The sequence below is a fragment of the Pempheris klunzingeri genome, chromosome 10 (assembly GCF_042242105.1).
Source record: "Pempheris klunzingeri isolate RE-2024b chromosome 10, fPemKlu1.hap1, whole genome shotgun sequence".
NCBI classification, from domain to species: Eukaryota; Metazoa; Chordata; class Actinopteri; order Acropomatiformes; family Pempheridae; genus Pempheris; species Pempheris klunzingeri.
Genome location: NC_092021.1, coordinates 20,646,744 through 20,707,691, shown reverse-complemented (window position 1 = coordinate 20,707,691; position 60,948 = coordinate 20,646,744). Strand labels below are relative to the sequence as shown.

At 40.5% G+C, this 60,948-nt stretch overlaps 2 protein-coding genes across 2 annotated transcripts; one reads left to right on the top strand and one right to left on the bottom strand.

Annotated features, from left to right (window-relative positions):
* The first annotated feature begins 1,066 nt into the window (after positions 1–1,066).
* tmtops2b (teleost multiple tissue opsin 2b) lies at positions 1,067–17,071 on the top strand. Its single transcript, XM_070838406.1, has 3 exons — positions 1,067–1,433; positions 10,718–11,058; positions 16,796–17,071. Exons 1-3 carry the CDS (start codon positions 1,067–1,069, stop codon positions 17,069–17,071), a joined length of 984 nt encoding a protein of 327 aa, XP_070694507.1.
* Positions 17,072–20,823: 3,752 nt separating this feature from the next.
* Positions 20,824–39,793, bottom strand: st6gal2a (ST6 beta-galactosamide alpha-2,6-sialyltranferase 2a). Its single transcript, XM_070838090.1, has 6 exons — positions 39,730–39,793; positions 38,538–39,643; positions 31,022–31,119; positions 29,790–29,891; positions 27,544–27,718; positions 20,824–21,508 (listed from the first exon to the last, which is right to left on the bottom strand). The coding sequence occupies exons 2-6, from the start codon at positions 39,550–39,552 to the stop codon at positions 21,261–21,263; spliced, it is 1,638 nt and encodes a 545-aa protein (XP_070694191.1). The 5' UTR covers positions 39,553–39,643; positions 39,730–39,793; the 3' UTR covers positions 20,824–21,260.
* Between the last annotated feature and the right edge of the window lie 21,155 nt (positions 39,794–60,948).

Genomic DNA, 60,948 nt, shown 5'->3' with positions numbered 1-60,948 from the left:
CACACACACACACACACACAACCAAGTTACTTATGATACAACATGAATGAATCCTTGTTTCTTGACGCCACCTTGACTGCAAAGAAAACAGTGTTAACATCTGTTGTATTGAAGTCTGTTCCCCCATTATGAAGTGTTTTCTGTAATGGTGCCCTCCATAGTTGAGATTAGGTTTAAGGTTAGGTTATGGTTTAGCATAGCAGAAATCACCTGGCAGAGATCTGCACCCTACTGACAGCACTCTTCTAGTTAATGTTAGTTAGTTCCTTCTGTGCTTCAGATCCAAAATATGAAGAAGCTTGTTTTGCTCTTGAGTTCACTGTCAGCACACAGTGGAAGCGCTGTATTGTAGTATGTATTATATTTTGCTCTTTCAGTTACTATTTTGAAGATTATTCTTGTTCAGCTTCCAAAGCCCTACATCAGCATCCACATCTATCAAATACTTTAGGTGAGTTAAATAGTAGTACTACTAAAGGAGCCACACACACACACACTCACACACACACATCCCCAATGGTCCCTGTCATCCCAGGTCCTGGTGACGTAAGATTAGTCTTTAAAAGACGCTGTATAGCGGCGAACCGCGCACTTTACGCAACACTGTCCATCCTCACTGTGAGCGCGGATTACAGTTCATCTGAAAGTGGTGACTTGAAGATGAGAGACTCCCGCAAACATAAAATAACAGTTAGGAAAAGGCGGAGTGTTGTGTAAACTGTGATTAATACCGACTGCTTTGGCACAATATGAAGGCGTTAAAAGAAGCTGGTGCGCTCACAGAAATGTGCTGAATACGGAGAATGGTAAGGTAACAGGTGGCACTTTATGGTTGAAATGTCTTTCTAGCCTTTGCGTGTTGAGTCCGTGTTCTGGGGACGAGTAAGCAGCTGCATGATCTGAACATCAGTGGAGGAATGTGCGTTTTGAAAACATTAAGCGCACAAGGACAAACTGCACAGAGAAAGACTCGAGGAGGAAGCCCCTATTCATAAACTCTCCAGGTGAGCAAAGTGACCATCTCCAACTACCAGAACAGCTCCAGAGCGAAGTCAAGCTCCGATGAATGGACAGCAGGATGTTTTCTGGTCAGGCTGGTCTGAACTACAGCTTCAACCTGAGCGACGCCCGGGAGCTGGTGGACGCGCCGGCGGGCAGGGCGAAGCTCTCCCCGACGGGCTTCGTGGTGCTGTCCGTGGTGCTGGGCTTCATCATGACTTTTGGCTTCCTCAACAACTTCGTGGTGCTGCTGCTGTTTTGCAAATTCAAGAAGCTGCGAACACCGGTGAACATGATGCTGCTGAACATCAGCGTGAGTGACATGCTGGTGTGCGTGTTCGGCACCACTCTCAGTTTCGCTTCCAGCATCCGTGGGAAGTGGCTGCTGGGGCGCAGCGGCTGCAGCTGGTACGGCTTCATCAACTCCTGCTTTGGTAAGTTCTTCATATTTCATAATACTTCGAAGATGGATGAGCAGAAACATTGATTCAGCTGCTACGCATGAGAAGAGTACTACCACCCTAAAAGATTAATTATTTTTAATCAATAATTTAGAACCTATCAATAGCGATGACTCAGGCATGGCAGCTTTATATTCACATGAGTGACTGGGAGGAGTGGTGAGGACTGGATGCGTCAGTGCTGTTGTCAGTAGAGCTTGACAGTCCCTGTCTACAGCATCTGTTTAATGACTTAAACGAGTGGTTGACATTTGCCTCTTTGGAAAATAAAAGTGATTTCTGATAGTTGCTTCTTTGTTGAAAGAGCACAATAAGTGCAAATGACATTTGTGGTGTCAGAGCAGTATTCAAACTAATGTATTAGACTGTGAATGCTGCTGCGTTTACTGTGGCAGCACAACAAATAGGCACAACACACAAACACAAATAATCAATACAGCTGAAAAATCAACTTGTAAATGCTCCCTTGTGACAAACCTTGTATTGATGACATTGTTTGTATATTACCTTGGCACACCTTTTGGCATTGCTGTGCTCCAATTTCCTGTTACTTAATGGCCAACATATTCAGCAATACACCTGCAGTAATATCGACATGGTTGATTTACTGTTCTAGTTCTTTTCCAGCATAATGCATAAGTCCTCCACAGAACAGGGAGTGCAGTCATATTTGTGTATTTCTGCATCACACCTACCTCTCACAGACCCCTAAATGTTCAGGGCAAAAGTCCTATAACTTGTGTGAATCATCCCCTTTGTGTGAGGGAATGCCAAACACATTCATTCATGTTTTTCATATCTGACTCATACGCCTGACTGAATTTTACTGTTTGTTAGAAAAATTTTAAAAAACGCAGTATTTTTTGGCATTATATGTTGTTAAATCCATCCACCAGGAGGAGGTGTTATAAAGTAAGAAACTGGATACACTGACATCCTTGCCTACATCTCATAACCTTTTACCTCATTGATTCTTGCAGATGTGCTTCTCTGCTCTCTGCAGCTGTTAGTCAGTGCGATAGCCAATGAGTGTTTAAAATGAGCTACAGATTTCCCAGAATGCTCAACAGTAGTTATTTGCTGAGAAGGTATGCACAGACAAGGTCTCATATTTAGGAGGTGAACATTTTGTTTTAGAAATGTTTTGGATGCTCGATTTTGGACTACACTTTTTTTTTTTTTGCCAGCTTTTGATTCTCATCCTTCTTCAAATACAAATATACAATACCAGTAAATCATTTTATTATTTTAAAACACAACATTTTAGTAATGAAAGAGGCATGAAAGAATGCCTCTGTATGTGTCTTAGTTGTATTATTTCAATCAATCAATCAATCAATCAATCAATCAATCAATCAATCAGTCAATCAGAGTTTGACTGTCACACACACAATCACACATAGTGGAATGTGTAGTGAAATCCTTGCCTTGCTCCAGAACAAATCTAACAAATAAATAAAGCAGACTAACAATATAATAGGCAATAAAAGTACAAATAGATAAAATACAAATAAGAATAGATACAGTATGAGTGAAAATTAAAAGGTGAAACAATGAAACAATGTAGGGGAATCAGTCTGATTTTTGATGTTGAATTTGAGTTTCAGAGTAATTAAACAATACAACCTGTGCAATGTTATATATAAAGGGAGGTGACGACATCAGTATGATGATATGACATTATTGCTTTCTTTGTCCAAGTTCACTCTATTCTGTTTGACATTCGATTGCTGAGGGTGAAATGCTTTGCTTGTTTGAATTGTCTAATCCACAGTCATTGACCTTAAGAATAGTACCAGTGTACTGGAATAAAGTTGGTGGATGTTCATCATCCAGTACTTCTTGTTCTCTCCAGCACTTGCTTTGTTCAAGGAACATTATACCATCAGTTTCATGTGTCTCTTGATGCTACATTTGAACATGTGTGACGATAGCAGACTTTTTTTTCTTTTTCTTTTCTTTTTTCTTACTGCAAAAATATTAATGCCTGACTTGGATCATTCATTTCATCTATGAATCTCCCTGTTGCCATCCCCAAACTGCTCTCCTTCCTTCAGATAAGATAGCCGAGGAGCTGCCTCTACACCATATGTTACTGATGGCACACAAATTCAAATATCTTGTGCAATATCATGATTGATCACCAGTTCTTGTACTCGTTTCAAACACGATTCAGTATTAAAAAGCGAAGGGCGACATGTCCTGTTGACATGTTGTAGATGAGTGTCAGTGAAGACACTGAAATGTCCTCTGGGTGTTCTAAATGTCCAATTTTCAACCTGACATCATCTGTCATCTTTTATGTAAATCCAATTTACTGTAGCTTTACAGATGTGTTCTGAACTCTTTGTACAAATGCATTTGCAGTACATGCTGAAAAGCCATCCAGTTATAGGACAGTCCTTTAATTTCAACAGATGGACCAAACAATTTTCAGTTATTTTTAGCTGCACTAGCAGCATGGCTCTAGGGATGGCAATGACGATCTGCCGGGCCACCACTTTGGTACACTTGAACTACAGGATGGACTGTCAGGATATTGTTTTGTAGGATATAGATTTGTGCAGATATTCATGGTCAACAGAGATTGAATCCTATGGACTTTGGAGACTGTTTTACGTTTCGTAGAGTACCGCTAAAATTTTAATTGGCCATTACTTTGGTTTATGACCAAATACATGTTGCCCTCATCACTCTCAATAGTACCTTGTGTTTAGAGCTAATTAGCAAATACTAGCATGCTAACGTGAAAAAAAATGTTGGAGATGCCAAATATTGATCTGCTGACTATCATCACGTTAGCATTTTCACTGAGAGCTCACAAAAGCAGAATAAAATCTGCAACAGAAAGCTGACCTTCTCAATCAAATCACAGAATTCACAGCAAGTACAAGGAACTTTCATTTTGTGATGATTTTGGAGGCCGTTTGCCAAAGTGTCGCAAAGATCTTGAATTTGCTTGACAAATGTAGCTAACGCTAGCTACATTGAACTTAGAGGTATCAGGATTAAATTGAGACTGTTGCATAACCAGCTAAAGACTCTTTGGAGCTGCTTTAAAACATCACTCACTAGTCTTTTGGTTGGTTGTGAGTGCCACAGATGCTTAAATGGAAAAGTACCTGAGATCCTTCTAAAATATTGCACAAACATTTGAATGGGACTCTTAAACGCCATAGTGCTCATTCATTGGTTATGGGGGATTGTTAACAATGAGTATTAGGTGTTGAGACAGACCTACTGTGGTCATTACTCTTCTAAAGTATTTTGGGGAAGGGAGTAGGCCCATCATGCACTGTTAAGCAGCTAAAACCTGTTAGATGCAGATGACATCATGAAAAATAACACCAGTAAGGTTGAAGTTGGAAGTCTGTCATTGATAACTTGGTTGCCTCAAAATTGGTTGTCTGGTGGGTCGTTTGGCAGACTGAGAGTGACATTTACTGTAAGGCAGAAAAACCGCCTCTGTTAGAGAATAGCAGCACATCCATCATGTTTGGGTTTTTCATCAGACGGTGACGTACGTCTGACCACGAATATGTCTATCACGTCACTGCAAACAACCAAGGTTCATCTTTCGCAGCCATTTAAGTAAAGCTAACCATGACATATGAGAGAGAAATTAAGGGCTGATCAGTGGAAGTAAACACATTGTTTTTCATTATTGTGTACCACAGAGACAGATGGTTTCACAGTGAATAAACTGACTGCAGTTACTTGTTTAGAATAATAATGAACCCTCTGTCTCGGCAGAGAAATTAACCCATAATGAAATATTACATTACATTACATTGTCATTGTGATAGTCAAGCAAAGTATTACCTTCTTGTGTTTTTTTATTTGAAACTGCTATATTCAGCACAAGCATTATGGGGGTGAAGTGCTACGATACTTCAGAATTTAAGAGCCAAGAGAAATGATCTAAACTGAAAAAAATTCAAATGATTTTCTTTTCCAATTAAACTGTGAAGGGACCAGATGAAAACTTTCACAGAGGTCAATAAGTGGGTCATCAACATCCAGATTAAATCTATATTAAATCTAGGTTGACAAGCTAGTTTTATGATTAGCTCTGCCAGTCAATGGTGATGATTATCACCATTGTGTAAGAGTATTATCACACCAGCTCTCTTCCAGCTGGTAAGTGATGTGTTGAAACAGGCTTCGGCAGTGCAAGACAGAAACACGTCAAGATTACAAAAATGTTGTCAGAGTGTGAACGTAAATTCCTATAATCATCATTTTAAGTTAGACTATAAGTTTTTATTTCTCTTGTCTGCTGATGACAGTCGTCAGAGGGAAACGCTGGAGTGAGGAAATTGTTTTGTTATTTTTTTTACCACTTTAGTTTCTCTAATCTTATCCAATAAATTAAAACTGCACTGTATTCTCTATGTTGCCCCAGGACAAGAGCCTCATATTGTCTTTTTCATCCTTTAAATGTAGGATCTGCTCCTACACTTAAAGGATACGTCCGGCCTAATTCTATTTTTTTCTCAACACATTCCATGAAAATACCAAAATGATACCTTAGCCTTTGTCTCAATACTTTGACTCCCCAACCTTGTCTGTAGCTCTCAGTCTCAAGCCCCTTGGATTTTTTAACAATTTCCTGAAACGGCTAGGTACTGTAGTTTCAGCTGGCGTTCGGGAACAAGAATATGGCTTAATCAAAGGAATAAATTAGATATGACCACCTCAGACAAGAAATATAGGCTCAAATGTCAAAATATATCCTACAAGAATAGCAAAGAGCCTATTTTGCATACCTGTATGCCATTGCTAACCATGACACGCAAACAGTGTGCGTTTAAATTTAAGCCTTTAACCCACTGCACATTTTTATGAGCCTGATGAAGCGCGTTGCTCATATCAGTGTAAAAAGATCCATGATAATGTTTTTGCACGTTGAGTCTATACCGCAAACACTTAACACTGCTTAAGTGTTTATCTTGCACCTCCCTGACAGCACCTCCAAATCTGAAGCGCATTTAGTGTGCAAAGCTTTTTACTTGTGACACGTCCATTTTTGTTTCTGGCTCTTATTCATTATTAAAGGACATGCAGGATATATTGGGGCCTTCAGAGAGTTTCCCCAGTCATAATTATAATGTAGAAGTTGGCATGAATATTATTATAATTTGGCGACTATAATTATGATAACTCTGATATGACAGTGTTGCAGTCACAGGTGGAGGATGTAAGATAACCAAGGATAGGACCCACATGCAGATGACTTGCAGCAGATTGATATAGGCCTACAGTTCAATTCTGTATCACATAAACTGAGGAATAAAAGGCATATACGATAATGAGGCAGGCAGTGGTCAAAACCAGAGAATCAGTCCAACAGGCAAACAAGTCTGACAAGAAGAAGGCAAGAATCCACCATTCAGTAAAAGAAAACACAGGCAGCTGTCAGATCAACAGAATACAGGCTTCAGACACACAGCTAGAAGGAGCAGGTATATTATCTTATTAATCTGAGAGGTAAGAAAGGAGGTGAAGTGGTATATGTTGTGAAGGCTGATTGGGGAACAGGGTGCAGGTGGAGAAGCTGATGAGAAGTGGGGCAGCAGTGTGGAGGGGTGGGGCAGTCACTTGAGGAAAGGAGGGAAAGTGCGAGAGCATCTATCTGGCGGACAGTTCGGGGATGGCAGGACTGGGGAGCTGGAGGAAAATATGTGTCAGGGACAGAGAGCCATGCAGAACACTGGGGATGAGAGAATGACTGAAGAGAGGGACTGAGGAGCAGATTGTGACAGTTGCATTAAGGTGGATGTCAGCATAAAGTCCCCAGTCTCACTAGCAGCACAGTGAGGCTGTGATTCCCACTGTGAGGAAATTCAAGCTGTAATGCAGATAAAAGTTGAGGTCCAAGTTTTTTTTCCATAACTGGCCAGAGGCGGGTGTCAGAATCAAGGCCTTTGGTGACCTGCTGGGTATTAAATGTCTTTATCATGGTGTGATTTTAAAGTATAAGATGGGTGTGCAGTATTACATAGTATTTGTGTGTGTGTGTGTGTGTGTGTATGTTTGTGCGAGAGAGAGAGAGAGAGAGAGAGAGAAGAGAGAGGATGATGAGACCAGAAATGTCAATATGTGTTCATTTTGGATTTGTTTTTATATCATCAGCAAAGTTATTACAGTTCAGCGTGTGCATCTGATTTTTAGTTTTGAAAAAAAAGAAAGAAATTCTGTTCAAAATCATGACGACCAATACCAATATTCAAAACCAACTGACTGACTGGGGACACAATCTCCATCAAGTTATTTTTCCATCAGTGTTTCATTTTTGCTTTCAACTCAGTTCAGCTTCAGTTAGTCTCCAGAGTGGGTTTGCTCATTTTGGTTTAGTTTTTATTAGTTTCAGTGTAATTTCTTTAGTTTTTACTATAACAATATGGGGGGTATTCGTCTGCGGATTTAAGAAGTACAGAATTGGTATTACAACACAAACACAGCACTTTGTGAAGGCAGTTGACTCACAGTCATGTAGAGACTCCCAGTCCCAATAAACGTATTCTTATTTGTAGTTTTTATATTTTCACTTTAGTCAGCTAAATTGTGTTTCACACGTCGTTTTAGTTTCCATTTTACCTTCAGTTGACTATAATAACCTTGCTTCATATTTCTGCTGTTTGCTGTGCTATAAAAATATCACACTACCTCCTGTTTTGATACAGAGCGTCAGAATACATTGTTAAGATCCCTGAACAAAAACAGTTGTTTTTTTGAGAGAGTGCAGTCTTTGCAGAAGGTCAGAGGCAAGGAAGGGACGTCAGACAGGATTCATCAGGTAAAAGTTCATCACAGTGGGTTACTCTCACTCCCTGTCAAATTATCTGCACACACACTCTTATTACCCTTGTCATATAATAAATCTCTCCACAGATACACTAGCCGTCTTGTTAGTGAGCTGCATGTAGAGTATGAAGCACAGGAACTACAAAGAGAGATCTGCCCTTCTTTGAACTGATCTCATTACACTCTTTATGGATTTTATGTTCTTCCGTATGGTGAACTTTAAAAGGGGAGGATGAGTCAGATAACACACCACCCTCCCAACAGTCTTTGATCTTATGTAATTAATTCTGCAACATGTTATATTAAAATATGAAATATAATGGTGATCACCGGTGATTCACATCAGAAAGATTTGTTCAATAGGTGAGGATCTGCTGCCTTTGCCTTTTCTCTGTTCCTGCTCTTTGTGCTCCAGTTCTCTGCAACATGCTTAAGACATCCATTTCTAAAATGTGTATGTTGCTGTGAGTGTAATTCTTCTGTCTATTTTGTATTAGCTCAGTGATAGTCAGGTGAACTGCAAAGCAATAAGCCTGTTTTTCTTCATTAGTTAGTTACACTGTCATCTAAGAAATTGGCTTCAGATGTACAACGCCTCATTTTCATTACCACAAGATGTTTGAAGTAACAATAAAAAGATGTTTTCATGAACACATTTAATTTGTCACGCTTCAGGTTGCTTTGCGTGGCTTCAGTGTGGCGTGTTTCTCTGCTCATGAGATACAAGTAACTCCCCATTCCTTGAATGCCAGATGGTTTTTTGACCCTTGGGGTATTGCAATATAACTACTTTCTCTGTCCAAAAGGGGAGGGCAGGGGGGGTGGAGGGGGTGGTGGTGGTAGATCCTTCCTGGTATTGCTGAGTTATAATGGCATTTGTCGTCAACACTGTGAGTGAGGAGAAACTGAAAAAGGTCAAGAGCTCCAGAGAGATTACAGCAGTGGATGGGTCATAGGGTTGGATTTGAAAAGATTAGGCAGTGGCTATTTCAGGGAGCTTTAGTTCACTATAAGATTCACTGTGGCTGCTCTAAATAATGAATTTAAAAATTTCAGACTGATATATAATGCAAAAACACAACAAGTTCCCCAAGGTTATAAGACACATGAAAGCAGCTGGTGCCAGGACCCTGCAGTGACGCAGCTCCATCACAATGTGTGCGCACTGTATGGAAACCAGTGACATGCCGCAGAGCGACTGTAACTCCAATTAAGCAAGAAAAGCATAGTATTAAATAATAAAATGAATGATGGTTGAATTCTATTCAGCTCTGCAGTTTCAAGGTCCTGGTATCGTTTGTGCCCGCTCATTGTCACACTGTCATGACTTAGTGGGAAGTTTGAATAGAGCAGAGCCATCTATAATGTTATTAGTTACAGTTGTGATTTTCCTTCTATGACAAGTCAAAATGTCACTGTGTTAGTGTTAGAGTCACTGTATTCATAGGTTTCATGTTATTTCGGCAGCGTTTCATACCTTCAAGGTTTGACTTCCTCACTGCAATAAAATCATTAAAGTAAACTGTCAATCACCAATGTAAGCCACAAAGAAGAAATGATGTGCTGTTTCTTGCATTTGGAGGAGCACAATCAAAATTGATAGTACTCGTTAGAAATTAAGGGAACAAATGTAAAGGTTTTTATTTACTTTTTTATTTTTGTGAGGACAGCCAGCCTCAGACAGAAAGTCACCGCTAAATCCTGCTTTAAGGGAGCTCCAGTGTCAGTATGCAGCTGAACACTTGGGCAGTGTGATGAGCATGTCATTGCAGGGTTTTGTGCCTCAAGCGGTGATTTCACAACCTGGATCAGCACATCTCTGCTGCTGTACCACGACAACTTCTTCTGGCTGTTTTTCATGAACTTGATGTGTGCTTCATTCATACACAACATACATCTTCAGGTCACACACCAAATGACAAGAGTTGCAGTTAGGATTGGTGATCGTGCTTTCAGTTTTTCAGGAACTGTTTTCTTTTCTTGAGAATTAAGATCATAAGAAATTCTGACATGAAATGATGACATGTTTAAATTACCTGACTTTGTGTTCCCAATGGATTCCCAAATTTTGTGTTCAGTTGTGATAGCTTTGAATATGTAGGACAGAGATCAGTGGCGTAAAGGAATTATGTTGGACTCCAGTGCACACACAAACACACACGCAGACATAAACACCATTTGATGTACATATATTTAAAACAATGTCGAATAAGTTTCTTCGACTGCTGCATTGGGAAAATTGGGAGGTTAAAGTAGAAATATATCAGAACCACTGAGAGCGATCTGAAAGGCGTCCATGAAATCAACAAATCTATTTTTGATTGTGCCCTCTTGTAATTACTCCCACTCTCTGTCATACAGTATGTTATATACTTCTGTTTCTTTTTGATGTCTTGGTGAGCCAGATGATATATAAACCTGTCACTCCTCCACCTCTCTGTCTTTCTCAGGTATTGTGTCTCTGATCTCTCTGGTGATCCTGTCTTACGACCGCTACAGCACTCTGACTGTATACAACAAGCGTGGGCCGGACTATCGCAAACCCCTGCTGGCTGTCGGGGGCTCTTGGCTGTACTCCTTGTTTTGGACAGTGCCCCCTCTGCTGGGCTGGAGCAGTTACGGCATAGAAGGAGCAGGAACCAGCTGCTCCGTGTCCTGGACGGTTCGGACCGCCCAGTCGCACGCCTACATCATCTGCCTCTTCACTTTCTGCCTGGGTTTACCTGTCCTTGTGATGATCTACTGCTATGGGAGGCTGTTATGGGCAGTCAAACAGGTAGAGAGACAGTGTGTGTGTGTGTGTGTGTGTGTGTGTGTGTGTGCATGTGTATGTAAATGTCTATGGGTCCAGACAGTAGTGATGAATCCATATAAACCTTTTTCTGTATTTGTACCAAATACAGATTTGAAGTCAATACAGTGGCAACAATTGCAGTTGCAATGTGATGTGATTAGAGAATGATATTCATTGAATTAGCCTCAATACATTATCAAATCAGACTCATACTATGATCATTGATACATTCTGTTATGGCGCATGCAGCTAGCTCTAGTTGAAAAGCTAAAATACATCTGAAAATCTCTTTGGGCCTCTCCACCGAATTCGACCCATGTGGTGCCACACTGGAAAAGTGAATGGCTCCCTGTCAATCATGTTACAGTCCTGCGATGCTCCACATCCATCACTGTAGGAGTCGCAAACAGTAGTGCGGGATGGTGACAGATGACATGATGTGATGCTGTGACATCAATGAAATTTTCAGCACACCTACAATGAAGTTTGACTGAAGAATTTTCTGCAACACTACATGTCAGGTTTGGGTGACAGTCCATAAATCAGAGAGATGTCTATCACTGAAAAGTTATACATACCTTTTCTCCACCCACCTAATAGACTGGAATGCAGTGCCGCTAATGGACAAGTAGTGTTTCAAACCAGACTCGTGTTCACAGACACACAAATGTTCATGTACTAGCTGGATAGCTACAGTAACTGTATTTCTATGAACATTTGTCCAACTTTGATTAAAATAAACCTAGAGGTTCAGTGTGCAGGATTGCGGAAGACGTGTTGGCAGAAATATAATATTCATTATACTCTCAGTGGTGTATAATCACCTGAAACAAAGAGTTATTGTGTTTTTGTAAGCATAGAATGAGCCCTTTATATCTACATAAGGCCATGTTGTACCGCCATGTTTTAGCCCAGAACGGACAAACAAGAACATTTTATGCTTTAATTTGGTGCCGCAAATGCACCGATTGGAAAACGAAAGGAGAAGATGGAAGAGGAATACCATGTTGTGTGATGAGAAATAGAGGATCATACTAATTAATTAGTAAAAGAAACAGCAGGAGAGCATGAAGCCTTTGGCCACCGCATCTTATCTACCAGTTTGAAAAGAGAGGGATGAGATTAGGATTATTCTGTTGATTGCAATCTGCAGTCTCACTGCCAGATGCTAATATATTAAATACTACACACTGCACCTTTAACCCACCCCTTAATTTGGGATTGTGAAAAATGTGAGAGAAATAAAGGAATTCACTCCCTAAACTTTTATTTTGGTAAGGCGGGATAAGGAAAAGTGTTTTTTACTTGTTGCTCTAAAGTGGCTGCTCTAAATAATCAATTTTGTTATTTTTTTAACTGACTCAAGCACATGAAAAGAGAAATGCTATCCTGCAGAGACTGATGCCCCTGCACAGTGACACGCTTCAGAGGAAGTTGTTGCTCCTATCATCCAGGGATAAAGGAGGCAGAGAAATGATATGATGGAACCCAAGGCGCTAAATATCTTTGAAGAGGACAAACCTGCTGCAACACTTTTAGCATAGAGAACAACTTTGTTGTGAGACCAATGTGTTTGGTGTCCTTCATCAGGGTCATCCTTCATCTTAGAGCAGTAGATGTCTTTCAAATACGCAAAATAAAAGAAGTAGCGCACATTATGGCCCCACTAAATAACTCAGGGACTGCCCTGAACAAAACAAACTGACTTTTTATCTTGTAAGATATGTAAGTGGACCCAGCCCCAGGGACAGTAAGAGATGATAGTGCTGGACTTTTTAGAAGTCTTTTCACCAGTCGGTCTGTCGTGCATATCCATAGCAGTGGCTGGTGCTTTGAGGGGATAGACTTGCTTTAAGTAAATTAAATCCTTTGCACTCCCAGTGATTTAGATTGTTATTCCTAGAGGGCATTGGCAGGGCAGGAGATTATCACAGCATTACACCTCAGAAAGATCAGCTGCTGTGACAAAGCCTGAAGGATCTTTTTGTTTTAATCTGATGTTTTTATAAAGCACTTTGGACCTAATTTTTTAAAGTGATACACAAATAAAGATTACTAGAGGATGATTGAATAGTACACCGACACAGAGGGTCAAAAACAACCTCTGGTCCGCAAGAAGGAGAGGAAAGTGTTGCAGGACTTTTGGCTCTGCTGTCGAGCTCCACAGGGGAACATCTCTCATCTCAGAGATGTTCCTTTTGATGTTCCGTTTGAGTTATCTCCAATGATCAGCGTTGTCCTCTGACTGCTGGATGGCACTTTCCTAGATCAATTCTCTGTTTGTAATAACCCTCTGGTATCAATAAGCTGCTTTCACAAAGTGCCCCTTACCTATAATTACCTCTGTGTGGGTCACATTAGCTAAATTGGTTTCAAATCAGTTCATGTACAACAAATAAAAGAAATACGTTTGCAGGGGACATGTGAAATTATTATTTAGGAAAGGTCTGATCTCATTCTATTCGAAAGAAAATTTTAAGTCTTTGTGAGCAAACTAACTCAAAAACATCTGCACAACTATTCTCAACAGGCAAACAAATCAGGGAAAGTCAGCGAAAGACCAATCAACAATCACATGTTGGCTATAAGCTATCCATTCAAACTAAACAGGCTTGATCTCAAAACAAATATGACAGAAAGCGTTTTTTTTAAGCAAAATATGTGAAAGTCCCAATAATCTATTCAGGTCCAGACGTGTCAAGTGACTCAGTACATGCACAAACCATATTTACTAATATGGTGCATCCCCTATATAGTAGACGCCATTTACTGAACTGAACATATAGTATTATAGAGTATTATAGGGATTTACTATAAAAACAGCTTGTTGTGTTTTTATATTGTATGTTTCACATTATTTCAGGCCTGTGTTAAATTAATACTCACAAATGTCTATACTGGCCAATAATTTGAATTTAAGTATTGGGTGTCAAAACACTCCCTCCTTCTATGCATAACTGTAAAATTTGGTCATGATATGCAGGTGGCTCCTTCAGTCAAAAACACCTATAACAAGGAATTCAGCAAGTGGTAACAATCCAAGCAACAATTGTGACTCTGCCGGGAGAGCTAATCCACTTTTAGTAAACACATACATAAACATTACTGTAGATCTAAGTAAACAATACCAAATGCTCAGCACACACAGCGAAGGTGGGCTGGTGGAGGAAGATGCAGCAACAAACAACATGAACCCATCATTAGAACAATAGTGAGACGCATTAGATTAAAAAGCCTTCTGTGTGCAACTGGATGAATATATTTGCAGTATGATGAGGGAGTTACTTGCCAGCTGGTCAGGCAGGCAGGCAGGCGGTGAATGAGTTTGATGGCGATCATCTTATGCATCAGCACTGTGCCCAACCTGACCCTGCATGTATTAAGAAAATACAATGCCACCGCTCAGCATTGCTGCCATTTGGTCACAGTGGCCACTTCCAGTACGGAAACGAAGAATCCCTTGTAGCTCAAACAGCGTTTTCCCCGCAGACCACCATTATAAAAGAGACAGTCCTGTAAACAAGACTTCACTCTTTGTATTATGTTTTTTTAATGAAGCACTTATGCATGTGCAGTGGGCCGCACAGTGCGGGAGTAAACCCAGACGCTAGAAAACTTTTTTGCTTGTGTTTCATTGGAGTGAACGGGCTCCATGTCTTTGCAAAGGCATGCGGTAACAGGCTCTCTCAGCTACCCACAGTGGGCAGCTGAGCTTCAACGAGTGGGTTGCTCGTTGAAGTTGAAGTTGAAGAAGTTGAAGAAGTGAACAAGGGTGACAGGAGAATTATGTGATTTAACCAAAGCATTCCTGTTACAAGAGGGTGACATTATATGTTTTATCTATCTATCTTCTTCTGTCTTCTATCATATCACCTTCCTCTTCAAACAGTAGGGCATTGGATTTCTCCTGCATGGCCAACTTCCCATGCAATTCAAGTTATCAAAGAGCAAAGCTGAGCTCCAGCTGACACCAGCCCAGTGACATCGCTGGCAGTCGTTAAAACTGAGGATCATTTGCATTAAGTGTGCAGGAGTCTCAAATAAAGTTGTGAGAAAGTCATGGGCTCAGTGGGGTGTGGAGAGTATTGGAGTGTGTCATGCAGTGAGCTGCGAAAACTCCTCCACTTCTCTCCAATTCGCTTTGATTCAAACAGAGAACAGAAGGGTGAAGGAAGGGCTAAGATTAGAGAAAAGCCATCTGTGTGTGAAGAGATCCAAAGAGTGATGTTAACATAAATTTAATTAGATTAGGATTAAAATACAGATCGATGAATTCTTAAAAATGTACATCAAGAGATAACTTGTGAAAGTAGAGTTTTGTTTACTGATGAGTTTGGTGTAAAGAGTATATATCTTAAACTGGGTGTCCCATCCCTGCACACCCAAAGGGTATTGGGGCCTCAGAAGCTCCAGGTTCACTGCTTGTACACTGGTTTTGGTAATTCAAGTTATTGTACATTTTTTATAGAATACTGGCTGGTGTTTGGGTCTTTGTGTCTAACTCAGAGGTTACATGATACATACATAAAGCAGAATGCGGACCATTTGTTTCCAGGGGGCCTTAACAGGTTGAACAAGTTATTCCAGGCATATTTATAGAAGTGAATCAAGAGTTTTTGTGGTAAAAGTCAATAAAAAGTCAGTGGCAACTTTCATATGCTTATAGCCTACTCACTGTAACATCACTCTGCAGATCTCCCACCCCTTGGTTTTTTAAATTTTTTGACTTTTTAACTTGCTTTTTCACTGTTTGTTTTTAACTGTCTGTTGTACGGTGTCCTTGAGTGCCTTGAAAGGCGCCTATAAATAAAATGTATTATTATTATTATTATATTATATATGTGGTAATGATAATGCTTTAGTACAAGAATTGAATTGTGAAGATTCCTGTACAGATGGCATTAAAACTTGATCCTAAAACTGAGCTATTTTTTTATGAAGTGTTGGCATATTTTCAAACATTTTAAGCATAGGAGATGCACATACATCCAAACATTTTGTTGTAAGTGCTGGGTAACAACTATCTGCGTTAGTTTGTCTCACTTCCGCCCCACTTGGGGAAAACATTCATGGTTGAAGCATTGTCATGCATGTGGAATGAGAAATGGGAACAAGGTGCTGTGGCAGTGTGAAGGCCTTATTTTGCATTATAACAATCTTTTAAAGGTACCAAATTATGCAAAATGCAAAATACACTTTTTAATGTTTTGTCAACATAAATGTGTCCCCCGTGTGCAAAACTATGAGAAAAGACCATTTTCTCCTGCTCCATCTTTCAGTACACAAAACGCTCTGTTTAGATTTGGCTCCTCTTATGATGTCATAACGGGATTAGTTGATCATGTGACCTCCTCCAGCCCTTCAGCAGGCCGACTGTACCTGCCCACTGAAATCCTCCTGAATCCATCTCGCTGCACACCATTGGTTTCTCTTCCCCAACACCAGCCACCGCCTACATGCAGATGTCGAAGGCAAAACCACAGCAGCAGATTGTGTCTGTTCTTCTAAACGTTCAGAGGCTGAAAACAGCTGCAGCAGCCATGTCTGATTAAAAAAATAGTGTTTTTTGAACATTAAGCCATGTAAACCTGTTCTAGTACAACCTCCAAACACAAGTATGAACTTTAAAATAAGCAGAATATGGGACTTTTAACATGAAAAGTCATTTAAGCAAGGGGAGAATTTCAAGAAAACAGGATATTAACTATCAAACCGCTCTGACTCTCATCCATAGGTGGGTAAGATCCGAAAGACTGCTGCCCGGAGGAGAGAGTACCACATACTGTTCATGGTTCTGACTACAGCGGCCTGCTACCTGCTATGCTGGATGCCTTACGGTGTCGTCGCCATGATGGCGACCTTTGGTCCGCCCAACATCATTGGCCCTGTGGCCAGCGTGGTGCCCTCACTACTGGCCAAGAGCAGCACTGTCATCAACCCTCTCATCTATATTCTCATGAATAAACAGGTGAGTCAGCAACATGTGTGTGATTTTTTATGTTCATCATAATGAAGATAAAAATCAATTTGGACATGTACAACAGCTTTATTTACACAGTAAAAAAAAGGCAAATTACAACAGCTGAAATTATACAAATTGTCTATTTAAATATCAATTCAAGTGTAATAAGAAGAGAATTCACTGACAAATCAAAGTCAAGAACATCCTAAGGCTGCTGAGAGTGAAACAGGACCTTCACTCTTATTATGTTCAGTCATGGATGCTTCCTTCTCTTCTTTCCAGGAATACTGCAGAAAGATGCAGGTGGGAAATGTAGAAAAAAAACGTAAATGTTGAACAATCCTTAAGAGGCAGTGTGGTTGAGCTATTCCCACAATACCGAGTAAAGACAAGACATTAAAAATAGGCCTCAAGAGTCAAGAGCGGAGAAAAAGAGGCTGAGAGGGCAAAATGTAATTAACAGTGTCTGCAAATATGTTTTCTTGTTTTCTCATCTCACCACTTCACTAAAGGGTCAAACATTTCAGTTGATGTTAAGTTTCAGTACATCATTCTGTATTGTCCTGTACTTATTACTGGCAATAACATTGTTGTCTTGAAGAGGACAAACAAATCAATTAAATTCAACCTTAAGCATCGCAAGCAATAGCAACTCAGTACTGCTATTACCAAGAGTCCTCGTCCCACACCTCCACCCACCCTGCTAAGACATAATTAACAATGGAATTTGGCACAATATTAAGATGCAAAGATGAAGTCGCCACAAGGCATTGCACTTGGTCAAGTGCTTCCATGGAACTACCAAAAGCTGCACCGCAGCTGGATGTGATCTCCCTGTCCACAAGCATGCGCTAAAATCAGCAAAACACCACTTAACAAAAACAAAAATCTTATAGCACAATCGCCTCTCACAACATTAATGACAATGGTGTCAACTTGCAGCACGGTACGGCACAAACAGTTTAAGACTCTTAGCCCTGATCCTGATTTGCATGCTCTGTGCATTGGAAAGTAAAGTTATTAGAAATATACATGTACAATATGTTCAGGGTTTTTGCACCTTCAGTGTGTTACAATCACGAGCACTAAAACATTTGATCATTTACCTCTACAGAGGAATGTAAAACCTACAGCAGAGCCGAGAACCTGCATTATCCAAAATTAATGCCGAGCTCAAATTCAAATTCTTCAGCCTGTTTTTAAACCCCTGTTACAGTCCTCTAATGACATGGCAGACAATCCACCTGAAACTGGGGCTGGGTATCAAACCTTAAGACCTTTAAGCAATCTGAGCAAAATGCGTTCATAGCATAGGAGTATAAAAAACTGTCGAGGAGGGCTGGGCGATATGACCCTCTATATAATGTGAGACCATTTGTCACCTGTCTGAGATAATTCTCTACCGCCAGTTGCAAATCAATGAGGAAAACTGCTTTATGGCAACATTAGATTTACAGGATTTTGCATCAATGTGATGAAATACCTTTGTCATGTATGTAATTCACTGAATTAGTCATTCCCATCTGGTTATTTCATCTATACACACACTCGGTTGCTAGTTTATTAGGTCCATGTGGCTAAAAGTAATGCAGTCTAAAGCATCAGTCCTGTAATAAATTCTCCCTTCTTGTTAAGTAAGTTATAACATCCAGTTTTATTTTTAATTTGTTTTTTGTTTTTTATGAAATTGTTTCTGGGAGCAGTTGATTCAACTGTATGGCCATTTTGGCAGCTGCAGTTTGTGGTGCAGTTGTACTGCATTTTAGTGATATATGTGAGTTTCTAGGAGTTTTTATTTATTTAGGAAATTTATTGCAGGGCTGTTGTATTGGTCTTAGAACAAAGTACACCCAATAAACTGACAACAGTGGGCATTATCTCAATAAAATATTTAAATTTCCAGAAAATGTACTATATCACGATAAACAGTACATCAATGTTGCAATATAAAATAACATAATAGATTTTATCTATATCACCCACCCCAACTGTCAAGTAGCCAAAACTGGCACAAAATTCTTGGTCAGATGCTTGTTTCTTTCAGGTATTGAGTTATAAAAAGGTGTTTTTGTTTGTTTGTTTTTTAGAAAAAAAAAAAGGTTTTCTAAAATGTATTGTTTTGATATCAGCACAATATGTATCTGTAGTAGTAGTAACACATTTTGGATGATACCCAGCCCTACTAAACAACAAGTAACACTAAGCCCCAGAATCATCTACATGCTACTACTAGTATTACAGAGCCATCTAATTCAACATACATCAGACTATTCAAAGAAACATTTCCGTGTTTTCACATCATATATCGAACCACGACCAATGGCAGCATTTTGTAGAAAAGCAATATAAACCTCTGCTAAGGCCTATCCACCCCAAGAAAGACGAGTTTAACCATACCAACGTGATCCAATCCAAACTTGATAACCTTCTGTAAACAGTAGCGCCAAGCACGCATGCACCAGCAGTGTCTGCAGCGTAGGAAAAAATCCTTCATCAAATCACTCCCAACAATTTCGTTTGCCACTGCCCTCGTCATAGTTGTTGTGTGGACTCTGTCATCCGCTTGGGCTAGAAGAGTTTTTAAAATGATATATTATTTATATATGTTTAGTTGCCATAGAAGTCATCTCTCTTGGTGTGGACAGCCTTTATTGGCAAGATATATCTAACTGAATGTCTGCAGCAAAAACCAAAACCAACCCTCCTCTCCATGCTAAACTAATACCTCTAGAGCTTGCCGCAGATGTGGCACTGACTGACTGTAAACATAAAAATCATCCTAGCCGGAGACAAAGGAAATCTGATATTATTACAGGTTCAAATTCCTCTTTTACAATATTAGAGGATTCAGAAAATATGTAGTATGTTGTAGGAAATGAGCTTCATGCTGTTACATGACAGAGACTGAAAAAAAAAAAAAAATGACCCTGCACATATGCAGACCATACAGCAGTGGTGAACTCCAGAGAGGGTTTAGTCATTACACGCAGTGGTAGAATTACATTCAATAAAGAGTGAAGTGACCGCCCAAAACGGGGGCTGGTTATTGCTGAGGCAGAGCTGAAAATCCCCCTGATACAGCTCACTTCAGCAAAGTCAACTGCTCCACACCTCTCACGGGAATTAGACATGTAAATGCAGTCAAGGCAACCCGAGGAAAGTGTTGACCACTAGGCACAGGGTTACGGCTGTTCTGAGCACCGGTTTGTTCTGAAGATCCATTTTGGCCCCCGTTTACTTTGACTTTTATCATGCCTTCTGTAATAAAAAGGTAGAATGAATCCAAAATCAACAACCAGTGCCTTCCTTCCAGTGGGTTTTTAACTAAGAGACAGGCCTCTAGACACTGAATGAGAAATCATCCTAAATGTGTGAACAAGGAGTGACAAACTGGTGGCAATGTGCTGGCAAGTTGGCATGCACAGGAGGGTAATTCAGTATTAAGATAAACAACATTGGTCTTGTGAAATAAAATCCTCGTGACAACCCAACACACAGCTTCACAAGAAGATATCAGGAATGTCAAACAGGAACACCTGCGCAGAGCGGTGAAATGCAGTTATATGAATGCTGTGACAGCTCAGTTTTGTCTCTGTGGACACACCTAAACTGTCCTAGACACTGTGGTCTTCTACATGTGTTGCTGCACCTTGTAAATGGGTGCGTGCGTGTGTGTGCGTGTGTGTGTATTTGTGAGTGTGTGTCGCAGTTATGACATTCAGCGTGGATGACTTCTTTGCTTATTCACAACCCTTTTGGACCAGTAAAAAAAAGAAAGAAAGAAATTCACCAATATTCACCCTTATAAACAGTGGCATTTCCTTTAGGTAAACCCATACTATTGAAAAACACAGAGTTTACACCATTGAAACACACCCAGTTATTGAAAATTCACTTGCCTATCTAAAAACACTGATCTGTTGCTACCCTAGTCAGCTCCACAGCTAACGTGGCTCAGCTAAAGCAGAGAGAAACGTCTTTTTCAGCTCCATCTTGGAGACACTTCTTGCCAGTCTCTGGTCTGGTAAGCCATTTTACTGAAGACAAGTTCTCTCAGAAGCCTCCATGTTGATCCCTCCCTGGAGGGCTATGGCTTATGTTCTTCATGGGACTAATTTGAAACTTGCAAGCTCCATCCTTCTTGTCTCCAGTGGCTTTATTGCACCTCTCCCTTTGTCAGCCTAAAAAGGCCAGAGTGTGTTTGTATATTCGGGCTCAGGGGGCCAGGTTTCAAATCTCAGATGTCACAGTTGACGGTGCTTAAGCCTGGAAGAGTAACCTGTCCCTTCCTCCTGAGGTCACTCTCGGGGCCCGTGTTGATCCGCTGGATCAGGCTCTTCTCATACAGGAGGGGATGGTAGGCACCCAGTGTGCAGGCAGCATCGTAATAACGCTCATGGTAGTGGCACAGGTCTGTCTGCCTCATGGAGGGAATGTACTCGTACACGTGCACCTTCTCGCACAACGCCATCATCAGAAGGATGCCTGCAATGGCAACAAAGGGAGAGAGAAAGTTCAGGCATTCATATTCAAAAATGTTCCAGACTTACTTTAAAACCTGTTGGTACAGTTAAATTATAGTTAAATAAACTTATTTCTTCAAACAATGAGAAACTGGAATAACTGCCTTGTGGATGTATGCCTCCTCCAAACAGTGAAATATAACTATATTTGAAAAAAAAATGATTGAATTTTACTTTGTTATGCTTAGTCGTTCCTGTGCAAGTTCACTGACAGCAATGAAAAAAAGGGTAATTTCATCTATGTGTTCACACACTAAAGCACACGGTGAAGCTTAAAACATGTAGCCATGACAGTAGACAATGCTTCAAATATGGATGTTGTGGCAAAGATGCTACAAATTCTAACACATGGACGATTCACACTTCTTCTTCTACCCGGCAGAACAGAAGAAATATGGTCATAATCTCCCTTTCTGAGTTGTCACAGTGAATTTGACCTTTTGGATATAAAATGTTATCACTCAATCATTTCATCCCAATAAGACATTTGTGTGAAAATGTTGTCATAATTACCATTTGAATTTCTGAATAATAACCAAAAACATTAATTTTTGTAAGCTCATAGCGACCACCATTACCTAATCAGTTCATCCTTGGGTCCAAGTGGAAATAGAATGAAATTCCCTTAAGGCATTACTATTATTATCTTGTGTTTGCCAACAGTTGCCAGCGCACAGGCATAAAACTAAACCCCCTCCCACCAATTGGCTAACAATTACACAATATCAGGTCTGATAGTTATCAGGCTAATGAATCTGAGTCAACCCCGGGAAACTGTGAGGTACTGCACTGGCTACATTTGATCTATTTTTCAATTTACATCAATGGATTTGACCATAATGGTTTAGTCTTGCAAAATTTGTTTTCAGCTTTCTGTACATGCCTTTCCTGTCCTGATGTGGTCCAGTGTTAACATGCACTCTCAGTTGGGGAAATCTGACTGGGTAAAGTAAAGATGTAATCTTCCTCGGCATCTGCTGCGTTTGCTCCTTTCGGAAAAGCATTTAGCGCAAAATCTCCACTGGATCTACTTTGTGTCAAAAGTCGAGTACTGCAGTTAAACTGGGCAGTTTCCACATGCAAATGTGATTCTAGGTGTAAATGTGAAGTTCAGTTGTGCTGAAAAAGAACATGCATGCTCAGCAAAACCCTCCTTTGGATAAAGATAAAAATAACTGAATGCATAATATATGAATACAGTTAGTTTGCCTGCCTCAGCATGCTCTGCATGGTATCTTTCATACACCGTGATATGAGGTCAACATAGAGAGCAGCCAGGTCCCTCATGCATTTTGTTACCTTTTGCTGTTTTTCCATTCCAGCTTACTTTGTACATTTCTGCCATTAAGTTTCTCTCTAATGATTGTCGCTCTGCAGGAAATTCTCCACCTTCTCCATTGTTGCTCTCCAGCATCACCACATATAACCAAGAAAATCCTTCCTATGGAAAGACGTTGGCTACAGCCTTTTCTCTTTAGTCTGTAAGCCAGTTGGCCGTGTAGTGTTTGACCATCCACATTGTCTTTTCCAGAGCACATTTTCTCCTAATTATCAACAAAGACCAGTTGTAAATAAAGTCTAATTAGCTGCAATGTGCTTTATACCAGTTAACAGTAGGCGGGAAGCTGTTGTTTTCTCGAACATTAGGAACATTAACTGTTTGTATTCTAAATTCTACGGAGAAATAATTATTAACACTATTAGGAGTCGATTTTTGCCTTGTAGAAGTTGACTTGTGTCTTGACTTGAGTGAATGAGTGTGCAGCGATTTGTACAAATGCAATTTAGTAAGTTTTACATTTTACACAAATACCTACAAAGGTAGATGCTTTTGTAATATATGTAACTATATTAATTACAAATATTCTCTATAATTTTTTACTATGTCCACACACACACACAATAGTTTCAAATCCAAAATGTCACCTCTAAAACCTCAGCCACTCCACCACTGAAGAAGAAACCTTGTGCTGGTTGTTATTTGAGTGTGTGAATCAAACACCATGAAATTTACAAGGGAGTCAATAGAGAAAGAAAAAGATTATTTCAAAGCCATGTCAATGAATGCTCGCCTTTCACTTGCTAACTTATTAACTGCAGATTCAACAAGCCAATTCTACTTCTGAGACTGTCTTGCTGCTACTAATGTGTTGTTTTTTTAAGGCATTTACGCAAAATGTAAAATTTGGATTTATACATATGTATAATTTGCACAATAATTCAAATGTCAATTTGCATGATACAACTTAACTTCTGCAAAACACCAGTTGTCTCATAACACTCAAAGGAGTCAATCTCTTTATGTAATTCAACCTTTATCATTTAAATTTATTTTTACACTAGTGGTAAAGTTATGTCCAAATAAGCATCAAAGCTGCGTTACATCATTTTAAACACTAGATTTGTCCTCACTGCATGTGTTAGTCACACTAATGTGCAGTGAAAGCTGACAAAGACCTGCTGTGTTCTGTACAAAATAATTCAGAAACAAAAGAATAACAAAAAAATAGATCATGACTCACTCCTCCGCAATATTCAGGAAACACAGTAAAAAAAAAAAAAGAGGAAGCCCTTATATTTCCTGTTCAAGCCTTTCTAGTTAATGTGTTAAATGACCCCTAAGGTCAAATAAAACTTTGAATTACAGACTACCTACTCTGCCAGTGCAGCACAACATTAAGGGACTATTTTCTCTTTTCAAGTGGCACTATGTGTTGTCTATGAGGACATGATGGTGCACTTAGTCATAATTTCTGCCTAATCAAGCTCGGCACCATGTACCTTTTCCATGAATCTCTTTGACAGACCGTGTTAGAACAAGGTCAATCCACTTCTGGTGGTTCCAAGAACTCTCAGTTTGAGCGGGTGTGTTGTGTTCACATAATTTTCCCTTCCATTCTCTTTCTCAGTTCTACAGGTGTTTCCTCACTCTCTTCCACTGTGACCACTGGTCAGCGGAGAACGGCAACACCTCCATGCCCTCCAAGACCACGGTGATCCAGCTGAACCGCAGAGTCCACAGCAACGCGGTGGCCTGCACCGCCCAGATCTCCACTTACTGCATGCCCTCAGTCAGTGCTGCAGAACCTCGGCCAGTGAGCACGCAGACGCCGCCGAGGTCACAATCTGAGCTTGAGTATTGTCACATGACCAGGCAGGAAACACAGTCATGATGAAGCAGCTGTGGCTCAGTTTGACAGCTATGTTCAACAATGTGAACTACCGTGGAATGTGTGTGGACTAAAGCATGACACATAAGAAAATCAATGTACTTTGTGTATGACCTTGTGCAATCTGTGTCCATTGAGTTTGAGTTTTTGTATTTGTTTTGTATGTATATGCCTAAAATGTACTAAATGGAGAAATGCCTGTTTTATATATACTGTACGTCCACCCATATGTGATTGTTGAACACATCATTCCTAAAGCATGGACAACAAAATGCTGCTATAACAGCCTTCACTTTTCCTGGATGGTTTTCCACCAGATTTGGAACGTGGCGGCAGAGGTTTGCTCCCATCCAGGTGCAATGTGAGGTTGGTCGCTGATGGTTGATAGTGAGACCTGGCTCACAGTCAGCTTCCAATTCATCCCAAAAGGTGTTTGAAGGGTTTAAGTGCAGACCAGTCAAGTTGTTCTACACTAAACTCTGAAAACCATTTCTCCATGGGCCCTGAAACATGTTGAAACAGGGAAGGACCTTTTCAGAAACTGTTGCTACAAAGTTGAAAGCACACAATTGTCTGTGTATTATTATTATTATTATTATTAGGATTTTGCTTAATTGGAACTAAGGAGCACAACTTGTGAAAAACAGCCCCTGACCAAAAGTAAAACTGTATGTCAACATCTACTTTTGGCGTTGCAGTGTTCGTTTTATGTTTTATATGTTCAGGAAATGCTTTTTCTTTCAATATTCATTGTGGATCAATTCAAAATTGTAATAGTTGATATTAAAAAGGTTTTAAAGATTCACATGGTTTTTATGTACTCAGCTGTCAATCTTATCTACAAATCAGATTTTCTCTTAATTAAAGAGGAATCAGAGTGAGAATGTTTTGGAAAAAGATCTCTACGAATTTTTAAAATTACAGATTTTATGTGATCCTCCTCCCTTACAGTATGATCACTAGAAACCTCAGAATTTGAATATTCCCAGTAGCTTTTTCTGTACAGTTACTGTACAGGTTTTTTTTTTTCCAACCATCTTTTTAAGACAACAAGCATCTAGTGCCTATTCTCTGTTGCTGTTCAGTTAGTCACTGTGCTGCTGTAAATGCCAAGGCTAGTCAATCATAGATTAGTGCTTCTTCAGTCAGTGACTGAGTGCGTAAATGTATTCATGATTTAACTTCCGTCTTATCCTCCTTCTTACTCCTTTGTCTGCATTTGATTGTAAATGTTACAGAATCCTAAAAATTCTCACACACAAATCCTCATCCTAAATTTAACTTTCAACTTGTTCATGCTTAAAATGTAATTTTTGTCTGTGTGGTATTTATTTTATTATGGGCTGGTCCCTCTTATGTTTTACCAATGTTATTATCATTATTATTATTATTACTCCTTATACATTCCTCCACAAATGATCCAGTCAGATTTTTGAGCTACTACTATTTCTGCTAATAAATCTCAGTGTTCATGAAAAAAAGGTACAAACTTAAAATGTCAAAGTAGATGCAATGTGGTCAATTTCAGAATGAATTTTTGACAGAATTCTATCCTAATGTTAATCATTGCAGTCAATGGAAACAGAGCATCTTTAAACACCAATTTGTCACTTAAGGAATCTCACAATTTTGTCTTGACTGAATTTTTGACATGACTTTGAAATCTGCATTCACATGCAGCCCTGGTGAGTGGGTTAGTCTCATTAGTGTGTAGTCTATGGTTTTCACACTTAGCACGTAGCTTAACAGGATCATGACTTTTCTGTGATGTCTACGTTTTTGAGTTTGAGCCCTGGGAGATGAAGAATAAACATGCTAATTCCCCTTTTTCTTCATCCTTTTCAAAATTTCCAACCTCCTCCTCCTCTTTCTTCCTATTCAAAATGCTTATCCTCGACTCTCAGTTGCACATGATCTATAGTTTGTATTTGTTTCTGTGTTCGTCTTAACTTTTTAGATTACCGAGTTACTTTTACTTACGTGATTTTGTTTCATGTTTCTTTTTGCATTAAACTTTAAATTGATCTAAAATCATAGAGAGACAAACAATTACTCACACATGTATTCAATTAAAAAGCTCCACCACCGATGAGGTATAAATAAGGTATAATCGTTACTGCAGATTTAACTAAAACTAAAATAGGGAACATGGTAGGCATTATACCGGCTAAAAAACAACATTGTCATTGCGAGCATGTTGCATTAATGACGTGAGCATTTTAGTCAGAAGCACCACTGTACCCAAGTTCATCCTCAGGCAGCTGCTGGCATGTAGATTCTTTTTGTTGTTATTGACATGTTGAAGAGAAACACATTAACGTCTTTTCTCTCTCATTTCTCTGCTAAACCCGTTCAATAACAGACGTTTGATATAGCTAAATGGATGTGATAAATATAGAAATGGTGGGTGGATTGTTTTGTATTTGCATTAACAACATTCTCTACACTGTCACTTCTATGTCACTTATTGTTAAACTTGACAGTATCTGTATTACGTTGTTGTGTCTTCTGTATGAGGGGAAAAGGCATATTGAAATGTCTGAAAATTATAGAGGAGGAAGTCAATGTAAAGTGGATGTTGTCAACCTGGAGTCTCCAAGAAGGGCTTAAGATGGTCACGTTTTGAGTGCACGTATAGCCATGCAGCATGCTGATAATGTCACTGTGAATACTGCTGATAACAATATCAACATGTCTTAGCGTCTGTATGCTTGCCCCTATATCTGCTCAAGGAGCAGGCAAGGAAAAGGAAAGATAAGCAGAGGCAACTGCAAGAGAGCAAACATACAGTGCATGCATACTGATGCATGTACACGTGTGTACTCACCTATGAAGCCAGATGAGGGAGGATTGGGCTGGATATTCTCCTGAGTGTTGCCCTGAATCACATCCCACAGTCGCCACACGTAGCTGGGATGAAGAATATAGAACGGCTGGCCGGGATGGCGCTTGCGGTGCTCCACGTACGGACCAAACAGGTTGTAGTCTGGACTGGCATACCACTGATGGAGAATTCATTTGAGATGAGATTCATTTCAAGGGTTTCATTTCACTCAGTTTCAAGCATGCAATTTCAAATGGCAAATGCCCAGTGGCTTAGAATCAATGGACACCTTCAGCCTTTAAGTCCCCTTCCATTCCATTATTTTATTTTTACAAGTTACTTCACTTGTACATTTGACCATCACTGTGCAGATTGATGCACGTGCAGAGTTTGACACTAGAAGGCTGTTTTCACAATCACCTGCAAAGTGGGGAAAGCTTCTCACCTCGAATCTCAGTTGAAGACGTGATTGTATGAGCTGATTTTGTAACATCACAACAAGCAGCCAACTCTTTTACAGACAATTCGAGCAGCTGCACCATGCCTAATCCACAGAGCTTTTGCAAAGATTTATTTTTGTTTAGAGTTTATGCTGGAGTGACAACCACGGTACATTTCATGCCAAGGTTTTTGTTGTCAATCAAAACATTCAGGAAAAAGGGCCCATCAGCCCACAGAGAGCGTCCTTGTATTCAACATGTTAGTCTGGTACGACAACCTTATAGTGGCAGACAAAAATAAGGATTGGACTGGATAGGATTGTCAAAACACCTGGGAAAATTGTTGTCAAGAACTTGGATGTGCTGTTATACTGCTGCATGCAGAGAGGCTCCGTCTTTGAGTAATTATACTGAACACTGACTATTACGAGTTTGAGAAAATTGCCTTCTGGACAATGTTAAAGAACTGGTCCAAGAGATCCTTTGTACCATTCATGCTGTATCAAACTGTGTTGTCATTACAGATAGGCAAATGTTGTGCCCCAGTGGATAATCAAGTTGATTTCATTCTATTCAGTAATTCTGTGTTACTATCCTCTAATGCAGTGTCTATTCAGAGCAGCGGAACGGATCAAATAAGAAGCATAATGATGTAATCGCTGTGTCATTCATTGGTGGAAATGAAGGTCAGCTATAATGGACACGAGGAAGAAACACAACATGCTATAATTTATCCTTCTTGTATTATACATAATACTGTATGTGCATTTGCACTAAATTGCACCACCTCTTATTCTGCAGAAGAGATATGAATAAACATTAAATTACTGTCTAAAAATCACAGTTTTCCATAGCACAAGTTGACAAACCAGGTTCCTTGTTTTATGTAACCAATAGTCCAAAACCCAAAGACATTCAGATTATTATCATAAAAAGCAAAGAAAATCCACAAATCCTCACATTTGAGAAGGAGGAAACAAAGAATTGTGACCATATTGAAAAATTATTCAAACAATTATGCAATTATCAAAAATGTCACAAACAAATGTCATCGTGATTTTGAAACTGGAGTAAAAAACAGAAGTAAAGCATTTTATATGGGATTATGTGACAGCGACGAGGCCACAGGACAGACTGCCAATGAGGCAATGCAGCCTTTTTGTGGAAAAACCTCCCGTTTTAGTCATGAAAATAAGGGCTTCACCTCCATCTTGCAGCATTGTGTTGTGTGATATGCCTGGAAAATGTTAGTGGATGAGGTGATGAGTGAGTCTGCAAAATAACAACCCCAGCTCCTACAGAGAACTAAAGGTTAAAGTCTGACAACTAGTCAATGTGTATTTGGAATTACAAGTAGTTCTATTATCACCATGTGAAGAAATGAAATGAGATTTTTTTTTTAAATATCCCAGCATAACAGAAATTGGCCAAATGATTGGAATCATCCAGAGGGAGGGCCACACATAGTCTGAACACCTCAGCCCTCACACACATCTAGGATCTTGCTAATTACGGCAGCAGACAATTCCAAGAATATCAATTATATGTTAGCGCAACATGCAATTGGAGAAGCGAAAGTGAGAAAAAAAAAAATTACAAAGGAATAATAAACATGCAAACATAAATTCCAATGCTTTGTCCTGGCTACAGGACATGTCATGAGACATTTTGTGTCCTCGTCGTGACTTTGGAGTCACAATAACTGAGGTGAAAAGGTGAAAACAGCTGTGGGCTACAGACAGTTTAATTGACCAGGCTATATGGTTAGTGTGAGCAACAGGCTCATTTCATATATAAAAGAAAAGATACCTTATGTAAGTTGACAGTATAAGGTGCAGGGTCCCAGGCCACCAGAGTCACGTTCTTGTAGATTGAGCTTGTGTTGAATCGATGTTTAGGGTTGGCCAAAATCTGTACAGGGAAATATGCAGTAAAAGATTTAAACAGATTCTATGCATTCAATTAGTGTATTTATTTTAGAAAACCAAATCAGCATTAAAGACTTCTTAAAGCAATAGTTAAATTAGTTTAGCATAAAGACTGGAAACGGTAACAAAATCTGTCGATAAAGACCAATAAATACTTCTGATTTTATCAGTGGTTATGTACCAGACTAAGACTAAAACAAGACCGTCTCATCACCATAAAGTTGCAAGGCAAACATCAGACTTAGTGCTCCCAGTTCAGTAATTACCTGCCAATAACAGTGCAGATTAATCATGAGAGACAACATTTTAAATATCAAGCTTTAGAGGTGCTGCTACATGGATGTTGTTACTTTTGAAACCTTTGAAAGAACTAGGATAGCTGTTTTCCCCTGTTTCCAGAGCCAAGGAGAACTGCAGTCAGGTGCTAATTATTTCTGGGTTTGTCTCCCACAAGCGACACCTTCTGCATTTCATACAGACATTCAATTCATTATAAATATAAAATTATCGATTAGAGCAGCTTTAACAGTGTCGATTTAGCAACACAGAGATCGTTCAGCTCTGCGCTGACAGATGAGACGTTTTTGTAGGTTTGTGTGTTCTTGAAACAGAAAAAACATTTACTGTCTTTGGGAGAGTGCCACTGACAAAATGATGGCCCTAAAGTGAGCTAGAATTTTTAATAGATAATAATAAATAGAGAAATAGAGAATAAAAGTAAGTTCATTTTGAAGCTATTTCTACCTCTTGTGTAGTGTGCAATTAAAGACCCACAAAGGTAAGAAAATGCATCATAACATGAACTAACCTCAAACAAAAATGTGTGTATTTGAAATAATATTCCAATTATACATCAAGAATGTGCAACAAAATTTACTAATGCATTACAGACTGTGTTTAAACAATAGAATTACAAAATATAAACCTGCATCATTAAAATAACATTCACTTTATGTCAAAAACAAAGTGGATCGAAGTCATGAATAATTGAGATTTTCATCATGCACCACTCCACATGTCTTACATGTGTTTCAGGGAGTCACGCCGCTCTCTGCGTTATACAGCCATTAATGATTAATTATTGTGCGTCATGCAACGCCAGTCTCAACTCACCTGTGAGTTGATAATGCGGATAGTGGTTTTGTTCCCCACGTCTCTCTCGTATCCCTCTGTGGGTGCAGCGTTGAACCGTAAAACTGCATCATGACTGTCTGAGATGCAAAACACAGAACAAGTCACCTGAAACAGCAACTGACCATGTGGTGTGCACGTTATTACAATACACAGGGAAATATGAAAACCAAAGCTTGTTTTTTTTCCTCAGTATTATCCCCATAAGATAGTCGAGCTTCAGTATGATACCTTTCCACAGAGAATTGGCAGCTATTTAAAGCAGGCAATATGTGTTTGGTATTTTAAAAAACGCTGATGTGACACCCAGTCCTGGAGTTCACATGAAAGCTGCCAGGCACAAACAAAGACGAAAAAAAAAATATACCTCAACATCAATTCCATATCTAAGTAAAACCAGCGGGTCTCCATCCAGTCACTACTGTCCTTTTGTCGTCTTCTTCTTTTGAAGCTGCCTCCAAAAATAACTACATAATACATAAAGACCCACTGTGCCTCACTGAAACATGCAGTCATCTGCATATGAATGACTTCCAACTCATTCACACACACACTCTCTCTCTCTTTGTAGACAGTTGGTTCAATGGGCCAGCACCAACAAAGTGTTTGTGGCAGAAGTCACTATGACAACGCGCTGATTGCAGTGATTCAAATAATGACCGCCTTGACTGTGCTAATAAGAAGCCACTGGCAGACCCGCAGATCTAATCAAAGCACGTATTGGTTTGTTCTGTTCATGTAGTGTTCCTACACATTTCACACACCAACATGAAATCCTCAGCATGATGGATGGTTGTAGTAATAATTACAAACTTGTAATGTCTGCCCGTCTGTTGATCAATCCGTCAGGGTTGATCTAACACCAGAATGGATGATCCTCCAGTTTTTGATCTGATGCTCCTTCATCACTGTCACTAGTCGAGTGTTGCCCACCGATTGACATTCACAACAGCACTACCCACTACAGTTGGGGACCAAATGCTCACTAGCTTGATCTTGAGGTTGTCCTCCAGCTCCAAAATAATACCGTTAACATGTCTGTTCCCTGCAGCGCTACACCAGACGGATGGATTTTCCAAGGTTTTCCTAAAGCAGGAATCGGTTTTTGTCGACATCCATCAGAAATGACTTACTGAGAAAGTCAAATAATCCGAGCTTACTTTCACTGAGGAGGAAACAAACATTATCTACAGAATAAAGAATATTTTGTGAAAAAAGACCAAAAAAGTATTTTTCTCTTTTCTCAATTTCATTGTATTATGTATTTATTTGTTATTGGCCAATTATTACTTAATTAATGAAATAAATCAATTAATTATTTACTTTTAGTTTTGTGATAATATTTCAATTAATATTTCTAGTTTGAATTGTTCCAGGGTGTTTTTTTTCTGACTTGATGAGGTCTTAATGCAATGACAGCTGTTAATTGTATGGAGAAGAGCCTTTTAGTTTTACACTCACTGGTAGTGATGGCACACACATCGTATTAGCCTATCATAATTGTTTTCATGTGTTGAAACCTTGGGTGTTGCACCTTTTTAATAGGCCTTATGGTGCGCTGAGTAATGTGTGTTTGATGTGTGTTTTTTCTTTTAAATATATGTAAAGCAGTTTGACACTGTTAATTGTATGAGCTGTGCTCTATAAATAACATCAAAATTGCCCTTTTCCCTTAATAACAAAGACCCCTGTTCTGTCTTCTTAATCAGCTGAGAATGTGGTATATACTTGTGGTTGTTATTATAGAATAATGTGTGTTGCTGTAGTGCAAGTGATGGGGCTAAATTAAACCCAGTCATAAATGCTAATAAAGAGGTCTGTATAATTTTGGTTTTGTATCAACCTTGTCTGACTGTGACCCCCTTAAAATGAGGTGATGCCCCCATTTATAGGCTGCAGTGTTGAGTGTCGAACACTTTTATCAAAAATATTTTCTTTTTTTTCTTTGATTCTCTCTCAGAGGAGAGGTTTAAAACATGTCAAGTGCTTCGCAAGAAAAAGAAATTCCAAATATGAAAAAAAAAAAAGACCTAAAAAAGACACAAACAGATTAAAATCATCACATGGCTCGTCCCATTTAATAGTCTCAAGGATTACACGTTAAAATTAGCTTCAGGCTTTTATCTTTTGTTGTTACGCATCTTTTAGTTGCCTAAAGTGAAATACTTTCATCCAAGCATGTGGCAAACACCTACAATTTTCATGAATGAAGACTTTCGCTTTTACATTACAGAGCAGTTTGACCCTCAGGTGGCCGACCTTTGACCCTGACGAGGAGCAACTCTGTTCCTTAAACAGAATCAGTGAGGCTCTTAAATTACTTCTCAAGACCTTTTGACTTTTCAACATGTAACACTTGTGTTGTCCACCATTTCTCATTACATTTGTCTGTTTGTTCAACTTGTCCTGGATCAATATTTCCACCTCACCTGGTTTTCTCGATAACCTCCTACTTCTCCGTATTTCTCATGAGTGAAGCCTTCTTGGCATTTCTTTTCTTCGTGAAGAAAAGCATGAGCAGAATATTATATCCAGAATAGCTGATATCAGGCTACATTTTTCAAGAAGAAACTTCAGGGTGGATTTCCAGAAAAGGTATTTGGGAGGAGTCTGACTGAGCCACGGTGTAAATGAAAACACGACTGCCATAAAGTATGTGGCGCTTGTGACACACAGTGATTAAACTACAGCATTGCAACACCATTATTCACTCTCAGAGACTTTGATTAATTTAATGCTAAAGACTGCATTTATCAGCGTCTCTGAGATTACACTTGAAGCAGTTTGTCCACGTTTGACATGTTACATTCCTCTTGCCACACTGTGAATTATTTTTCCAGCGTGAGATCGACACCCCTGTGGCTGAGGCCGTTCTGGCTCTTTGGGACGTCCGGGATGACTCATCTTGCTTTGTAAACTCAAAAATACTGCAGACATATTGATTGTTCAACCTCCTGTAGAGCTGTCACAACCGCTAGTTGGCTTTCGACTTAATATAACTGATCCTGTGTGGCTGCATCCGATGTTATGATTTAGTTACTTCAAGGCTAGGTGACTTTTTATGTCAAAGTGTAAAACAATTCAAAAAAGCAGCTTGCTAAATGTCCGTCAGTCATTTTTTTTCTTGTCTCGCCATGCTTTGTCCAACTCAAAAGGATCTAGTTTTGGTCATAAATTACATTGTAAATGAAATATATTTGTTTCTTGCATAGTTAATTTCAACAGAATAAGAATTTTTAGTTGTCCCCTTGGGCTCTGTGAAAATTGTGACTGTATTATTCACTATTACCCTAAACGATAAATTAATTAGTCAAAAACTAAATTGACTGATTTGTTGACAATGACAATAACCATCAGTTGCAGTTAATTTAAGTTCTAGCCAGCAGTTTTATGAAGATAAGACCATGCCTCAGTTAAAGAGAAACAGATAATAAAAACAAATTAAATGTACAGTTTTGACAGTAGTTCTTTTCTGACATTTTCAAACATTACATTAGGGCTATTTTGGTGTTTTCTGTCTTCAGGGCAGCATTAATATTGGACACATACAGGGGTGGAAAAACAATTAATACTGTTAAAGTATTATATATGTGTGTGTGTGTGTGTGTGTGTCTTTATAGGTTGAACAAGTTACTCTGATGCCATACTTATAAAAATAAATGAATGACTGAATAAAAATAATATTTTTTAATACAATATGACCGCTAAGAGTAAGAACTCTAAATTCTGAACTAAACTTATGTAACAAAGACCCACCATCTATGACCTCAAAAATGACTGCAGGGTTGAGTCAAAACATGTAAGTATCAAACACAATTGGCACAATAGCCTTCAAAGAAAATATTTGCAAAGTTCATTTACAAAGACGCATACAAGCCGATCATGAATCTCCCCAACAATAGTTTGGTTGAGATATAATGCTGTAATGTGTGAATGTTCTTTCCTCCATCCCATGATGTGCTGGGGATGCAGTTTATCCTGTTCCCCACATGATGGCAGCCACACATCACACACGACAAAAGCTCAGCTCCAAACCTCTCACGGGACGAACTCAGTGCTGCAGACACTAAGCAACCCTGATGATCTAAAGATCTATATGTCAGCCGAAAAAAGGTTGTGATGGTGACGTTCACCTTTCTGCTATTTGTCACAATGCACAGCTGCAGAGCTTAAGTTTTGAGGCAGTGCAGCCTTTTGGGAAGGACAGCGGGGTGAGAAGTAGTCGACAGAAAGAGATCAATGGGGTTTGATTTCCTGTTGAAGCAAAGCCTGTGTATTAATGTAACAAAGTCAAGCTTCTCCAACACTGTGAGGCTGTTCAATAACTAATCTGCTCTATAACAGTTATCTCATTCGTCAAGTCACTAAGTCCCCTGTCAAGAAAAATCTCTTTTTTAAGAACTGAATACCATGACGCCACACTAAACCAATATCCTGCTGCCAGCGGACGTAAAGATGTATAAGGTCACCCTCAGAGGCAAAACTTTTCTATACTCTCATCATAACTCTCATATGTGGCATATTTGAGGCTTAGGAGTGCCTTATACAAGGTATGTTCAAAACCAGGGAAGGCACTGATGAAAGTGCTGGAGACACAACCACTTGCTTTGTTTATGAGCATGTGCATATGGGTCACATTACTGGACAGGAACCAGAAACAAACATGAGGGATAATGATACATCAGCAGAGATTTAGGAGCACCTGCCAAGTTTAAGACCAAGGCCTGGTGCCCAAAACTTGCTCCTTTTCTACTTAATACCACTCAGTCTAATGTTCCTCATACTCAGGGTACTAAACAGTAACCAGAAACATCTTAATATTAACCAATAAACCAAACAACACATGCATGCAGTTGCACACTTGCTTGGAGGTGTACCTGAATGCATCTTTAGTCTGTATTTCTGTAACTTTGCAGCAAACCTGTTTGCACCTACAGCTTTAGAAATAAATGTGACCTTATGTGGGAGCATCAGTGTTGAAAGACTGCAGTGCTGATGTTTTCACTGACACAGCACCTCAAGTTAATTCCACTGTGACCACAAGGTCAAGTGCAGATGTAGGTTTGCATCTTTCCTGCATCTGATTTCCATGAAAGCTGTTTGGTCTGCGTCCCTTTCTAGGACATTGTTATCTGGGTCAGCTAATGTCTGTAGAACACTGCTAGTATATAGACATATTATAGAAATACAAACCTCTTCATACTGAAGCTTTTGCTTGCTCTGAGCAGCTGAATTCACAAGCGAATGCAAGGAGGCTATACATGAAGCGAGGATGCCTGATTGGTTACCAGAGGGGGTTCTGTTTTTTTTTTTTTAGTGAGCCATCTGTCACTGAGTTCACACTCTCCCCACTTACCAAAGAGCTGCCAAAGTCTCTAAAGCAAGAGCACACACATTCAAACAAAAACACATACAGCCTACTAGGCACACATTCAACCCCGCTCACAATCAGCTTGATAAGTTAATCAGCAAATGCCATGTACAAATTGGAGCAAGTGCAAGTCATTGCAGGTGCTTATGGATATTTGTGATCCTTCAAAATTCAACATCTTGTCCGGCCATTGTGCTCCAAGCACAAGACACCAATACATGGTGACGTATATATATGTGGCTTAGTCACTAGTATGATTAACCACCGTCTGATTCAGTTATGTTCAGCTGGAGTTGGGGGACAAATCTTCTTTTATCTATATTCTGCATCGACAGTGATACTGTACTGTAGCTTTGATTAGCAGTGCTTTTATGAGGTTAACCTGCTCCTTATGAAACTCAACACCTCTTGCACAAGTTTTATAATAGAAGGCTTTATAATAGAGAGATATATCATCTCTCCTGATCTGCTGAAAGAGTTGAAAGTGCTTTTGTCCGTCAACACAATACAGCACTTCTCAATATGTCTCAAATTCACACAGGACCAAATAAGACACAGGGCAAAATAACACTTTTGTACTTAATAATGGTAAATAAAGATTAATATTTGGCTATTTACAATACAATCTGTTGAGATTGATTGAGGACACAAATCAATCAATCAATCAATCTTTATTTATATAGCGCCAATTCACAACAGCGTTATCTCAAGACGCTTTACATGAAGAGCAGGTCTAGACCAAACTCTTTAATTAGAGAGAGACCCAACGATTCATGAATTCAAAATTAAGGATTCAAGAATTCCTACATGAGAAAGCATCAGATATTATATTGAGCAACAGTGGCAGGAAGAACTCCCCTTTAATGGGAAGAAACCTCGAACAGACCCAGGCTCAATGTGGGCGGCTTCTGTAGGGGTCCACTTGTTAATGAAACATATCAAAATCTCACACCATGAAAGTTACTGAGTAAATTCATGCGTCCCAACCACATGGTGTTTGCTCTAATGAAACCTGTCAAGTTTTTAGCACAAATTCAGCACAATCCTTAAGAGAATTTCCAGAAAAATCTGAAAAAGAAAATGGAAATGATTGCATGTTTCTTTCCACTACCATTATGCAAATGTCATGAGTTGAGCACAATGAGATAAACAGCTGGTGGCTCGAATTCTCCGGTTAGGTGCCACTGAATCATTGCCGAAAAGGATGCCGTAATTAAAGGAGTGCCAGTCAAACTTCAAACGGGAGAAAACCATGTGGAAAACATGATACGAGGAAAATATTTTTCATGACATTTGTTTCATGTATTAATTTGAGGAAGGTTGCAGTCTTTTAAATTCTCCATCTCTCTACTGCAGTGGAGGCTTCAGCAGATGTCACATAGGCATCATGTATGTCTTCATTAATTCACTAAGTCTGATTCCGCATCTTGCCGTTATCGTTATGCTAAATTTTCCATCTCAAGTAAGCATAAAAGCTGATTTTGTTTATTTATTTTTTTTTAATTTGCAGCATTTCCTCTCAGGTTTCTTGCACGTAAGAACAGGTGGGGTGAAAAAACATTTATACTCATGATAGCAACGCATATTTTAAAGTCCCACAATTCGTAAAGCTCAACAACTACCAGATTAATGAGCATGTTGTTTGTTCTGTCCAACACCTTTGTGTTGTGGGGTGTAATGAACACTGCAACCTCTCAGTAAAGTACGGCTGACTTTGAGTTTGCCAGTGATCTGAGCATTAAGAGTTTTTTTTTTTTTTAAATCCTGGTCTTTCGGCTTATATCTTCCAGCTACAATGTGTCATCCCTTATCTTTTCTTCTGTCAGCTGGGTATGATTTGAATATAACGAAATATACTGGATTAGTTTGATGCAAATGCATAAATAAAATACCTGGGTCTTGGTAGTTTTTCAGTAGTGTTTTCCCATGTCTCACTGAGGAATAGAAATATACCTTTTCTATAAAACCCTTTTTTTATTTAACAATAAGAAGCCAGGAACCTCAAATGTGAAATTTTGTATGAACACAAGCAGGACTCTCCCCCAAATATATAGGTCAGCATCAAAAGGTATCTAGGTGTGGTACCCAGCCTTTGTGGCCCTTGCTACCTTTGTTCTCTCTACTCACCGATCTCTTTGCCCAGTCCCGAGCGCAGGATGGCCCCAGCCGAGGTCACCACTGCACAGGTCTTGAAGCTGCTCTGATGCTGCTGTCGGTACAGTTGCTCCAGAGGAAGGGACGGCACAAGCCGAGCCCAACCAAGTGAGGCGAATGGCTGCTCTGACCCGTCCACTGTCCTCAGCCGGGCCTGGGCTTTCATTTGACACAGCAGCTCCTTGGCACCCTGGGCGGTCCTGCGGTGCCCCTTGTAGGAAACGTGGTGTTTGTTGGCACTCACGTAGTCCTTCATGGCACGCTGCAGCCGAGGACTCAGCATGCCGGCAGACACGCGGCCTCGCCACAGCCTCTGCACCACAGAGGCCGACTTGGAGAAATAATATTCCTCCAGCTCAGAGGAGTCTCCACCGGCCCTCCTGCCTGCGGTAGTCCTTCTGTTTCCTAGTTCTTCTTCGTCTTCCTCCTCTTCATTTTCCCTCGCTTCATCATCTTCTTCCTCCCCACCGTGGTAGCGTGTGGTGCTGGCATGGTTCTGGTACTCTGTGGTCTGGGAAGTTCTCTCACGACTCCTGACTACAGGGTCTGAGTGAGAACCCACATTTTCTGTACCAAAGGAGGACCAGGCAGCCAGGCTCTGTTGATCCAGGTAATCCTGGCGGCCAGCTTCCTGACTACCATAAATGGTGTAGGGGGCACTGTTGGGGTTGTGGCTCATCTCCAAGCTGAACTGCGGGGTTGTGGAGCTGGCAGAAGGCTCCGGCTCTGGCTCATCTCTGGGGTAGGTTGTAGTTAAGGTGGAGGCCAGTTCAGGTCGGGAGCCCAGGTTGGGATGCTGATGATGGGAGGCCTGTATAGAGGCCAGGCGACGAGTGTCAGGGTGCTGGGAGAGTAAAGAGCCAGCAGAGGTCAGGGGCTCATTGACACGAGCATCCAGGAAGTATGAGAGGAGGGCGAGGAAGAGGAGAACCCAGGCCAGCATTCCCACCAGCACTAGCCTCCGCCACTGCCTCATGCTGGACTTCATTACTTCTCACTCACATGCACACCTGTTCAAGCTGGCCCACCAACAACAAAGCCCCACGGCCCAGAGTTAGCCCAGAGGTCAGCTGGAGGGCCTGGAAAAGAAGAAAGCCCAGAATAAAACAACTCAGGGGAAAAAGTAAAAGTGTGGATGACTAAAGGAGAAGTTTGAGACACTCACCTCAACTGATGCTTCTATTTCTTCATGTCCATGTGTCCTCCAAGATATAACAGGATCCTGAGAAGAGGAATGGTACTAATTAGTGGAGTCAAGGGTGCACATGCATACATGAGGCTGTGTGTGTGCATGAAAACACACTGCTCACACAGACAGACCGCAGGACAACACCTCCTGCAGGGCAGAGTTTGGCTGCTTTCCACTCATAACACAAAAGGCAGAAGTTTTTAAGACTAGGGACCGTCTATTAATTGGAATCAAATCTGCAGCTTCACTCATAAAAACCTCAGCACTCCAGTCACAACAACAGCAAAAGACTGGGTTTAAATGTCAAAATATTTATATGAGATCAATTTGAAACTGCCCACAAACTTTAACCTAATTTCAACTTATTGTAGACTCCATTTGGTAAAATATGTGTCCAAATGGTGATTATCGAACTAACTTCTGGCTGACTGTGAGTGTAGCGGTGAGTTTTGTCTTTCCACATCAGCACTTAATAGTGACTGATGTTGGCTGCTTGTCTCTACTTTTCACTTTGTGTAAAAACTAAGAGCTGAAAGAGTGAACAGATGAATCACTTCACTTTAACAACTGATATTTAGCATTTATAAGCACTGTATAAACATTAAAGAAATGGTTCTTAACACTATTAATTTATGAAGAAATATTTGACATCATTACAATTGTGTTTTACTATATTGTTATTCAGTTATAGCTGTTGACAAATACAGCCCTGTAATAAGCATACTTGTGATTATGTGCCTCCACCAACCAAGTCAAGTTTACCTCCATGTCTGTCTGAACCCAAGATTAGTGTCACCAATTCAGCATCCGGCCAAATGTGAAGAATGGTCATAATCTCTCCTTCTGTTCTTGAGTTGCGGTGTTGACTAATGCCCAGAAAAGGGTTTTTGCACAACCTTATGATGTCACAGTGAAGCTGACCTTTGACCTATTGGATATAAAATGTCATCGTGTCATCATCTTATCCCATTGGAGATTTGTGTGTGTCATAATTAGCTGAGGAGTTACGGTCACGATGACCTTTGACCATCAAAATCTAATTAGTCCACCATTGAGTCAAAGTGGACATTTGTGGCGAATTTAAAGAAATTCCCTCAAGGTTTTTCTAAGATATTGTGTTCATTATAACGGGGCTGACAAACAAATTGAAAAACGCCACGGCTAGTGCACAGCCATAAAAATTCCAATCATTCCCCATTTCCAGCGTCACCATTGGGACAATTTAGCCTTTCTTCGTCTCACATGTTAATCAACTGAAAGTTTTACGTAGGTATTTGGACCGCTGCTCAGACAAAATAAGAAGTTTGACGACATCATCTTGGGCTGCAGGAAACGCGATGGGCTCACATTTATGGAACAAACAATTAACTGAAGATATAATCTGCAGATTAATTCATGATGAAATCAATCATTGTTTGCAGCGAAGAGGGTTTTTTTCCCCTGTTTCCACAACGGCGACATGGTGCTCTGATTAATTACTGTGAGATGAACGCACAATGTCACAGATCCATCAATCACCTGCTGAACTGAATCTGACAGATCCTGACGCATCCCATCTCATTACCAGTGTAGTTACTACAGAACAGTTAAAACAATCACCACACTCATTAAATCGTGTATTTAATGACGGCCTTTGCTATGTGATGTGATATGTGTGCTCTGCTCATTTTCCCTACGGCTTTACAGGTCCTATATTATATTACATAAAAATTTAACAATTTATTGTGACATTAGAGACAATTCTGTTCATTGTTGATTAGTCTGTCGATTACTTTTAAGACCGTTTAATCTAAAAAAAAAACTGGAGAGCAGTGAAACTTTTCCTCACAATTCCCAGTGGCCAAATAACTTGATTTGTCCAGAAGGAAAAGAAACACAAAATATGTAAAATCTACAATATGAAACAGATACTATTTTACAACAATAATTCTGCAGATAACAAAATTGATAAATCAATTCACTCAGTAATTGTTTCAGCCTTAGTGGAGACGCTGTTTATTTCAGGCAAGGTGGTGCATCTCCACTATAAAAAGCTGCAATAAAACGCTTTGTTTGGTTTTGCACTTTTTCCAGTGTACTAAGCACTATGATTATGACACTATTTCAAAAACCTGGACCCATCAACATTTCATAAGTGCATCAACATGATGCCTTTAGTTATTTCATTGTGGTACAAAGAAAAACCACGATCATTAAAAATAACACTCATTATCAACCAGAGTTACTCTAATACTCTGGTGTACAGCACATTAGGTCCACTGATGGCTTACAGAATGAAATACACAGCAATGAAGGTAAATAAATGAAGCATTAAATTGCTTCACATCAGAGGACTACAATCCTCTCAACCAAACGTAATTATGAGCTTTGGTCTCTTAATGTGCATTTCTCTCGAGAGAGAGAGTGGCAGGGTGAGGCAGGAGGAGAAAAAAAAAGCTCCAGAGTGTTAAGCCTTCTCTAGTCCTAATTACAGCTTCCTGTGTCTGCGGAGTGCAGCGGTGATCTCAGGCGCCCCTGCAGTCTCCCCCTCCTCATACACCCGGACATCCAGGCCTCCTAGCCTCGGGGCCACACAGAAGGCCAAAGTTCATCCACTGACCCTGGTTAAGCAGGAGGAAAACAGCAGGGAGCAACTAGGCCAGAGGGAGCAGAGACAGTATGGGAGAACGAAAATAAGAAAGTGATGCAAGCACTCGGACAAACACACATCTGCACAAACACACAGCGATCCAATCACTTGAAAGCTTGCAGCATGTTCCGTTTAAGGCCCTCAGTGCCATTGACAAGTGATGTCAAAAAGTGAACCCATGTTTCAACTACACTGGGGTCAATTGTTACTCAGTGGAAAATACGCCATTTAACACCTGGATATAACAAAGGCAGGCCTGGCTGGTACAACACAAAGACGCAGGAAAACGTATAGATGTACAGTGACAATGTTATCAGCAAGTAAATGTCATCTATATGCATCACTGCTCCTCAGAAATCCACTGTGGATACGTGTGTGTGCGAGTGTGTGAGAGTATGTCCAGGCATGTTGTGCATGCGTGCAAGTGCGCAACTAGTTTGCCTCACCTGGCAGCAATCAGGATGTGTGCTTCAGTAACTGTGGTGAAACAACATAAATGCATGGCACAGATGGAGAGGCGGGGGTGGAGGACAGAGCTAGTCTTGTGAGGGCTACACTCACACACAGAGAGAAAAAAAACTGTACAAAATGGGAAACATGGAAACGAGACGCTGCCAGACGACTAAATGACTTAGTGGGAGTTCGGGAGGAGATGCTGATGAACAAAGGAGCCTGAACTAACATAAAACATAGATCTTGTAAAGAGCAAAACCAACATCCAATGATCGTGGGAGAGAGGAAACGTTTGTAATAAGGAAGAGGAGATTGGTTAAATGTTTGCAGGCCATTTGCCCTCAGGAGAATAATTATGTGGTTTGAGGGGGAAAAAAAATAGGAAAAGTGAGGGGATAAGTGTAGACCAGATAGGAGACATGCTATGTTGGGAGTAACAGATGACTCTGAGTACACTGCATTAGCTACTGCTGCATGTGAAGCTTCAGGTTAGGCAAGGTGGGTCAATTGGGACTCCAGCCAGACCAATCACACAGCTTTTGCTACATGAAGGGTCATAGCTGAATCGATGAGTCAAGAATGTGTCAGAGAAATAGTCAAAACATGCCCTTCACCACCTCACAGAGCGCAAGGTCACATCTTCAGATGTCTTGTCTTGTCCCATCAACAGTAAAAAAAAAGAAATTATTCATTTACTACGACATATGACAAAGAAAAGAAGTAAACCTTCACACTACAGAAGCTGGAACTAGGTCATATTTAGCATTATGTGTGAAAATGTGAAATGTCAAAAATGTCTATCACAATTTTGTAAAACCCAAAGTGACACATTCAATTTACTCATTTTGTCCAGAAACTAAATGAAACAAAAATATTCCACGTTTTATCATAAGATGAAGAAAAACAGACAAGCTCTCTGTGGAAGCTGGAATTAAAAGAAAAATTTGACATTTTGGGAAATACATGTTTTTTCTCTGTTGCCCAGAGTGAGATGAGAAAATGAATACCGCTCTTAAAATAAGTGAAAAATAACCAAAATATTTGTATATTTGTGTTTGTGCCTGTCAATCAACTAATGAATTAACTGTTTTCTTGTAGTGAGTATTCAAAATTCTAGCGTTTCTGGGTGGCAGCAGCTACATTTTGTGAACTTGTAAACAGCTGGTTTGCCAATGATCCTCCCCTTTCCCACTGTGTACTACAGCGCAGTGCAGAGGGGAATGAAAGCCAGCCGCTGCATTTAATAGAGCTCAAGGATGAGGAGAGTTCAAATTCAATACATTCTCAATGATGATTGCTCCTACAACTGGCTCCATTTTCACCTTATTATGTGCCATCGGCCAGTAAGCAAACAAATGTAGCTGCTAATTCAGCTGTAAAACCTTTTCATTCACAGTGGAGAAGGCCGATTACACCGTGTTTGTACAGCTGTTTAAGAGGAAATCCTCTGAAGTGGGACTTTCCATCAGTTGCTGAAGAGCTGCACACTACCTCTTAAATCAATCATGTCATGCAGGCCATTGTCACTGAAAAAACTTTACAGAAATATCACTTCTTCTTCTTCTTCTCGACCATCAGGCGGATAGAAAATTAAAAAAAAAGAACAGGGCATCAGTGGTGCCACACAGCCTGAATCCAAATGTCTGGAATTTGAGAACGGCAGACTTGTGGACTTAATAGATACATTCCCTAGAAGTTCTCGAGTGCCCTGGGCTGTCCAAATCCGCAATTTATCAACTCTGCAAGGGGCCTCAAGCAAGACTTTCTGCTGACTTCCAGACGGTCTAACCCGAACTCTAACTCTGCTCCTAACCCTACAATCTGTTCAGGGTTTGTGAATATACTGTATGTTAATATAAGATTAGCTAACTCATGTAAAAGAGAATCATCATTATTATACCACATCAAGCAGCATGTCAGTATTAAGAACCGTTCAAAAAAACATTTCCATCTCCATGGAAATGATTGAGGTGTGAAGTCCCGTCTCCCTTCCCTCGTGGCCCTGCATCACTTCAGTCACGGTGACATGTTCGCTCTCATGGTGAACATGATGAAGTCTTTTAGAAGATTTTCCAGAGGGTGGACATTTGGTTTCGGTCCAAGGCTAAACTCTGTTCATACTTTTCTTGAAACAGGCTGAAACATTTGACTACAGTGAAACAGTCTGAGTGCAGTGTCATAGGTACATGTAAAAGCTGTGTGTGCTGTCATTTCTTTACTGCTTGTCTTTTGGCGCTTGTGTGTCTTTCTGTATGGTTTAATGCTGCTGTTGTGTCTGCCAGCTGTGTGGGTATGCGTATGGTTATACTTTAAATATGTGTGTTATATGTGGCGTGCCGTGCCATCTACCAGGTGCAGCGCGTGTCGGTGCCAACATTTCAGTTGTTTGACTAAACTCCAGTTGCCTATTTCTGGCAAAAGTAGCTTTTCAGACACTAATTGTCATGAACGAGCTTTGCATACCTGATTTTCTCTTCTTATCTACGTACCCACACTACAATTCTAAGTGATACTACCACCACTCTGAGCATGACGGTTAAAATGATCAGCCAAAAATCATTAAATAAAATGTGCAAAAAGGTGCACATTTTGACATAAATCTGTATTTTTTTTCAGCTTAATTTATTGTCTTGTTCCTCTAGTATTTAGTTAAAATATGGATTGTGGTTCTATTTGCACAGTTTGATTTGCAACAACTATCATTTCTCACATTCTGCAATTATTCAGTGTAGTTTGGTTATATGATTCTATCTAACTCTGACTATATTTGTTTGTCACATGGCTCTAACTTCCACCTGCAATGTCTAGACTTCTCCTCTACTTCTTCCTCTTCTAAATTTGAATAAAGTCTATCCTCTTTGAAGTATATGAAACACCTCTCGTAAAATGCAAAACAATTCAACAGCACCACAACAACCAAAGCCTCCGAAATGAGAAGGAAACGAATCAGCGCCTCTTCAAAATGGCTTCGACAGTAAATTAAAGCCTTCATCATAAACTGAAAGGAAAAGCTCAACAGAGCAAAACAGCATCTGAGAGCACAAAGGCACTGGTTGTCCTGCACGGCTGGCTAAGAAAAAATAAATGAAAAAGTAAAGAAAATAAATAAATCAAAAAAAGAAACAACTGTTTAATCATGTGACTCTCACATAGCTTCATTTTTGCTCATTACCGTTTGAATTTCTTGATTCAAATGTTTCACCTGCAACACATTAGATCTTAACTATACAGTAGATGCAATTACATAATCTTCATGGCTCAGTGTCTGTCTTGTCAGCAAGTAACAGCGGGCTGATGTCGAAATTTCTTTCAATATTTATAGCTTGAAACAAGTTGTAGTTTCGGGAACAGATCTTTGAAAAAATACATCCGTTTATCCATTATATCCATTTTCTCACAATGAGAACGAGACAAAAAACAAAACAAAACAAAAAACTGTGAAAACAAGAACTATAACAAAATGTATTCCAACACATTAGGACTAAAGATAATATGAAAGACAGAGAAATAGACAAATAAACCTGTATCATTATTAGCCCACTCCTTTAAACTCTTACTCCTCGGCTCCTCATCAGTAGAACAATAGTAGAATTAGACAAGATGCAGCAACAAAACAACTGGAACGAACTACATGAAAACATGCAGGCTAGCAGGGCATTTATGAGAAGTATCACTACCTTATCTGACATTTTAGCTTCTCATCTCTGACTAAAAACTCAGACAATGAACAGTATTTTAGTTACAGCGGTATTGAGAAGAGAGTGGACTCGGCATCAGAACTTGAAAGAGCACAACTTCCAGGTCCCTCCCCTCCCTCTTCAGCTTGCTTCAGTTCTGCCGCCAAAGCCCCTCCTTGCAGGGGGGGTAACCACAGCTACTGAAGAAGCCAAGAATACAATGGCATACACAATGGTAATGCTGCAGATGGCTGGTGAACCACTGATGGGCAACACTACACAGATTACCTATCTTGTGTACATGTGTCAGGACACTGTGATATAGCTAATATGACATGGAGCTGTTTTTAATAAAAAAAAGTTACCAACTGAACTTTTAAGTGAGTGAATCCTGCCTCTGAATGAGTCGCTGCTCTGTAGTGGTGGTTACAGAGAGTGAGCGCTTCTGTTCAAAACAGAGTCTGGAAATGACAGCTAGATTTACTGAGGAGTGTCAGTCTGCTATATTACTGCAGAGGGGTGTACTATGAGGTGGGATTACTGGGTTAGCAAGGTATGTTGAGCCTTAAATCTGAGTTTTAAATGTCACAAAGGTAGCTTGATCTTAAATCGGCTGTGAAAAAAAAGTGCTGCTCTCTTTTCTCTCTTTTCCCTAATGATGTTCTCAATGAGCTATGTAGAAACTCAGCTGAGGGAAGCTTGCCTATGCAAAATGTTTGAGCTGTACCACTGAACAAAGCCATTTAGTTACAGTAGTGAAAACTATAGCATCGCATTGGGAACCAACATGCATTCAGTTGGTAATGTAGAAAATCTGTAATATTAAAACACACACACACACACAGCCAAATGTTACACAGCAGATCATCCACACACTACAAGAATGATGAAGGCTCAGCAGCTACAGACCACTGTGGATTATGTTTTTATGCTTGGTCCTGATTAGCTGCCAAGTCTGTCTCACACTGCTGGCTTTGCAGCTAATAGATTAGAGAATTGGTTAATCTATTGGTATTTATCACAGATAATATTCAATCATTTTGATTTGGCCAAAAACTGAAGTGATTTCCGTGTATCCTTCATTATGGGCGAGATTTAGAATCCGCTGTATTAAGTTTAAGAGCTCTTCAATGTGCAGATGCCACATCACAAAATAAACAGAAGGCATTCCGAGTGCATTGAATGGTAAAATAAATATATTAACTTATTCTACCAACATTCCCTCTCTGATTTGCAGCTTTTTTTCTTCAAAGCTCTCCATAACGACCAATTCCTCTTGACTGAAGCAGGTGACGTGCATCGATCGCTCCTTTTTTCTCAGTCTTTGCTAGGAGAACATTAAGTGATCTGTACATTTTGTGCAGAAGAAGAGTCAAGTGATGTGTCAAATGCCCCCAATAATGGGAACACGCACAGGGCCTGAAGCAGAAAGCCTCAGTTAACAAACACAGTAGATGATCACTGCTGTGACACTCGTTATCGCTGATCTCAAGTTTAGGTTTTGTCGAGCCAGCTCAAGCAAAGAATGTCTAGCTATGTTGAACCTGCTTGGTAGTACACCACTCAGAGCAGAGTGTGATATTTCTACTAACCACGACATGGAGGAGAACGACTCGTGTAACCATGGTAACTGTGCACAACAAAGATGGTACAGCTTTAGCCTCAAAATTCTTCTGAGGCATAAAAAATTTAAATGCATCACAAAAAGAGAGAAAGAAAATTTGAACTGAAACTAAATCAAAATCAGGTCCCAAAATCAACACTGCTTGAAACAGCAAATGCTTGATGAATATAATAATGACTGCATCTCGCTAGGGCAGCCAAATGCTGCTAAAATGACTCTGCAACAAAATCAGAAAAGTGTAAAACACAGAGACTATATTTAGAGATTTTTTTATGTAACCACATTTCTTGAGTCCCGGCATGCCCTGCTGCTGCCTGCTATAATATTCTCAATGTGTCTACAGTAAAGGCATTGCCAGAGGTGACTATACTGAACTCCACTACTTGACTGCCAGGTAAGAGACTGGGCAGCCCTTAAGGGAATACAGCCACACAGCATCTCACTGAAAATTGTTCAATCCACTTTACTTCACCCATCTGAGAAAACAGGGTGGTGAGGCTGTGTTATGAATTCTTTAATCACAGCCAACTTGAGAAATCTTTCAAATAACGGTGGTTTCTAAAGGAAATAGAGGTTCTGACCTCACCACAGGACAGTAAAGGCTGCGTGCACTTTACAGAGAAAACACAGAAAATGTTGGTTCACAGGAACATGTTCTCGTTGCTTCCCTGTATTTAAGCACAAAGCCGGTGTTAATTAACAATGAGTGGGTAGAGTCTGGTTAGGCTAATAAAAATGAAGCAGTGGCTTTTGATGCCAATTTTTAATACCAAAGAGGAAACAATAAAATTGTTTTAAAAGAGGACAATGGATGACTGAGGTATTTAGTCCCACAGGAGAACACGCTGTCCTCCTCCATTCTGCACACTGCATGGCAATAGGTAGGCAGGTAAAAGTAGGCACGTTCTCTCAAATAAAAAACATTGACCAATGTTCTTCATAAAATATTGAGTCCACAAGAGTGGAGTTGTTCTCCATCTAAAAATATGAAGCCATTTTACTTTAATATTCATGTTGAAGCTGTTCAAGCAGCTGCAAACTAATACATCACTGTGAGGGGAAAAAAGGGAACAGGAGGATGTCCGTTAAACATTTGTGGACCCACAGATTGAAGCATGAACTTGTGGTCAAGAGATATTTTAGACTTCTGAATTCATTTGTGAACTGAGTCTGAATATTCAGGCCAAGTCTCCTAGGATTGTGTGAACAGAACATGAAATAAATGCAAATACAATATGTGCTCCATGTTTGAAAATAGATTTTCCAGTAAGGTGTTGCATGAGGTAGACACAATTAGAAACAGGCTGTAGTTTGAAAAGGAAGTGGGTGCTGGGTGGGTGTATGCGCCTTCACTACTGGGGCCCAGAGTTATTTATGAACTCGAGCTCGAATGGACTGTTTTTTTGGGTTAACACAACCAAATCGTTCTCCAACTAGCGATTCAAGGCAACGTTCAGACCGACGGTAGTCCTGCATGAAAAAACAGCCCTCTAATTTATTTGAATTGAGCAAGTCCTTTGGAAAATCATGGGTGCCAATGCAAAGGGAATCCAGCAAAACAACCTGGGTAATTTTTTGCTGTAACACACTGTGCACATTCTTGGTGGCTTATTTTGTGACATGAATGCTGTATTATTACTACTACTGCCTTTGTTTTAAGAAGCTGCTTATCGCAGCAGTCAATCTGAAGTGATTTTATAAAGTTGAGTTGGAGCCAACAGCTTCTGTTTCGCAAAACAGCCGCAATTGGTTGTCTCTGGGTTGCCGCTCCCACACATCAGGGGAAACTGGCATAAAGTTGCAAATTTTGAATGGACTTTTAAATGTTGAATCTCAGGGGAGAGGCACCAGACTGCTATTTGCACATTCCATTCACAATAAATTGAAGTCTGCTTTGCCTCTAGAGTCTCACTGTTGGAGAGAGATCAGGGTGGCTGTGTGACACAGTCATGAGGAGGCTATGAAGGCACTCAGAACAGGTTAGGGTTAGGTTTTAAGACTTAGTTCGTTTCAAGCATACTAAACCCTTAAGCCTACCTGTCTAAACTAGTTGCCTCGTGCTAATTGTGTTGAGTTGCCTGAAAAAAAACAAAGAAATGAAGATACCGCATCTTGAATGATGACATCCTACCTGGACTGGTTATCAGCCTAATTTCACACAGTCCACAAACTGCCATCTGCGTTTCAGGGGTAATGCACTTAAATCTTGCATTTTTTCAAATTCCACTTCGAATAAGCAAATTCCAACTTTAACTTTGCTTGAGACATTTTGAATAAATTGAGATTCTAACAGGGAGGCTGTAAAACTGTTGTATGAAGAAAGCATAAATTAATCCCAAGACAAAATGACAAAGTGTAAACTTGTGAAGCAGCTAAGGAGCGTTTAATCTCACCATCTGAACTGCTATGCATGCGACAGAGATCACACACATGGAAATTAACCATCTTATTAACACCCTTCTTACACAATTAATTTTGATTTAGAGTAAGTCAGAAGTCTATATGCGCCTCAGACTTTTGGGCTCTGAAAGGCAAACAGGTAAAAGGAAATTGCTGACTGCTATTTAATCCTAGGAATAATTTTCATTAAGGCAGAGGCACTTAAACAGGTATCGATCTTGTACCATTTTTAGGGACTGCTGTAATATGAACTGTCCAAACGTAGCCAATACAAGTCTTAATATTTCACAGCACAACACACACTGCTGCACTCTCTCACATCATGTGGAGATGGAAAATTTGTGAGGTTGCAGATCAGATCAGAAAGATAAGGCTCTGCAGACAAGAGATGGACTGAAAAAGACAAAACATCAGAAGTCATTTGAAGTCCTGAAATGAGAAAACTGAGCTCAAAGAGGAAGCATATGCACAGACTAAATGAAGCACATGTCTCTGTGTCTCTCTCCTCACTTAATGAACCCCCTGCTACCAGTCCACCCAGCTTTAGCCTCGGGAGGCAACAAGGTTATTACCGTGTAGGACATCAGACTTCACCCTGTTGTAATTATACTGCCAGCGTCCAAGCTCTGCGAAGGGTCCACTGCACTTCATCACTTCTTGAAACCCCAAAGTGCAGCTGTTAAGAATAGACTGTAGACTGAATGGCTGGCTAGCTAAGCCCATATAAATGAGCAACTGAAGAAAGGACAAAGCTAAAGCACTGCCTTGTTGTGTAAGACAATCAAATAGTGCCGTTTTATCCAACTTTAACATCGCTGCCAATTCTGCCAATTCTGTCGCACAGTTTTTGAGGCCAAAGGAGAGGAGAACAAGATAGGGACGCTGATATATGGCATCTTTGCTTACATATATGATCCATATGTTCTCTGAATGGAAGAATTATTATGTTTTACTTCCAAGGCAAACACTCATAATTCAGGGGTTAAACCCTCCCTATATGTCCTGCCAAGCCCAAATCCTATATGATGGCATAATGAAAGGCTTCCTCTTCCCTCCACTTCCACCCCCCCATCTGCCTTATTATTTGACCTACATTTAACTCTGGTGCTGTGCATGCAGATGTGAGTGTAGACATTGCTCCACTGACTGTGTCTATATGCGTTTGTTCTAAAGTCAGTCATTTTAACATGATGCCTTACCCACGCAAAGCGCAGAATTAATATTGCATTCTCTACTGCATCTCTGTCCGTGTGAGCAAATGTGTATGTGGCTCTGTTTGCCAGTCTGTGTGTGCAAATGCGCCTTACTACCAGCAGTATATCAACTGGCTCCTCACCACCGGCACCTAGCATGTGGAGCTGAGAACACACTGCAGGCGATAAAGCTCATTCCAGCCATCCAAGTGCCTGCCAATCACATAGACTGGAACATGTCATCGCATGACTGCACGCACGCATTCAGATGCACGGCTAAGTACTGACCAGCTCTGAACCCTAAAGAGAAGCACAAACTACAGCCTCAAATACAATGAATCATAAGTTCAATTTCAGTTCCTTTTCCTCATGAGTAGGGAGGCTAAATGGAGACAAAGAATGGGCCACTTTTGTTTTTAAAGGATGACAGGCATGCCAAGTTTTGCCTGACTACAAATCAGCGTGCACAGACATGAATGTAATGCAGGTCAACGTGAGTATTACTTTCCACCAGTATGATGGTTCTGCTTTCAACACTAGAATGCTGGAAGAAAAATGGAAAAAAAGGGTTAGTTCTTTTGGCACATCCACTATAAAAAGGTAGACGTGTCATTTTTCACAAACCCATCATCAAACTAAGCTTTGACAATCCACACCTGCAGCACGTCTGTCAGTATGACCTAACTTTCCACAGAAAATAACAAAATTTGATCTGAAACTGACAAAATGTTCCAGATTTTGTGGAGAGCTCAAAGAAAAAACAATCAAAAGTTGTCTTTCATCCTGACTCTCTCTTGGTGGTGGCAGCACGACTTCATGCCGCCATGACACTACGTCCAGCAAGGTCAGAGCAGAAAGTACTAACTCATTTAAAGACTGATCCCGCTGAGGCAGATTAGGTGTGTCTTGTCCCCTGCTATCCTCCTTCACCGATTATATCAGCAGAGCAAAAATGTCTATTTTTGCAAAGGCGTGCTTAGACACTCATTAATCTTGCTCCAAAGTGGCGACTACACCCAATAACAGCCAAAAGGCACAGGGAGGCGGAAGTCTGTTGCACACACCTGTCACAGCCCATCTGCTGTAGGAAACTCACATCTGATCCACAATGCAGAGAGGAGACAACGGAGGTCTACCATGTCTGCATCTACGTGCGCACACATGCACACAATGGGCCCGCATTCTGCAGACGTCCATACCATAAAACTGTCACACACATACAAACAGACACACACACCTGGACAAGAGTGCAGCACTACCAATTAGCCCATCCTTTTCTATCAGAGCACCGTGTGAAGTGTTCATGCACCTTGTAATTACCAGAGCAGAGGACGTGTTTCATTTAAAACCAGCACTACTGACACAGCCCTTGAGACAAAACAAGCCTCTGACTCATTCAGAATAAGTAACTCGCAAGAGAAAGTCATCAGCCATCAGACATCCTCTGGCTGCTCAATGTCTAGGCAGGAGGCAGACTCAAGTTTAAATCTAACAACACTTAAAGCACTTTACAAGTTACAGTCACAAAAAAATTATTAATAACAAAATTAATAATATCGCCACTGTTCAGGTTAAAAAAAGTAACCTCCCCTTTAAGAAGAAAGGACATCTGACAGAAACACGTGTCCGGGAAGAGTTGAATCATCCTGACCTTCTAAGCACATCCTATTCTGATAAATCACACAGGGCAGCGGTTCTTGATGACAGGCTTTCACGGTGCATGGAGAACTCTTGAATACAGCCTGCCAAGAGCAAGGTCCAATGAAGGAAATGCAGCTCTACACCTCACATTATGGCCCATAAATACAGCCAGGAGCGCTGACGCCCACAGCGGCGGTCGCTTGATGTGAGAAAGTAGAGAAAGTCCACTTAAAGCTAATTTGGCTGTCCGTTCCTGTTCATGCGGAGGCTGAATGGACATAACAAAGCTTGCAGATTGTGTGACTAGTCACCCTCGCTCACCTACGGTGACCCTCACTCCATTTATTTCTGAACTAGGAATAGATTCAGTGTTTAAATTGCATGTTCAAGACACAAGAAACAAAGATAGAGATGAGGCCTATACAGCTGCTGTTGCTCTGAGAGCTACAACATTTCTCTGGTCCAGACACATTATAAGAGTCCATCCTATAGACACACAGATGCTAATGCCTCAAAACAGATGCTGACAGAATTTGTTCATATCAGGTTCTCACACACTGGGCAACCAAACTTGATCTATTCCACAAATGCAACAGCCAGAGAACAAGCCCACTAATCTACAGCTCTACAGCCATTTTCAGACAGCTTAACCTCTCTATAATCTGTCTGAACTCTGGACACTTATTTCTAAACACAGACTGAGATTAGCAGCCTATCAGAGACTTATAGTGCGACTATGAAAGCTACGCCACAATAAGCTGCTCAAAAATCCTATGTTGTTATTTAAGAGGACTCAACGTAAGGAGTAGAGCAACAAACATAACGCACAGAAATGAGCGCCTCGACAACTCCTCTCAGGCAGTTTACAATCTTGTTAAGACGGTTAATAGGCCTGGACGTGCATGTGTTTCTCATGCAGAGTCCTGTCCTCTGTGCGTTCACACACTCAGCCAGGAGTGAGGGGCACAGCTGGTCTTGATGACTCCAGCGCTCCTGCTTTTAAAGGCTGAGCTCAGATAACTGCTGCTCTGGTCGGTTAGCGCACATCTGAAATTACACCTCCACCTTCCCAGAGTGCCCTGCCCATGCAATCCTTCCACTCCTCTGTACTGTATCCCCTCATACACAGTCTGGAACAGATAAATATGAAACTCGACCTCCAGCTTCGGCCGACAGTAAAATGATGACAATTTTAGGATTAAATAAAAAGACCCTAAAGTGTTGAATTTAGCCTTGCCGGTGAGATATTGAGCACTGAATTTTGATACAGTGAGGACGAAATTATATTTAAAGCTGCTGTAAATCAATATTTTATAATATCATTGTACTAAATGACAATGTGGAAATATGAAAGTAGTCACACATAATGAACCTACAGAGAATCACCGCCTAAAACTGCAGCTTTCTTCAGCTTTACAGCGAGTTTCAGCTCATCGTTTAGCTGTCCAGCCTGCAACTTCAGTGTAAACGTTGCATCTCACCGCTCTCACAGCATCATTTTGCTTGAAAAAGCTCTAAATATCCACTGTACGCTACCTGCTGTGCACCAAAAAACATACACACACAAAGATAGCAAATAGCTGGTGAACTAAGTGGAGCATTTAGCAGCTGAACAGCCAGATACTTCCCAAAAGACTTGGTAGGGACCAAAAATGGAGCAAAAAGACAGTGAATACTGGACTACTGGAATTCATCAGGTGGACGCAAACACGCCTCCAAAAGACTGGGTGTATAAATAATCAACTGTTTGCGAACAGTTCGCTCGATTAACTTATAAGTTGATAGACGATCGTTCCATATCATCTTATGGTTGAACTCCTCTGAGGACCCCTGAAGCTGTAATGATTCTGTATCAAAAAGCTCCTCTACTGTGCTGCTGTCTTTCAGAGACGCAAAGTCTGCATCCCTTTACAGTCTCAGTGAGAGCTGTAGTCCCACGGTGTGCCCTTGATGTTTAATTCTTGCCTTTTTATGCTGGAATGTGTTTTCTATTTATTCCGCCAGCGCTGTAAACTCAATCAGTCACAAACTCAATCCCTAAAGACAGAATCACAATGATAAGTGATTCTTCAGAAAAATAATTGCAGTTTAACTTTTTGCTCTGTTCAGTATCAGTTTAACTAATATGAACACAGGAATTCAATTATTACACCTTAGTGAGATTTATGTTTAACTCAATCTGACTGGAAATGTCTCTTCACTGCACTGCCACATAAATCACTTCTCCTCTCGTACTTCCTCTGGTTCCTCTTCGGCTGACTAATCAACTCAACAATTATCCATTTCACTGGTTAGTATTTTTTAGAATGGCAGCATTTACTCACTGCTATTTTGTAGTTGAAAAGAATCACTCTGATAAAGTCCTTTTCAACCCACTGACTGTCTGATTAAATGAAAATTCTCACTGTTTTCATGTATAATTATCAAGCACTGACCATTGCTTTAGTTTATGCTTATTCACTCCCTCTCAGCTCCACATGCAACACTGTACATCATTTATTCAATAATTGGAAAGGGTGTAAAGGAACTGATGATCTCATTGTGAGCTCTTCCTTAAATTTCTGGAGAATCATTGCGTTATAGGACAGTACCCAAGAACCAAGACCAATAACGTGCCAAGCAAAATGCCAGTAACTCTATAGAGTGTCTGTCTCTGGTGGGAAAACATGAGAAAATAGGGTCAGAGTGGAAAATAGCTACAGGTCTGCGCCAAGGTGGGATAAAAGTGGAATACGGTTTGTGCATACAAAGACAGCAGCTCTCCTGCACACCTGTACTGTGTCTACACATGCAGAGGGAGGGCTCTCCATTTGGCACAATAAATATCCAGCTGCAGAAACAAAGAGGTGCCAGCCAGTGTGTAGCAGTAATTAGTTATGTGTAAAAGCCGAAACACAGCTGCTCTCTTGAGTGTTTCAGCCCTCTCGCACTTTGATTGTAGGTATGTGCATTTATCAGGTATCCATCAACACATTCATAATGCATCGTTAGAGTGGTTAGCAACATCTATAGGTCACTGATTATGAAAGAAAATGCCACGGCAAAGAACAGATGAATAATTTAGCTTTGGTTTTATATAATGTGTGTCAGCTATACTCTACGCTGCCCACTAAATTCAACTTTTGTCCTCGTCAGAGCCCCCCAAAAAGCTTTGAAAACCAGAGAGCGCATAATTATTCAGCAGCTGCACACACAAACAAAATGACACTTTTCTGACGCAATGTCACGATAACCTGGAGAGAGGCTTTGTATTTTCTTCCCTGTGCTGTTTATGCTGCACAGGGAGGAATTACAAAGAACAGACCGGTGCCTTTGATTCCAGTGGGCTACGGTGAAGTGTGAATGTGTGTGCGTGCGTGCATGTGTTCTTAGTTTAATGAATTTCAGTCTACGCTCGACCTCCACCGCTGTTCTTGAAGGTGATGTGAGCATGTGTTTCCGTGGCATGAAACTCGACAGCTCAGAGTGGTAAACCTCCACTTTCCTGTTGCTGATAACAGACAACTCGCAGCACTTCAAAAGGAAACACACTCCAAACCCCCACACTGAAAAGAAGAAGACACTTAATTGCCCTTGACACATGCATGCTTTCCTCTGTTTTTAAATGCTTTCGCTGCCTTCGATCGCGTGGTGTGAAGGCAATCAGGAACACAGCACTTTTCTGATTAATTTAAAGCATGTCCGAGAGCCGAGATGGTATCTGGCAGTCACTGATTAAAACTGCTCCTCACAAAAGCCAGCTACAGTTGAGAAGCGGCGCAGCTGCGGATATGAAAGTGCGGTGATGTGAAATAAACACATTTCAGAACTGCTGCTAATATGAACTTTTTGAGACCAGGATGTGCATGCAAATATCAATGTCATAATAAAGGAATTTAGTGGTGTCTTAGATAATAATAAAAGAAGGCAGATCATGGTGCCACCATGCTATAAATATACCTTGCAGATGTCTTCTCCTGAGGGCTTTACTTGGTCTGGGTTTCCTGTTTTGCATGATGTGACACTACGTGCATGAAGCTATTTAACAACCACTCAAGAGAACAATAAACCTCTGCATCCTCTCCTCAAGTTGTAGCGTTGGAGCAGCGTGCAGGCCTGAGCTGAGCTGTGAATGAACTGTTTCTTCAGTGTGGAGAAACCTGGTTTTCGTTTTGAAAACAAGGACTCAGCGGCTCCGCGCAGGTCAGCTTCATTAACTGCTCAACAGTAAACACAGTGCCGCATGTGTCAATAATGCTCCTCATGTTTATTAATTGCCAATTTGCGTAAAAACCTTAAAGAGCCGCGCCAAGACCGAACAAGCTGCAGTTAAACGAGCGCCCCGAGATGATCACTGTTATCCGGTGAACTAACAAACACAAAAGGCTTTTTTCTGCTACATTTTCCTCCTCAGCTTTGAGCTAAAGAAGAAACCCCAAATATCTGAATCGTTTGAACCAAGCATCGTGCATGCACATCCTCCCCTGCGCTGCTCCGCGTCCTGCACAAAGCGCTCTGAAGCAGCAAAGGCAGAGCTGAATGTGTGGAAACGCTGCGGAGAGCGAACAAAGCCTTACCTAAAAACTGTGTCGGTCCTCGCTGGATGCTGCTGCTGCTGCTGCTGCCGCCGTCCGGAGGTCCATTTTGGCTCCTGTTCGCCTTGTTGCACAGCGAGCATGCAGCGGCTCGGTTTGGCTCGCCTCTGCTCTCCGTTCACGGGGAGATAGTGGGCTGGAGCGGAGGGGCTGTGTTGTCTGTCATGCTGTTGCTGGCCTTTTTTTTTTCTCTCTCTCGCATCCACATCTGAGTTTGGGGGGCGGAGTCAGTTTTTTTTTTTTTTTTGTTCTGTGAGCCACTGTGGTGGCCTCAAAGGAAGGAAGGGAGGAAGGAAATGAGGAAGGAAGGAAGGAAGGAAGGAAAGGAAGGCCTACATTGATGCTGAATTTGATACCTTCCTGGCCGCAGTAAGTATTTTATGGCAGAGGGATGGGAAAGAGTAAGGAGGGATGGAGGGGAAGGCATATAACTTTCATAACTTCCCAGCAGGTTTGTCAGACTCAGAGGGCAGAAAGGCCATTTTGGGAAATACATGTATTCGCGTCTTTGCAGAACATTAGATGAGAAAATAGATACCACTCTCATATTCGTTTAATTTAGCTTGGCCGCGAGCAGAGACTTCCTGAAGTCCCAACAACCGAACCTCAAGCAGCATCCAGTCGTCGAAAAATGGCAAACTGTTGCTTTTATATTTTGTTTTATTGAACTGGTTAGATAATGTTAATTGGTGATCGCTTCAAGGGATAGTAGATGGACTTTGATACCTTTCGGCAAAGCCAGGCAAGCGTTTCCCAGTCTTACACCGTGTCCCAACAGCAAGCGACGCAAGCAAGCATCAGCGACATAATCAGTTTGGTTGCCTTGTTTTCTGTTGGACTGTTGGACTGTTGGAAAAAAAAAGTGGGTTGTACATGATGACAACAGCAGAAGGACAGAGATCTTACCTGGTGCGACTCAACCGTTGACCGTGGGACGCTCGCTTGCTGTTGGAACACAGTGTTTTATTTATTTATTTATTTGTTGCATTAATCATCTTGCAGACAGTCTGATTCATTCATTGTGACCCTTGGCGGGAGTCTTAAACCTCCAGGCTGGAAACCACTGCTGATCCACAGTGCTTTTCAGGATAGTGATAGTGAGCAAAAAGAGAATGAATGAACCGAACATTTTTAAAAGATTACTCACACAACACACCCACTGTCACACTCACAACATGCACGCAAATAAATCAAGTTAAAACATGTCGGATGCTATTGAGTAAAAGTGTTTTTCATCCGTGAGTTGAAATCATTAGACACATTGAGGGAGTTTGGTTCTGAAACTGAAACTGAAACCCATGTTACCATAAAGTGACACAGTCTCAGAGGACCTGTGGTGTCTAGAAAGGTGACATAGGGACAGAAAGCTGCTGTTTTTGGACCATGCAGTCCTTTATATGCAAATTTTAAGATTTCACCTTAAACTCTGACAGGGAGCCAGCGATGGAAGGTGAAGTGGGGTAATATGGTCCCTTCAGTCCTGTTAAAATCTTTACTGCAGTGTTTTGGGTCAAGTGATTGGAGCATCTACAGTAGTTATTGCAGGGGAATATGAATCTGTCTCCAACTGATCAGAGTGGTTGTTTCACACCAACATTCATACACATAACTGATGTTAAAAAGTCTTGTCATGAGCTTAACAGGCACCCAGCAGAGACTCCAGTAGGTCACTGCGCTCAGCCAAGCAATCGTCTGAAATAGTCCTCTAAAAAACCCTAATTCTCCTTCCTGCAGGCTGCTTTTTGTAGGGATTAAACAAAATGAGATATAATGTGTATATTTGAGGTGAGGGCAGGCAGATTTTGTCACTTTTGGAAAAAAAACAGTCTAGCCGCCTCCCTCTGTTTCAAGTCTTTATGCTAAGCTAAGCTAACCAGCTGCTGGTACTAGCATAAAATTAGCAATTGCAAGGTATTAATCTTCTCATCTAACTCTAACTAATATCTCCCACAATGTTGAACTATTGCTTGAAAAATGGTAAGCTGCAAATCTTTAACTTCTCTGATGATGACGATCATGCTGCATGATAAATTCAGCCCCGTACATCTAGAACAGCTACTTCATGGACCTTGAGGTGGGACTGTTTCATTATTTCATTTTTTAATTGAAAAATGGGTTTTCTATTTTTCAAGTAAAATCCGATTTTGTCCTTATCTGCTGTTAGACCTTGTATCATTTTCGTTGTGATGGTCGGTTCCAATCTCGTATTTTACCACTGAGGCCATCCTTCTGTTTTTTCTCTGTGTGCCCTTGAATGTTGTTTGTATGTTTGTATATGTGTATGTGTGTGTGGAACAGTGGAGCAAAGCTGTTTAGTCGGGTGGACTTACCGATCTAGAGTCACCCATTACTGTTCGAGTACACATTGCAAAGGCCTATAGGTGGAGCAAAGAAACTGTCAAGGATAGCCTGCATGTTCTTGTAAAGTGCAAATGTTTTTCTGCATCATGTGTGTGTGTGTGTGTGTGTGTGTGAGAGAGGGGGGGGGAGTAGTTTGTTGTTTGCATTTTTGCACCGTGCAGGGATCAGCCAGTGTATTGCGAGTTGTGCTTTTGTGCGCTGCTCCCTTAATTGCCTCATCAGTAAATGTCAAACGTTCAAATGGTTCCGCCATCTAGATTTATTTATTCATTTGTGCTCCATAAGATGCAGGCGCTGCCGCTGCATGCCGCAATTACTGCTGCACAGCCAAATGTGTCAATGAATAATAAATCACAACACAAAGAGCTCTAACCAGCTGTCTGTGAACCATGAGAGCAACTGCAATGTAAACTTGGTATGGTATGGCGATTGCAGGAGAGATATCCTCTTTGACCAGTGAAAGGATCATCAGATGGTCTTCTGTGGTGGGAAACTTCTCAAAATGTTGCCACACAACAAACTTCACACACACAGAAACATCTGGATGCACATGCATATGTATAAGGGAGTTAGCAAGGACGTTCAAAATGTTGCTTTGAAATAATGCAACCAGAGGCATTGGCTCCATCGCACGCATGCTGTT

Coding starts and splice junctions, on each gene's coding strand:
- st6gal2a (XM_070838090.1), bottom strand. CDS start 39,552: ATGAAGTCCAGCATGAGGCAGTGGCGGAGGCTAGTGCTGGTGGGAATG. Junction 27,719..29,789: donor ATACTGTCAACTTACATAAG/GTATCTTTTCTT, acceptor ATTCTCCATCAG/TGGTATGCCAGTCCAGACTA. Junction 21,509..27,543: donor TCCCTCATCTGGCTTCATAG/GTGAGTACACAC, acceptor TTGCCATTGCAG/GCATCCTTCTGATGATGGCG.
- tmtops2b (XM_070838406.1), top strand. CDS start 1,067: ATGGACAGCAGGATGTTTTCTGGTCAGGCTGGTCTGAACTACAGCTTC. Junction 1,434..10,717: donor CTTCATCAACTCCTGCTTTG/GTAAGTTCTTCA, acceptor TGTCTTTCTCAG/GTATTGTGTCTCTGATCTCT. Junction 11,059..16,795: donor AACAGGTAGAGAGACAGTGT/GTGTGTGTGTGT, acceptor TCTCATCCATAG/GTGGGTAAGATCCGAAAGAC.